This window comes from Sorex fumeus, unplaced genomic scaffold (assembly GCF_029834395.1).
Source record: "Sorex fumeus unplaced genomic scaffold, SorFum_2.1 ptg000054l, whole genome shotgun sequence".
Taxonomy (NCBI): Eukaryota; Metazoa; Chordata; class Mammalia; order Eulipotyphla; family Soricidae; genus Sorex; species Sorex fumeus.
In genome coordinates, this window is record NW_026606111.1 from 4769268 (window position 1) to 4825534 (window position 56267).

A 56267-nucleotide genomic window follows, 5' to 3' on the forward strand; every position below is an offset into this window, starting at 1 on the left:
AAGTCCCTGAGCACCTGAAACCAAGCTTCCTGGACTTAGGACTTAGGCTGCTTTCTCAAATCAGAACACTTTTCACTTCCATGAACTACATTTAATGTCTCCTTTATAAAGAAGACACACACGAAGCTGGAAGATTATCTTAATAAATAAGATTATTTATTATTGAATGTAGGGGGACGGGGTGGGGTGCAGAGGAAGGCGTGCTGAAAGGTAAAGAAAGATAAGAAAGAATCCCCCCCGCCCCAAAACTCGCCTGGCCAGGGGCGCCTGAGCCCCACTTCGAGGCCCGCCGCGTCCCCGCCATGCAGCCTCCCAGGCTGTAGGCGGCGCTGCACGCGGAACGGACGCTTAAGGCGCGCCGAGCCGCTCGTTCCCGCAGGTGGAGGCGAGGCGGCGCGGAACCGGTACCGTGCGAGTCCGGTACCGGGCGGAGGTGACCTGGCGTGAGGTGAGCGCCGGCGAGCGGTTGAGTCGAGAGGCGCCCGTGCTTTGAGCTGGGCTGCCGGACGCGTAACCCACCTTGGCGCCGGCTTCTCCCCGCAGTTCCCGCAGTTCCTCGCCCGCGTCCGGTCCGTCCCGACCCCGGCTCGTTTCTGAGCTCCGCGCCTCCAGGCAGCTCGGCCTCCCCCAGCCTTTGCCCGGGGTCACCCGGGGGCTGCGACCTTTCCCTTTGTAACCGTCTCAGCTGACGTTCTGCCCTGCAGCCCAGCGTCTGCGTCGCGGCCCGACGCGCTTCCCGGGCTGGCTAGTGCCAGCGCGGGCGACCCTGGGGTCACTGCCGAGCCCGCCGCGGCCCCTGCGGAGCCTGCGGTCGCAGGAACTTGCACACGCACCGTCCCGAGGCCTCTCGGGGGGCGGACGTGGTGCTGTAGGGTGCACCGACCAGGTGACAGTAGAGCGAAGTCATTCCCGCCGGCGAACACTTAAGCGCTTTTTGCCCTGCGTTGCTCTTTGAAAGAGGGGTAGGAAGGTGGTGGTTGGTTGAACTAGATGGTACAAAACCGGACTTCGATGGTCAGATAAAATCTTTTTTTTTTTCCCCCTGAATATGACTTCACATAGGCTACCCTGGGAAGTCTCTGAATAAATAATGCTGCCCATTTTAGAAAGGTAAGCTCCCTGAGGAGGCTCTGAAAGGTGGCACCTGCAGGTACTTACATGGCATACCTCCATGCAGGGAGCTCATCAATAGCCCAAGTAGGAATTTGAAGCTATAAAATCGTCTCATAACAGACCCCTCAAAATCTACTTAGGACTTAGTTCTACTAACCTAACTGGAATTGTTGCACCAGATCCTGCAGTTATTTTCTTACTAAAATACCGCATATGAAATAATCATATTTTCATATAATAAAAATTTTAATTTCCTATGATTTGCCTATATTTCCCTGCAGTTCCCTATTACTTTTACTTTTGGGAAGGTTCCTTCTCATTAATCTAGGATTGGTAGGTTTGATTTTTCTATTGACCTTATTTTACAAAAATTTTCTATGTGAAAATTAAATGTCTACCAAAGTGGTTAAAATTCATTATGTCTTCATTTAATTTTTATGCACAATATAATAATCATATAGTTTATACCAGTGAGTAATTCAATGTTAGTTTCTAATAGTTCCTGTGTCATTCACCTATGTCAGAATCTTACTAGCACTGTAGCACTGTCCTTCCGTTGTTCCAGTAACATCTCCATTTTGAGACTTGTTACTGTGTTTGTGTTACTAAAGGAGGGAAATATCATTTAATAAGCAACAGTTCTGACTCTGGCCAGGATCTTCTTGTCACATCATGAAGGGACATCCTTTACTTCTGCGTCCCTTTTTCCTTTGCATATTTCCTTCACAAAAGGAAGTTTAACTTGATATTGGTCAGTGTCATCTTTAAATCATTAGGTGCTAGTTGCCTGCAAAGCGAGGGGGGTGGGGAGATAAAGGAAAGAAGTTGGATAACGTGATGGAGATAGTTAGGAATTCTCTTGGAAGTACATTAGATGTTAACATTTTTCTTGGATGCATTTATTTGGCTGATTGTGCCAGAAATAAAGGATACCCACTGGCATTCCCCCCTAGAACAAGATATAATGCAACTCAACTTTCCGGATTTCTAAAATATGAAAAATTATTTTCCAAACAAAAAGCATAATTTATATGTGTGGTGTATTATACAAAGCAGTTAAAATAATTGACAGTTTTGGAATATAGCTAGACAACTTTTTTTTAAAAAGAATGACTATTGGGGCCAGAGCAATAGTACAGGGGGTAGGGTGGTTTGTCATGCATGCAGCTGACCCAGGTTTGATTCCCCAGCATCCCATATGGCCCCCCCAAGCACTGCCAGGAGTAACCATTGAGCATTGCCAGGCGTGACTCAAAAAGCAGAAAAAAAAATTTAAAAAGGACTGTAGAGTTTTTTTAAAAAAAAGTTATGCAAAAGAAATGTTATTGTGAATATAACTTTTCACAGGGATGCTAAAATGTTAATAAAATTAAATTCTTTTTAGGTAATCATTAAACAACAAGATGTCTTCAGTACCGGAACCACCATCATTTAAAAAGGAACCACCCAAAGAAAAAGACTTTCCAAACCCAGGCCTCAGAGGGGTCCGCACAACCACTTTGTTTCGAGCTGTGAATCCAGAGCTCTTCATTAAGCCTGTAAGGAGTTTAATTTAAAGGAAATTCCAGGAGGAGAATTTAGGTTTCTTTGAACTAGGTTTTCGGAATTAGAAAATTCTTACTTTATGGTAACATTTGTTTTTGTTATGGAAATAACTAGAAACCTTGTGAATAAAAGCAAGTAGAAGGGAAATCCTAAATGCTGCTTCACTAAATTCATTTATAAAAGTCCTCATTTTTTAAGGCATTTGAGAATTATAATGAAAATAGATGCAGTTTAAACTGTTCCAAGTGTACCTTAATAGTTGCATTAATTTGAATGACTTTTATTGTATGATCAGGTACTATTGAATAAAATCTTCATTGTAACCAAAAAAAATCAGAATGAAAATTTGATCATTTTTATACACAATTCCAGCCTTTATTTATTTATTTTTTTAGTTCACGTTTACATTTATTAATGTTTATGGCTCTGATGTGTAGTTACTGCACCTCACCACCAAAATGCCAAAGACCCTCACCAGTATCCTTTTGCTACTTTCAGTCTACGAGTGATAATGCAAACAAACATTTGGCGAAATTTTCAAATGTACATTTGTATCCTTGGAAAAACTAGCTAATCAGTTATATTCTGTTACAAATTATTGCATATATTTGATTTGGTAAATTTGTTTTTAAATAGATATGACTTGCTTTTATAGAAATGTAAATGTAATTTGGTTATAAAATATATTTATTGAATTTTATTCAGATTATAGTAGCATAGTAACCAGTGTGACCAATTTCGCGATCATTAAATCAAGTAGTATGCCTTGGGTTTTATTTGGGAGGTTTTTGGTTTTGGTGTTTGATTTTGAGGGCCACACTTAGCCATCCTCAGGTTTGCTCCTGGCACTGTACTCAGGAATCACTTCTGGATATCTGTGCTTGAAGGACCATATGAAATGCCAGAAATTGAATCCAGGTCGGCCACATGCATGGCAAATGCCTTACATGCTATACTGTCTCTCTAGTCCCCAAGGTAGTATGTTTTTAAATCCTTGAAGTAATGTGTTTTTTTAGTAGCCAGATGCATTTCAAGAAATGCTAGTTTAAACTTCTCTGAGCTTCTGAACTTGTAGAAACTAAAAGTGCTCTTAGCTGTCACTCCAACTGAAAAAGTTTAACCTTTATTCCATCAGTAATTAAGATTTGAAATAGTGGGTAATGTAGCAGGTATGATGCCAGAAACAGACAATACAAATCAAAACTTGTGTGGTAACTTTGCACTCACACTAACCTGTCAAAGGCCAGTTTGTTGGGTGTGAACATTCAAAAAGGAGCATGTGAGTTACAGCTGGACAAAAAAAAATACTGTGAAGTTGTGAACACCCTATATTTAAAAGTTGCTTTAAAGGAAAATTTACAGTTACATTGCATTGCCTCTTGAGGCTTGGATTTTTCAGCAGTAAATCAAGGTTTTTATAACAATATAATGCTGTCCCATCACTAAATTTCTTGAGGCAGTAGAATCGGTTCCTAGGGAAGAGCTATGCATTGTCATTTTTGCCATGTTTAATGTTATGTGAAAACCGTTTTACCAGTCATCCATGAACACAGACTAGAGGAAGGGCATTTATTTTTCATTTCTTATTTCCTAATAAAATGAACTAATTCAAGATTTGCAAATGATGAAATGTGTACCCAGAGACCATAAGCGACTTGGCCTTTGGAGCAGTTTTCATGCTTCTCATCCCCCCCTTCCATCTGTACTCTTGAGTGCTTCTCTCCCAGCTGGTATTTTCCTGCAGGTAGAGGAAATCGGCTATAATTACAGCCAGACTGTAAACAGGAGAAAGATTGGAGAAGATATTTTAAAACTTTTTTTTATCAAAATATTATTGGAGTTTCGGGCCTTTGTTTGTTTTGTTGCCAGGAATGGAACCAAAATTCAGGGAACCAAGAATGCAAGGTGAGGAACTTAGATCACCAGCCCTTAAAATATTTGGAGTTAATTGAATAAAGAAGTAAATTACAACAATTGCAAATATATATTTTCATAGGAATTCTACTACAAATAGTGAAATGTTGTAAGTTAAGAGGAAAGTACAAGAAATATTTGTATCTCTTGGGGGCCGGGGAGATAATACAGCAAGTAGGCTTGTACATGACTTGTAGTCTTGTAGTCTTGTAGACTTGTAATCTTGTACATGACTGACCAGCATCCCATAATTATCCCCAGAACCTGCCAGGAGTGATTGCAGTGCAGAGTGAGTGCAGAGCCGGGAGTAAGTCCTGAGCACAGTTGAATATGGCCCAAAAGTGAACAAACAAAAATAATAAAAAACTACTTGTATCTCTTCAAATTATTAGGCTTAATGGAGCTTTATAATTTTTTTTTCTTCAACAGAACAAACCTGTAATGGCTTTCGGGTTGATAACTCTCTCACTCTGTGTGGCTTATATTGGTTATCTGCATGCAACACAAGAGAATAAAAAGGACCTCTATGAAGCTATTGATAGTGAGGGGAACAGCTCGATGAGGAGGAGAACATCTAAGTGGGATTAATAGTGTTGCTTGCTGCAGATGGAGCTTGATGAAGAGCTCTGAAATCTCTGCCTTCCTGAGAGTGCAGTGTCGTGTTTCTAGTTCTGGAAAGTCTGGCCGAGGGAAGGGAAGAAGGAAGTTGCTGCTTCCAGGCCTCTACACTGGATTCTGTCCCTTTCACAGCTGCAGCAAAGCTCTTGTTCTTTTCCCACTGAAAGAGCTCATTGATATTTATCTTCTGTGAAATTCTCTTATAAGAGTGCCACGTGAATGGATCTTTTTTTGGTTGTTAATTAGTAAGTTCTTTATAATAAAAGTTTTGAGTGAATTAAATTCTATGTGGTATTTTTCAGTATTTTGAGGTGGATTGTGCCTTTGCAAATATTGTGAAGATTAAGACATTTATTTGTTTCCTATCCAAAGGCAATATTCATTTTCTATCTGGTAACCTCTCTTTGTAAAAAACAAAACAAAACAAAGCAAAAAAACCCTGCAGTCAGCATTAAAGACAAGTAGTTTTTACAGAGTTTTTACAGATGGTTCTGATATTTTGGTTTCCATTTTAGCTATTTTTAGTTAAGAATTTTATTTTAATTTAAAAGATACTACTCAGCTTCTAACATAATGATCAAATTAGAGAATAACCCAAACTGAAGTTTTCTTTAAAAAACTAACATTATATTGAAATGTATGGTGTTATTTGACTACAAATCAATGTTACCTATCTTATGTAAGCCAAAAGTTTTCTGAGACCTTTCCACCTTTCCACCCCTGTTCCAAGTCATAATGAACCCAAGTCAGAAGGGCATTCAATATGGTCTCTTCGTTAGGGATATTCATGTCATCACTGCTGAAAACATGGTGATTTCACTAGCTGGGCGTAACACGAATCCCAGTTTCAAATGACTTCCATGAAATTTTCTATCATGTAATTTAAGCAAATCTGTACAACCTTGAGCATCAGCAAATGAACAGATCCCAAGACAGTTGGATGGTTAAAGCTGTTTCATGAAAAACTTGCAGCATGCTTCCACCACATGTGAAAGCTGTAGAAAGCAAGCCATCAACTAAAGACACTCAATGTTAGCTAGCTTTAAAAAAAAAAAAAACACGCAAAAAAAAACCCAACTCAGGACAGCCTGCATATGCATACTAAATCAAGGACCATTAGGGAGTATGGTTCTACACCTTCCATTTTAATTTCTTCTTGTCTTGCCTCCCTGATATCATTAGTAACATTTAGCAAAATAATTTGAGACAGAGGAGAGCACCAGGCTGTGAGCTGGAATCCTATTATCAACAACCAACCAGAATTACATCACATAACTGCTTGTGTCTCAAATAGTTTTCCATCTTTATAAATGTTTGCTCAGCATGATTAAGGGTCTGGAAAAATTCATTCAGTGCACATGGTTCCATAGTATGGCGTAGGATAACACTTTTTTCCTTCCTCAGGTAGCTTAGGGTCACACCCATCCCAGTGCTCCCGAGTCACTCCCATTCTTTTGTTTATTTGTAACTATTTCTCTATGCTCTCTTCCCCAAAGTTAGTCAGCTTATTCCCCTAATCAGATTCTGTCTAGGACACTGAACTTGTATTATAAGTTAATATTGCCTTTCTCCTCTCCTTATGTCTTTTGAATCGTTTACCTTAAAGCAATGCCCTTTCTGTATGGACACAGGAAGACAGTTTATATTATGCTTTGTAACTTGGGAGTTAATTGACTCCGAATAATATTTACTCCTGGGCATCTGCTTTCTTGACTCAGTTGTCCTTAGTTCCTAGCACCCTAAAAGCAGGGTCCCAATGAGGGACTGAATGGACCCAGGGTAATCTGTGAGCTACCCTGGCATTGAAATGGGCCAGACCAAAGCACCACGATACTCAACTATAAGTTGAGGGCATGATCATGGACAAATGCTGTCATGATCCAAAAATAAGTAACGATGCGACTAGGACCCTGCTGGGGCTAGGAAGACTAACCTGGCCTGAGGACTGCGGAATCTATAGTGAGATGTCCTCAGGAAGAACCAGACTTTAAGTTTACATCTCTTACTGTGCTCATGCAGAATGACATTGATAGAAATATTAGAAGTAGATTTACTACAACTCATTAAGTAGATTACTAGCTAAGGAAAGAACACACCATTGTTGGAATCCCATCCTTGGGCAGATCTCCTAGTAACCTGAAATAATCTCTTTAGATGAGATTTTATCCTTGAGTTAATCTCGAGGAGTGGTTTTACCTCTCTTTGTTGATTTGTTAATGTTCAACCCACCTTTGTGTCACCCCCTTACGTGATTGCTGTATAAACTAAGACTGTGGGTTCGGGCTCCAGAGATCCAGAGTCAGAGCGAGAGGGGCTCAGGCTTGAGAGAGAGAAGCAGAAGGGGAGTGAAGATTGGAATAAACTATAATTGATATCGACCAGCCTGGCTCTTGTTTCTTCCTTTGTCTGCCCTTGGCCAACAGCTGTCCTGATCCAGGCCACACACAGTGGCTCAAGAGCACCGAATGCGGGCGGTGAGATAGAGCCGTCTAGAGAGCCCGCAAATACACAACCTTTAGCTTGCTTAGATTTTACAGCATGGCAGGGTGAGATGACTTGATTATTGTTAGAAGTCCACGTCAGACTCTGAAGGCAGCCAGACCTTGTTACCTATTTTACTTTTTAAAAAAAAATTTTATTAAATGAATGTTGCAGAATTTTTAAAAGTGAATCAAATATTCTTAAGTCATTTAAGTAATAAGAAACAGCAACTAGGAAATGAAGTTCCTGGGTTCACTTATATAATTGAAATCTTTCTCACCTAAGTTTCAGGCATATTTTCTAAACATTTGCTTGCTAGATCATTGTAATTGGGACTTAGTAATAAATATCACCTTTGAAATTTTGTCTTTTTATTACCAAGATAGGGCTGGAGCGATAGCACAGCGGGTAGGGCGTTCGCCTTACAAGCGGCCAACATGGCCGACCCGAGTTCGATTCCTCCGCCCCTCTCAGAGAGCCCGGCAAGCTACCGAGAGTATTCGATATGCCAGACACAGTAACAACAAAGTCTCCAATGGAGACATTACTGGGCCCGCTCGAGCAAATCGACAATCAACGGGAGGGCCTTTACCTTTACCTTTACCTTACCAAGATAACTGCACAGGCAGAATTTATAATCATAAGTTTTTAATTGCTTATACTTCATAGTATTGCAAGATTCATAAAAATACAATTGTGTTTGATTTGTATATATTAAAGAACTTAGCTCATCAAGTTATTGACATGCAACTAAATTCAGTCTTTTCTATCTAATCCTCTATCTTTGTGAAGTCTTCCTGCATAGAATACTTCCTATGGTTTAAAATGCACTTGGGCTAAAAAGATAGTACAGGAGTTAAGGCCTTGCATGTTATCAACTCAAGTTTGATCCCTGAAATCACTGCTTATGCTTCCTCAAGCACTGCCAGAGGTCACTCCTGAGTACAGATTCAGGAATAGCCCCTGAGCACCACTGGTATAGCCCAACTCCTCCCAACTCACTCCATCAAATTAAAAGTATATACTTTGGTGATACAAATTGCCTTCTAATATATTGTTAAAAGTAAACCTTTTAGGGGGTTTCTGTTTGTACTTTGACTGTAAAATAACTAGAATATTTAATGTCACATCGGCTTTTAGAATTTTTTTTTTTGTATTCAACACAATAGTATTTGCTAGTAGAACTTTTAGGTGAACTATCAAGAGATTATTGCAATACAATACCATACAACATGCAACCTTAAGCTGTGTGCTTCCTATATAAATGAATCAGGATATTGCTGGATTCAATGATACCCAGAGATGTGGAAGGAAATAAAAGTATGAGGAAAGAATCACATTGACTTTTAGGCACAAGTGCCTAACTTTGCCTTATTTCAGAGTGGTTGCAAATTGTATCAGAGTCTGTGTACCATGTCAGAAGCTACCTGACTAAGTGTGGGCATTTTCATTTATTCCCTGAAGGAAAATGCAAGTCAGTTTTAGTGATCTAAGAAAAGGATAATCAGGGCAAGATATAGCATTTGGGTGTTTGGGTTTGAGTAGGTAAAGGTCTTGCTTTATGGGGAGTTAGACAGAATTGTTACATAATCAGTAGATCTTGATGAAATTCTTGATAAGTAATTTCTTGAATGCTCTTTTTTTTTTCTCGCTTTTTGGGTCACACCCAGCGGTGCTCAGGGGTTACTCCTGGCTTTTGCACTCAGGAATTACTCCTGGCGGTATTCAGGGGACCATATGGGATGCTGGGATTCGGACCCAGATTGGCTGCCTGCAAGGCAAACACCCTACCTGCTGTGCTATCACTTCAGCCCCTCTTGAATGCTCTTTTTGCTCTGGAAAGTAATGTGTTATGATGGGAGAACTTTGCCCAGGAGAGCAAGCTATTCAACTGATGAATTGTTTGCAAAGAATTTCCTCAAGCAAACGGTGAAGTTATCTAGGGGCTTACAGACTATCTTTGTGGGGTGAGCAATCTGTCCCAGTTGTCAGGCATTAAAGGGCTTCCTGGGACACAGAACTTTGCATTTTAAAATTAGGAACAACAAATTTATTTAAGATATGATTTCAAAATGACTCTAGTTCAGTGCTGACTTAATTTAAATAACCTTCCCACTTTCATTGCCAAAGTACCACAATATCACATTTATAAATAACCACGAAAACAAGTAGGCTTCCTCTTTTGGCAGCATGAGAGAAATAAATTCTTTATTTTTTGTTTTTGGCTCACACTCATCAGTGCTCAGTGCTTGCTCCTGGCTTTGCACTCAGAGATCACTCCTGACAGGCTTGGGAAAGACCATATGTGGTGCCGGGAATCCAACTTGGGTCTGCTGCGTGCAAGGCAAGTCCCCTATCCACTGTACTCTCCAGCCTCATAAATTCTTTTTTTTTAAATTTTCAAAATTATATATTTTAATTTTTTTTAAATTGAATCACCATGAGATACAAAGTTACAGAGCTGTTCATGGTTGGGTTTCAATCATACAATATTTCAACACCTATCCCTCCACCAGTGCACATTTCCCACCCCAGTGCTCCCAGTTTCCCTCATGCCATCCTTTGCACCTCCTCAGCCTTTCTCTATGGCAGGTGAGCTCTCTCTCTCTCTCTCTCTCTCTCCTTTAATATTTTATAATACAGACACTAAGAGGTTATTGTGTTGGTTCCTTTACCTATTTTCAGCACACAGTTCTTTTTTTAGTGAGACACCATGAGGTACAGTTGTAGACTTACAAATCGTTGTGCTTGGGTTTCAATTATACAGTGATCAAATATCCATCCCTCCACCAGTGCCCATTTTCCACCACCATGGATCCCAGTATCCCTCCCACCCCCCAACCCCCCCATCCCACCCTGCCTCTGTGGCAGGGCATTCCCTTTTGTGCTCTCTCTCCTTTTGGGTGTTGTGGTTTGCAAAAGAGGCATTGAGTGGCAATCATGTTTGGTCTATAGTCTACTTTCAGCATGCTTCTCCCATCCTGGGAGGATCCTCCCAATACCCTTTATTTGGTGCTCCCTTCTCTATCTGAGCTCCCTTTTCCCCTATTATGTGTGGCTGGCCTCTAAGCCATGGAGGAAAAATTCCTAGTACTAATCTCGGCCATTCTTGGGAAACACGCAGTTCTTAACCAGAGTGGTTTGCACTTAACCAGAAGTGCAAACATTTCCAGCTATGTCATAGTGGATCCTTCTCTATCCCAACTGCCTTCTTACCTAGCACTTGAGGCAGGCTTCGAATCAAGGACCAATCCTCCTGATGCTTGTTTCTCCTGTCCCTGCTTATTAGTCTCATACTATGTTTTTCTAATATACCATAAATAAATGCATTCTATGTCTGTCCCTCTCCTTCTAACTCATTTCACTCAGCATGATTCTCTCCATGTTCTTCCATTTTTAAGCAAATTTTATAATTTTATTTTTCCTAACAGCTGTGTAGTATTCCATTGTGTAGATTTACCACGGTATCTTTGACCGATCATCTGTTCTTGGACACTTGGGTTGTTTCTGGCTATTGTGAATAGATGTATGGCTATGTTCTATCTGAAATGAACATAGAAGTACAGATGGCATTTCTGCTGTGTGCATTTGCACCCCCCAGATATAGTCCCATAAGTAGTATTGCTGAGTCATCTGGGAACTTAGTTTTTAAGGAATGCCCATATTGCTTTCCCAAAAGGCTGGGCCAATTGACATTCCCACCTACAATGAAGGAGAGTCCCTTTCTCCCTGCATCCACACCAGTCTCTGTGACATGAGATGATATCTCATTGTTGTTTTGATTCACATCTCCCTGATAATTGGCGATGCAGAGCATTTTTTCATTTGTCTTTTGGTCATTTGTATTCCTTCTTTGAGGAAATTTCTGTTCATTTATTCTCTTGACTTTTTGATGGAGTTGTTTTTTTTCTTCTAAAGTTCTACCTGTGCCTTATATATCTTGAATATTAACTCCTTACCAGATTGTTATTGGGTAAAATAATTTTTCCCAGTTTGAGCTTTCTTTGTATCTTAATCATCATTTATTTTGAAGTCCAGAAGCTTCTGAGTTTAATGTAATCTCATTTGTTTATCTTTGCTTCCACTTGCTTGGACAGTGGTGTTTCATCTTTGAAGATGCCTTTCTCTTCAACATCATGGAAGGTTCTGCCTACATTTTTCTCCGTGTACCTTATGGATTCATATCTGATATTGAGATCTTTATTCCATTTTATTATGACCTTTGTGCCTGGTGTTAGAAATAAATCTGAGTTCATAACCCATCCTGCCACTCTGTACCTCTTGTCAATTTGGTCCATTGACATTCAGAGAGATTACTGTGATGGGGATGTGTCATCATTATGTCAGAGTTTGGTGTAGTTTGGGGGCTTGTCTTATCTTAAAGCAACCCATTTAATTCTTTTTAACAATGGTTTTGAGTCTAGAAAGTTCCAGAGTTGTTCTTTATCTGTAAAATTGTATGTTGTTCCTTTGAATGTGAATGAGAGCCTGGCTGGGTAAAGCATTCTTGGTGAGTCATTCATTTGATTGAGTTTTTTCACTATATCCCACCATCGTCTTCATGCCCAGAGGACTTCATCTGATAGGTCCTCTGTGAATCTTAAGGATGCCCCTTTGTAAGTAATTTCCTTCTTCGATCTTGCTGCTCTAGTATTCTGTCTCTGTCTATGGGTTATGTCATTCTTATTTGGCTGTATCTTAGGGTGTTTTTATTTAGATTTCTTTTAGCTGGCACCCTTCAAGCCTCCTGAATTTGGGTGGATGCACTCTTCAGCTCCAGGAACTTCTCAGTAATGATGACTTTGACAGTTGTTTCTTCATCAGGGTTTTCATCCTACCCCTCTGGTACTGCAATGATTCTTACATTGTTCCTCTTGGCTTCATCCTGATGTTCTCTTGTCATCTGTTGGTTTATTTTGAGGTTCTTCTGTTATAGTCTGGAGATTCTCGCACCTCATCTTGTTGCTCACTGATTCTGTCATCAGCAGCTGTTACTCTGCGGCTGAGGCCTTCCATTGAGTTTTTCATTTCACCTAAGTTTTTCATATCTGTCCTTTCTTCTTGTATTTTTATTTGTATTTTTCTCTTTTCTGCTCTCATATCCTCCTATACTTATTGGAGGTGTGTTCTATTGTTTCTTTTAGCTCCTTATGCATCTTTAACAGCTCCATTCTAAATTTCTTGTCAGAGAGGCTATATAGCTTATTGTTACTGGTTGGGTCAACTGGACTAGCTTCTCTGCTAACTAAGCCTGGTGGGTTTCTGAGTTGCTTTACCATTGTGACCTTTGCAGTTTGGAGTTGTTTCTTGCTTATTTTGTGTGGTTAAGAGCCTACATTAGGGTGTCTTTTTGTGTTTAGGTTGAGTTATGGAGTGGTGAGGAAATGCACAGCTGTGAAGCGAAGTAGCAGGTGGGTATGGATGGTGCCTGTAGAGGAGAATGGCTCCTCCTCCCACAAATAGATTCTTTACCCAAAGGGAGTCTGAACTTTTCTTTCTTTCTATTTTTTCCCTTTTGTAAATTAGTTCTATTAAATTTTAATTTTAATGAAAATACATTTTAACAAAAATGCATTTTTTTAAGTAAATACAAAAGGATAGGTTAAGAAGTTACAAAGACCTTTTAAATAAAACCTCAGTTGGATCAGAGCAATAGTACAGTGGGGAGGGCATTTGCTTTGCACACATTCTACTTGGGTTCGATCTCCGCCACCCCATATAGTCCCCCGAGCATCGCCAGGAGTAATTTCTAGTGCAGAGCCAGAAGTAACACCCAAGCATCACTAGGTTTGACTCAAAAGGCCAAATAAGTAGAAATCTAAAAGTAAAACCCCAAATTGGAGCAGTCTCAAGACGCCCCAAATGCTTGTAATGTCTCCCACCCCACTCCACCCTCAGGCTGCAGTTTTCATTAAAGCCCTGAAATAAAGTAGTCATACTTGGGTCACTGTAATCAGTGAGCATTGGACCAATAAATGGAATAAGAGATCATTTAGTGAGCACAGATTCTCATTAGTTTTAAACTAAAACTATAAACCATTTACGAGGAACAGGAAATATAGCTTCTCAGGCACAAAATTCCTTGTTGGAAACTTGAGAGCAGGAGATCCATAAAATGGTCACATTTTGACTTTGACTGCTGGGAGCCTGGACTTTTCCTAGCTCTCCTGCAGTGTGTGTGTGGCTATCAGGAGAGACCGGGTAGTGTGTGTGTGTGAGTGTGTGTGTGTGTGTGTGTGTGTGTGTGTGTGTGTGAGAGAGAGTTCCCATTTCAACCCAAAAGAAAACACTTCCCCCATCTCCAGACTCTTTGAGACCTATAAATGAACAAGTTTCCAAATTCCTTGCCCACTTTGGTGGCACCAATTTTGACTTCCAAAGGGAATAGTATACCTGTGCGAGGAAAAGTGATGTATTTGTTTTTGCATCAGGGATTTGAAGAGAACCTGGGAGGAGCTTCTGCTGGCCGATCTTGTGACTTTACTGCCATTGAAAACCCAGCTGACATCAGTACTGGATGGCCATGAGCACTGGCCAGTGAAGCTGCGCTGAGGACTGCTGCCTCTGGAGCTGCTTTCCTCCTGAAAACATCACTAACTGTAGCCAATTAATTGACTTTCTGGGATCTGAGCTCTCTGATGGCTGCAGATTCCAAGCCCAATCCTCACTACCTTCTTAGACTGTAAAGACAATCTTAGTGATGTAGGCAGGCAGGCAGATAGGGAAGGCCTGCTCCCAAGGCAATGGCAGAAAAATTCCTGGGAAGTAATAGCCCTGAAGTTGTAAAAGCCTACCTTTCAGGAAATAGGAACTAAGTGCCAGTCAGTAACAGACCCTGAGGAGGCTGGACCCCTACAGAGATGACAAACTTTGGTAGAGATAGAGACACAGTTGAAAGAGACTCACCAGAAACTTCAAAGCTGTTCCATTTGATATAATACCTAATCAACCCTCACCTCTGGAAAACTCCAGACTAAGGCAACCCTAAGAATATGCATATAAAAGCCAATCATAGGGTCTGGAGAAATAGCACAGTAGGTAGGGTGTTTGCCTTGCATGCGGTCAACCTGGGTTCAATTCCCACCATCCCATATGGTCCCCTGAGCACCGCCAGGAGTAATTCCTGAGTGCAGAGCCAGGAGTAACCCCTGTGCATCGCTGAGTGTGACCCAAAAAGCAAAAAAAAAAAAAAAAAAAAAAAAGGCCAATCATAAAGGCCATTCAAGGCTCTCTCTGCCCTTGGATAAGCTCCCCTAATCCCCCCACCCCGTTCTCCCTTGAGGGCATGTCTCTGTCTCTGTCTGTCTGTCTCTCTCTATCCAAAAACCTCCAAATAAAATCTGTTTTACTTCACTGCTCGTCTACTCCTGAAATTCTTTTTCCGTGAAGCGAGATAAGAACCTTGAAAACCTGGGTAAGACCTGGGACTGGCTTCTCCTTTCCTGCAAAGAGCAAATCCTCACTCAACCTGAGTTCATGGCTCCCTGAGAAATTGGGTGGTGGGGATCAACTCCCATGCTGGAAGACCAAACGAACTTCAGGTGTGACCTGGCGCCCACCTGGTGGAGCTGGTGGTGCTCCGACCCGTGCCCAGCAAGGGCTCATCACAGACTTTACCAGTCCTCGTCTTCCCAGCGGGTCCCGGGTGGCTAAAACAGATTGGGATAAAGTGACCCTCTTTCTTCTCCCCACTTCACATAAACCTGTGGGGCCCACTGACATCATTATGTTTCAACCTGCCTGCCATTGTCCTATGTACCACAGACTCACCTCTTGCAGCGTGGACAACAGCAGTAGCTCAAAAGGACTTAGTGTGGTGGATCTGACGTGAGAATCCTTGGCCACAGCACCATATCCATGAACACCCATAGGAGGTCATGACCCATCTCTCTTTCTACCATAGAGAACCTGGAGAGATTGAAAAGGAGGAACAGGCCCCTGCTGAAATGGGTGCAGGGAAGAGGGAGTTTCAGGGTGAATGGATGCTCCAGATTCCTCTCTGCTGCTTGGCCTAGGATCACTCACTGGCCAGAAAGAAGGTGTGGAGGGGCCCCTTGTGCCTGGCCGGTGACCCTCTGGAAGCATGGAGCATTCAGCCTGCCCTCAACACTGGTCTGCAGCACCCATGGTTCAGACCACTGGATGGGGTGGGACAACCACCAGGTCATCTAAAGTCTTCTCCCCCGGACTCTTAATGGAAAGTGTAAATAAAACTGATGGAGAATAAAGTTTCTTTCCAAGTCAAAAAAAAATGTGGTAGGCTGAATAATGCACCTTTTACCCTGCTCCTCTGAACGCCCCCTCCCCCACACCCCAATACAGAGATATTCAGATTTTATTTCTTGGAACCTATCACTATGTTACTGCAGCAAAAAGAACTTTGTAGCTGTGACTGAGAATTTTGAGATGGGGAGATTATCTTTTATTATCCTGGTAAGCCTGATACAATTTCAAGAGGGACGCAGAAGATCAAATGAAGAAATGATGTCACCATGCAGAGGGATAAAAAAATATATGTAATATAAGAGGAGGTCATGAGCCCAGGAATTTGGTAACCTCTAAATGTTGGAAGGTTAAGGGAACATTGTTCTGTAAAGCCTGCAAGAGCCAGTCTTGCCAATACCTTAATTTGAGCCACATTAGACTCACGTTGGACTTTGAGGATTGCAAGAGAATCAAGTTGTGTTATTCTATGCCTTTGGATATGTAGTAAAATTTTACAGCAGCAGTAGGAAAGCTAATACTGCAGCCTCTGAGAAATCAACAACTGTACCATCTCCGTTTTGTCATTACTTCTAGTTGCTTTTATGAGCAAAGCTTGCCTAGTAACAGTTGCTAAGGAAGTTAACAATCCTAGAATATAAAAGAGAGCAACTGCTTAAATCTTTCAAAATCCAGGACATCTATCTTACATGGAAGAGCTTTCTACTCTGTTCTTTCTTGTTAGACACATTACTACTAATCATGGTGAATCATTTAAACCGTAACAACTTCTAGCACAGTCCTCAGACCTCCTCCAGCTTTCTTAGGTGCCTGGCTTTTGTTAAAATTACTCTTTCAGATCCTAAGTATTTTAGCTATACATGGTGAAATATCTGAAATTTAACTATGATCAATAATCCAGGTTATACAGACTTTGTTTGCTGTGCTGTTTGTAATAAAATAGTTCCACCTCCCCCCTTTGGGGAAACCTTTAAACAGATCCATGAATACAAGCCATTTAAGACACGCTTTTATACTCACAAAGATATACTGGGTAAGTAATTTTCCTGTTTTCCTTTGTCCTAATGTTCAATAGCATTAGAAGTAATTCTTCCTGACAAAGTTCCTGAAAAAGTTGACACTTTTTCAGCTCTTTCCTTGTCAGTGTTGCTGTCCAAAGTTGGGTGTTCTAACACTGAGTTGAAAATCAGCTTCTCCACTTACTACTTGTGTGCCTTTTCAAGATATTGAGTCTTGGTCAGTTATCTTACATGTAAATAGAAGTGGTAATATAATTGTTCAGACTGTTATGAGAATTTAATATTTGTATCTTTTATAGATCCTGACACATAATGGTAGATGGGAGTTCTTTCTGTAGTGCAGGTGGGGGGGGTATGTCTAAATTAGACCTTAATAATTGGATGATAAAATTATAACTTTTATTAGTAGTTGGTAATATGGAAGTTAGTATATTTTTAAATGAGGCTATTTACTGTACTACGCTTTTAATAGGCATGATACATATCTCCCTTTCTTCTATGCCTATAAATTTTCATGCTAACTTTGAACCTTAGACATGTTTTCCTAGAGACTCTCAACACTTCTCTGATCCTTCCTTTCACATGGTAAAATAGTGATGATTTAAATTTTACTCCTGATCCTTGGAAATAAAAGATGCTAGAGTATAAAGGGTGTTTTTTTAAATTTGTTTTGGGGTTCTTTGTTTTTGAAAAGCCACATAGTGCTCAGGGATCGGTTCTGGCAGTACTCAAAGAATTGAACCTAGGTCAGTTGCATGCAAGGAAAGTGACATATCCAATGTACTATCTCTCTGGCCTTTTAATGTATTTATTTTAATTTATTAATAGTTGATGACAATTATTTGTTATTAACTTTTTAAGTCAAAAGTCATACTTCTGTTTTTAATATCTAGAATGTGTTAAAAATGTCTATATAAGTGATCATGTATAATATATAGGGCAATAGTTCTCAAACCTAATGGTATACTATGGAAATTATCATAAAACTTTTAGGGATCTGACTAATACAGCAGTTATTAGAGGACCACAAATAAAAACAGACCTGGGTTCCATCCTCAATATTCTGTATGGTTCCCTGAGTGCCACTAGGAGTTATCCCTGAGTGCAGAACCAGGAGTAAGCCCTGGACACCACCTAGTGTGGCCCAAACCAAAAATGTTTAGATCAAAGAGGGAGATCACTGTGTGTGCGATTTCAGGACTCAAAAGACTTAATCTGGCACTGCTGTGAGTGAAGAACCAGGCAAAGAGCAAACTCCGATAACTGACTCTGGTAGGAGAAGACTGGAAACCCTCAAGCCCAGCTCAGTGAGTACAGGGCTTGCTGCTAAGCTCAATCCTGACCAGAGTCTTGGAGACTGTGTCATCCTCTAGCCTCTTCAGGCTTTCATTTACTCATCTGAGTAGAATAGTGCCAAGGGAACATATTTGGAAATTAAGTAGGATCACTGACAGAGAAGTGCTAACCAATGGCTCTTTAACTCATTTCACTGAAGCAGCTAAGGCAGGGAGACCCACCCAGTAACAAAAGGCAGATAATCAAAAAGAAGTTCTGCTGTCACTTTCCTGGGGGAGGCTAATACCAATGCCCAGATAGGAATAGGGAGAAAGGATTTCTATAATTTGATCACACCCAGCCTTGTATTTTAGGGGTGCAAAATGTTCTTTCTGCTATTTTCCCAGCTGCCTACCATAGCCTTGGGAGGTGACGAGAACAGCTGAGCATAGACCTAATAGTGCTGAAATTAGGAGGGAATTTTTAGTGGTATCTTTAAAGAAAATGTTACCATCTCCAAAAATATACATCTCTTAGATAATAAGTTGAAAATTCCGGAGGAAACCTATTATGTGTTATTGTTTCTCTTCAAATCCACAGATATTGGGGCAGATCTTATAGAGAAAGAAGAGCACGTTCAAGAGACTATTGTCAAAAAACTTGTTGAGAAAGCAGAAGCTGGGATCTGGGCTCAGGTAAAAGATGGAATTTAGTCTAATGCATCTTTGTAGTTCTTTTGCTGAGGGAATTTTCTTACCATAACATAGGCAGAACTGACTTTAAGTCCTAGTTGTCTTTGGGACCTTCAACTCCATAGTCTTGGCTTCTTTAAATGGCCAAGACTAACAGTAAAATCATTTTCTCTAGAATTCTTTTTTGTTGTTGTTGTTTGTTTTGGGGGACCAGTTCTAAAGAGCTACTCCTAGTTTTGCTTAGGGGTCACTCCCAGAGATGCTCAGGGGACCATGTGGTGCTGAGGATCTAACCCAGACCTCCTGCTTGCAAAGCATGCACCCAACCCATTGAGCCATCTCTCTGTCCCTCTGTAGGATGCTTGAGGGAATCCAGTGACAAAATGCCACCCTCCTCACCCAAGTCACTGTCACTGTCACTGTCCTCCCATTGTTCATCGATTTGCTCGAGCGGGCCCAGTAACGTCTCCATTGTGACAATTGTTACTGTGTTTGGCATGCCAAATACGTCATGGGTAGCTTGCCAGGCTTTGCTGCATGGGCGAGATACTCTCGGTAGCTTGCCGGGCTCTCTGAGAGGGACAGAGGAATAGAACTCGGGTCGGCCATGTTGGCCTCTTGCAAGGCAAATGCCCTACACGCTGTGCTATCACTCCAGCCCAAGTACATTTTTTTTTTTTGCTTTTTGGGTCTCACCTGCTGATGCACAGGGGTTACTCCTGGCTTTGCACTCAGGCATCACTCCTGGCAGTGCTCAGGGGACCATATGGAATGCTGGGAATCAAACTCGGTTGGCCACATGCAAGGCAAATGCCTTACCCGCTATACTCCAGTCCCCCAAGTGCATTCTTAAAAGCAGACACCATGCGTGCTTTTTGACTGCCCCATGTGTATAGATGACTCTTGCATAATTTATTCTCATTAGATCAACTCTTTTCAGAAAAACGCCATTGTCTGCAATGACTATACATTATTTTGCTTGTTTAAGCAAGAGACAAATTGTCAAAGAAAAAAGACAAGTCAGTGGCCCTCAATGAAGTTTTCTTCTTTAGCAACTGAGGCAATCATGGTGCCAGTTCCAGATCAAGATGTGCTGAAGCAGCCAGTTTGCTATGAAAGACGAGACTAGAATGAGCAGGGACCCCAAAGTAGTAGCTATTTTCAGGGGAAAATGAAAGGCTGATATATTAATCATTAAACACCCACTTTCTCCCAAGGCCAACAAGCATGAAAAACAAGCAGTGGAAAGAGCACTTAAGGAAGCCAATGAGAGACACAGAATTAACATCCAGCTCATGGAGGAGGAACATCAGAAGAACTTAAAGGTTTTTATAGTACTTTGTTGTTTCTTATGACTCTGACAAGTGAATGCCGAAAAACAAATCAAATATGTACAAAGATATAAATAATAGTGTGTAAACAGGTGTTCAATGAAGACTGGTGGGAGGCTCAGGAGACTTACAGGAGAGACAAGCATTCTAAGGCTGCAGGACCCGCCCCTATCAGCCTGAATCCCACACCTCTCACCATGGCACACTCCTCTCACTACCTCTCTGTGTCCTGAAATTCATCACACTCCTTCCTACACCAGGGTGTTTTACAGATCAAATGCCTGTGCTGACCTTCAACATCTCTTTTTTTTTTTTTCAATTTTTTGGGTTTTAAGCCACACCCAGTAGTGTTCAGAGCTTACTCCTGGCTTTGTGCTCAGAGATGGGGTTCAGAGAACCATATGTGGTGCTGGAGGTTGAACCCAGGCCATCCTCATGCAAGGCCAAGTGTTTATCCCCCATACTATCTCTCTGGCCTGCTTCAACATATCTTAGCTCGAACATCTCTGCTCAAAGGAAGCTCTTCCTGGTCAACTCATCCTCTGACACTCTTTGTCACCAATCCACCGGAAGAACCACTGTGGGATTGCCTATTGAACATTTACTCCCTGAGGGACTTCAGCCTGCATCTTTGGCATGTCTAATTTTGTCTGCTCTCTCCTTAGGCCCGGACCCAGGATGGGTTCAACTAAAGGTGAAACCCATGGAGTAGACTGTTCTCTTTCTTCTCCTGAGCTCTTGATTTCCATCCTTGTCTGTCTTTAGTATTTACTGCAGAGCCAAGAGGGACACCTGAGCTCTTGTTCATGTATTTCCTACCTGACCAAGAAACAGTAAAATGAGAGGAACACTTCCTAACCCATGGATCCTCCAAGCATACCATTTAAGTAGTTAGTCTACCTTCCAGGCAGAGGCCAAGGCCAAGGCTGTTCTGATTCAGTTCAACACTTCAGTGACTGGGGCTGAAGTGATAGCACAGTGGGTAGGGCGTTTGCCTTGCACGTGGCCAACTCGGGTTTGATCCCGGCATCCCATAAGGTCCCCAAAGCGCCGCCAGGAGTAATTCATGAGTGCAAAGCCAGGAGTAACCCCTGTGCATCGCTGGGTGTGACCCAAAAAAGAAAGAAAAAGCAACAACAACAACAAAACACTTCAGTGACAAAATCTGCTCAAACTAAATGAATGAAGGACATGTTGGCCATGGGAAGTCCTAAGAAAACTTAAAGGGAAAAAGTTAGTAGAAGCTTGATCTAACATAGGGTTTGGGAATTTATATATATCTATATCTATATCTATATCTATATAGATAATTGTATACATATATGTATATATAATTGTATACATATGTATATAGAGAGATAAATAGTGTGAGTGTTACCCAGGGATGCCTTTTATATAATCAAGGCATATTTGACTAAGAGAGATTCAACTATAGATATCACAGCCATTGTATCGCTCCTCATAGAGTGTCTATGAACAACCTACCATAGAGTATACTCATCTGGGAAAAAAATACTCATCTGGAAGTTTAATCTGTAGAAAGCTGTGTGATTTTCATACATTAAGATTTGAAATTTACAAAATACGTAGCAGAAAACTACATTTTTCTAGAACCAAATAACATTCATCTAATATTTTTTTTATTAGTGAAACACCATGAGGTACAGTTGTAGATTTACAAATTTTTGTCCTTGGGTTTCGATTATACAATGATCAAATACCCATCCCTCCACCAGTGCCCATTCTCCACCACCACCAGTCCCAGTATCCCTCCCACCCTCCACCCCCCCCCCCCATCCTACCCTACCTCTGTGGCAGGGCATTCCCTTTTGTTCTCTCTCCTTTTGGGTGTTGTGGTCTGCAAAAGAGGCATTGAGATTCATCTACTATTTAGGACCATCAAGTATTGCTTTTTATATGATGTTGGGAATTTGGAATGTTTCAGTTGCTTGCTGTCAGATCAAATTTCAGTATCTTAGCTAAAGGACAGTATTTAGACAAGGTGCTTATTTGGACACCACTCTACTGAAGAGTAGAGCTAAAGGAAGCTAACGGAAAATTAGGAGAAAAAAATAGAGCAGAAAATAATAATGAGACAGGTGTATTTTGCTTTATTTTGCTGTTGGTTTTTGGGGGCATATCTGACTATGCTCACTCCTGGCCCTGCACTCCGGAATTACTCCTGGTGGTGCTTGGAGGAACAGAGGGAATGCTGGGGATTGAACCTGGGTTGGGCACATGCAAGGCAAATGCCTTACCCACTCTATTATCTCTCTAGACCCAGGTGAATTTTTAAAAAATTATGTACACTATGAATGTTTATCCATGATTTTACCACTATGTATGTTTATCTGTGCAACTATCACTAGTCAGACCTTGAGCTTTCTAGCAGTTAAAGCAAAGAGGAAAATGCCATGAATATCCACAAGTAAAACTAAATCGGGTACACAGGAGAGTCTCCAATATTCCTAATTGTGATACCTGAAAGATGCTTCTGAGAGGAGAGAGGTATTGTGAAATAAATATTTGTCCACCATCTGCATCTGAACAGTAAATATGATCAAATTTATTAAACTGTTTCTCATAAGGTCTCAAAGTGTGGTTTTACTCAAAGTGTGTACCAGTAAAAGTAATTAAATGAGATGCATTTCCACTAAATAACAACATTACTAACAAGTCCTTCAATTTTCTCTGTAGCTCTGAGTATGTGTTCTGTTGGCTATGTAAAGCACTAAACTTATTTTAATCTTATTAATTCAGTACTGAGAGAGGAACTTGAATTATTCTCTGAATTCTAGCTCAGAATCCAGCCAGGAAAAAGGGTTAGGATTCATTTTTCAATTCTGTGATTCAAATAGGAGTCTTTTATGATAATACTTGCCCATTTTTACTCAACCAGTCTCAATTGCTGAGAAAATACTTGAAAACCTAGAAAAGATTCAAAACATCACCACAGAAGTTAAATAAACACTTCTGGTTACAAAATAGAAAGTCAAGCAGAACTTTTCCATGCCCCACACTATTTTTATTTACACTTATTTGACACTCTGAAGCCAACAGACACACATGGTTGGTTGACTTTACAATTCAAAATACATTAAATTCAGAAATTAGAAGTGACAAAAAGGAATTCACTAAACACAATTACAGCAGAAGGTTCTCAGCCTTGTGGTATGTGAAGAACAAGGAAACTCAGATATAAAATCTCAAATTGCAGAACAGTCTTTTATTTATAATAGAGCAGCAGCAAGAACTTACATGACTATTAAGTGCAGCATAAAGTCTCTAGCCCAAAACAATTATTCTCTTTTTTTTTGGGAGTCACTCCTGGTGGCCTCAGGGAACCAGATGGGGTATTGGGGTTTAAACCCGGGTCAGCCACCTGCAAGGCAACTGCCTTAACCCACTGTACCGTCTCTCCAGTCCTCTTACATTTATTTATATGAAACATTTGTTGCCCCATCAAGCTGCTTCTCTTTTCCACTAAGCATGGGTCCATGAAGATGAAGATTTAGCCTTCTTCTGTTTGTGACCAGAGATCACAGTGGAGTTAGATGTTTCCAAACATTCTGACAGGGTTTTCTTTGTACCTCTGTTTCCCTGAACCCTGGTTTAACTACTGTTTCATCTACTAGAAAGAAGGTGCTTATGCAGGCATGCAGGGGTTGGTGGGCAGGTTTCTGTGAACAAATGCCATTGGTTATCTGTCTGACCCCGATGTACCCTCCTATCTCAAGATCCATCGCAAAGCACTAGAGGTATTGTCATTATATCCACCATTTCTTAGAACTGACTCCTAAAGTAGAATCATATTACATATTTCTAATAATCTATAAAGATAATAAGGCACTATTGAATATTTGTATAGTCAAGGGGAAAAGACTTTTAACTCTATTCCTGCAAACCAACTATATTCCGTTTTGCATATTCTCTTCTAACAATATCTATAACCACTCATACTTATGCAGTAGAGTCTGTGCATCGCCCATGTAGTTAGCATCATATTCTTGAATGCTTTCTAGGTTGTACATGCTCCTCATTTCAATCACCAGTGCTCACCTGTGGTCTTCCATCATGTTAATGAGCTATGATTTGTTCTGGGCCATACCCAGTAGTGCACAGGATTTACTCCTGACTCTCTGCTCAGAGATCACTCTTGGTGGGCTTAGGGGACCATATGAGGTGCTGGGGATCAAGCCTGGGTCAGCTGTGTTCAAGGCAAGTGACCTACCCACTGTTGTATCTTTCCAGACTTTGAACGATATTTTGAACTGTATTTTAGTTAACTTCATATGCATAGCACAGCGGTAGGGCGTTTGCCTTGCACGCAGCCAACAAGGCCGACCCGAGTTCAATTCCTCCGCCCCTCTCGGAGAGCCCAGCAAGCTACCGAGAGTATCTCGCCCACACGGCAGAGCCTGGCAAGCCAACCGTGATGTATTCAATATGCCAAACACAGTAAAAACAAAATCTCTAATGGAGACGTTATTGGGCCCACTCGAACAAATCGATGAACAACGGGAGGGCCCTTTCTTTTCATATGCATGTAAGTGGCAATATGTGATTCTAATTTTGTTGTTGTTAAGGAACTGGCAGCTAAAACCAAGACAGAGGTATATGAAAACATGGAAAATGAATTAATGAGAGAAAACTTGGCTGCTGAACAACGGATGGTCCACAGAATCCAACGGATATTAATGGAGTGCCAGAAGGAGAAGGTGCAGGCTGTGGAGAAAGCCAGGGCTGAAGAAAGAAAGATTGCACAGGGAAAAATTGAGATGCAAAAAAGGTAATCCAGATAACACATTTGCAAATCATTATTTTTATCAAAGTCAACCTGGATGAAGGGATTGAGACATGTAGGTGTATATTCTCCATTTCTGTGCTTGTACGTTTTTATTATAGAATAGATAAAACATATAGAATAACATAGATATATAGAAGGTGTGTGTGTACAATTTTAAAGAACAAAAGTAACATAAATTCTCAATGACCCAATAACTTTTGGAAAGAACTGAAAGTTGCTTATACTTCTGAGGTTCTCATGTTCTTCCTCATCACATTTTCTTACTTCTTACCATTCTCAAGGGCTACTATCCTCAATATTGTGATTTTTCATCCTCTATCTCCAGCTTTAAGAAATTGAGAATTGGGGCTGGAGAGATAGCACAGAGGGTAGGGCGTTTGCCTTGCACGCAGCCGACGGGCGGGTTTGATTCCCAACATCCCATATGGTCCCCTGAGCACCGCCAGGAGTAACTCCTGAGTGCAGAGCCAGGAGTAACCCCTGTGCTATCGCTGGGTGTGACCCAAAAAGCAAAAATAAATAAATAAATAAAAATAAAAAAGAGATTGAGAATTAAGAAATATGTTTTCTATAAATACATAAGAGTTAATATTCACATTATCTAGCATGTATCAGATACTCTTATGAGTGCATTACTTTTTAATTCTGTTCCTATTATGTAAATAAGTCATGATAAAAATTTGGTTGGTGTTATGGAAATCTATCAAAAATTGCTAAGTCCTAACTCAGTGTTTCCCTACATTCTCCCTATATCTAGACATAATATTTTAATTTATTTTTAAAATTTTGGGGTCACACTTAATGGTTCTCAGGGTTTACTCCTGGCTCTGTGCTCAGGGATCACTCCTCGTGGGGATCAGGAGACCATATGCTTTGTTGGGGACCTAATACAGTTCAGCTGCATGCAAGGCAAGTGCCCTATTCACTGTACTATCTGATCCCCACAATTATTTAAAATTATGGGGCCCACACAATTATTTAAATCATGGGGCCCACCTGCATGGCAGAGCCTGGCAAGCTACCCGTGGTGTATTTGATATGCCAGAAATAGTAACAATAACAGTTCTCATTCCCCTGACCCTGAAAGAGTCTCTAATATGGCAGCGTTGGGAAAGACAAGTAAGGAGAGGCTGCTAAAATCTCAGGTCTAGGACAAATGGAGACATTACTGGAGTCCACTCAAGTAAATCGATGAACAACAGGATGAGAGTGACACAGTGATACAGTGATATGGGGCCTACATATTTCCAGATCCTTATGATGTTTTTACAACAATATGTATGTGCGTAATCAAAATACATTTTTACATAAATTAGATGACACATATATAAAAGATACTGAATGACTTTTTCCACTAATTAATATTTAATTTGGTTAAATATTCTGGCGGGCCAGAGAGATATAGCGGGTAAGGTGTTTGCCTTAAATGCGGCTGACCTGGGTTCAATTTCTCTGCCCCTCTTGGAGAGCCCGGCAAGCTACCGAGAGTATTCCGCCCACACGGGAAAGCCTGGCAAGCTACACGTGGTGTATTTGATCTGCCAAAACAGTAACAAGTCTCACAATAGAGACGTTACTGGTGCCCACTTGAGCAAACGATGAACAACAGGAGGACAGTGCTACACTGCTAAATATTCTGGCAAACTCTGGTAACTGATAACTTTAGAGACCCTCCTGTCATACTAGGGGGGCATAAGGTAGAAAATCAGCAAGTATTTTTGTTATAAACTCAATGGCTGAATCCAAGAGTTAGTCAAGGAGGTAAGGCATTGTCGTGAATGCAGCCAACTCGATTTGATCCCTGGAACCTTGTATGGTCCCTTGAGTTCTAATAAGAGTGAGTACAGAGCCTGGAGTAAGCCCTGAGCACAGCTGTGTGTGCGCCCCTCCCCCCAGTCTTACCATGGCTATCACTGTCACTGTCACTGTCCTCCCGTTGTTCATCGATTTGCTCGAGCGGGCCCAGTAACATCTCCATTGGAGACTTTGTTGTTACTGTGTTTGGCATATCCAATACCTCACGGGTAGCTGGCCAGGCTCTGCCGTGCAGGCGAGATACTCTTGGTAGCTCGCCGGGCTCTCTGAGAGGGGCGGAGGAATCGAACTCGGGTCGGCCATGTTGGCTGCATGCAAGGCAAACGCCCTACTGCTGTGCTATCGCTCCAGCCCACCATGGCTATATCTGGTTCAAAATTGGGTTGGAGAGATTAGATTCCAAGCATTAAGGTGCTTGCTGTGCAAAGTGGCTGGCACCACGTACCACCAGCACTGTCAGGAAGGACCTTGAACCCAGAGCCTGGAGTAAATTCTGAGCACCACTATGTGTAACCCAATTCCCTCACCACAGTGCTCGTAGATCTATAGTTTAAGTGAAAATGGATTAATAGTTTATTAATGGGCTCACCAGGCAACAGATCTGCTATAAATGTTATAAATACTTGGTATATAAATAAAAGTTGGGAACAAATGCCTTAATAATTTAGCAATTGCCTGTCAAAATTCAGGGTTTTTTAAAAAAATTAATGAACATAGAAATGAGATTTAAAAGTGTGCTCTTAGCAACAAACATGAGGAAGATGAAAAGTTCTCTCATTTAATAGGAGAGAAGAAAAAGCCACTGATATTTATCTTTAATCTTGTGTCACTTCAGCAGCTGCCTAGAAACAGTGAGAAGAATGCTAAGAAGGCCCTCAGGGAACACAGCACACAGCAATTGCTAGTGTGGGTTTTTCATGTTTTATTTTTCTTCATGCACCTAGTGCAGATAGGATGATTTTATGTTAGATTTTATATATATATATATCATGATCACGATCATCCCATATGGTCCCCCGAGCACATCGCTAGGAGTAATTCCTGAGTACTTGAGCCAGGAGTAACCCCTGTGCAATGCCGGGTGTGACACAAACACACACACACACACACACACACACAAAGACTCAGAGACAATGAAAGTATTGTATTTGGCAGGACAGAATTTAGAACAGAAGGCAGGAGACAAATCTTAGAAAGATCACAGTCGATAAGAAAAATGGCAACAATTGATGAGAATTTTTCTTAATAATCATAAATATTTGAATACAACGTTTGCAGTGTTCTTCCTTTGACCACCCAAATACGTAGTTAGACCTATTCAGACTAAGGGATGACCTTCAGGAATGGGTCACAGGAGTAAGCACTTTTGCCCCAGATTGCCTGGGTCCTTGTGGTGGTTTTGTGATTTACTAATTCACTGAAGTTACTCCCTGGACTTTGTTTCCTCATCAGTAAATTAGAAAAAAAGAATAAAATTACCTCAAAGGATTGTCTTTGAGGAAGCTTTGAGTTCATATATACATTCATGTTGACCAAGCTGCCTGGCACAGGGAGGGAAACATTGTACTGACCTGCTGTAATTACTTACTTGTGTGTAACTGTGTACATGATTGTGAACTCATGAGACAGTGGTGCTTGAACTGTACTCTCAGAAACCCACAGAGTCCCTGAGGTCCTTTCAGAATCGTCGTGAAGGCTCTGTAGCATTGTCCTCCCATTGTTTATCGGTTAGCTTGAGCAGGCACAGGTAACGTCTCCATTGTGAGACTTGTTGTTACTGTTTTTGGCATATTGGATATGCCATGGGGAGCTTGCCAGCTTCTTCCATGGGGACAAGATACTCTCAGTAGCTTGCCTGCCTTTCCGAGAGGGGCAAAGGAATCGAACCCAGATTGGCCACATGCTATCGCTACAGCTTACATAAGGGCAAAGCTATTTAATAATAATAATAATAATAAAGTTATTTGTCTTTCTATTCTCATTGTCTTGTGGGTGCAGTGCCATTTTCAGGGCTTTACATGTGATCTCAAAACAAATAGAAACAATAGAAAAAATATAGTAATTTTTTTCTGTTCAGCAAGTGAAGAATTTTGAAAAAAATCTTAATCTTGCAAGAAAAATCACACATTAATCACCAAAATGATTCATTTGAATTTTATGAAATATAATTTTATGTTATTATTTAATGATTTTATTTATAGTTCACAGAAATTTATTAATACATTTAATTTTTAATTTCTTTTATTGTTTTTGTCTCTTATATAACCAATATGTGCAAAAGTTCATTTAATTCCATGACAGTTTGAAGAGGAAAAAGCATAGGAAAAAGTTGGAGGCTTTTGTCACAGAGAGAGCAGTGATCATATAAAACCAAGATTAGGGCTAAGCTAAACTGTGAGCACCAAGTTTTCCCCTCCGGCTACTAAGTGGATGGATTACTATATAGATTATCTATTGGTTTGAAAAATATGTCCTTATGTCTTCTTTTTTATTTTTACTTTTGGTTTTGGGGCCACACCAGTCTATTCTTAGGATTCATTCCTGGCTTTGTACTCAGGGATCACTAGTGCACTCTTGATGGTATTCCAGGGATCATGTGTGGCACAGAACATAGAACCCCGGGTCTGATGCTTGCAGAGGAAGCACCTTAACCCTTTTCCTCTCTCTCTTTGGCTTCCTCTATTTTTCTGTTTTGAAGCTCACTCCTTTTATATTTTTATCGCCAGAGTAGATTCACATTCCTAAAATTACATTAGACATTGATAGCTAGGAGGTGGTGAAGCAACCTCCTGCCTGTGACACTGCTTTTTTGACAGTTAAAAGAGAATGCAATCTGAAGCTTGTCTCTACCATCTTCTCTGAGATGTACGATTCATCTACCATGAGGCTTACAGATTGCATAAGACCCACAAAATCCTGTGGTCCGTACTGGTACATAATAGCACAGATACAGACACTTCTCCTTGACTCTCAGGCACTCTTTCTATACTGGACCTGCAGATGATGTTGCAAATATCTAAGTGGCCCTTGGCAGAAAAAATTTCCCTCCTCCAGTCAACACACTGATTTCTCCTAACATCTGGGGTTAGAAACAATATCTTTTTGTTTTCCTGTGGCTAATCTGTCTAATTTACAATTTCTTTAACCTGTTACCTTTTATAGTAAAGTCATGGAAGAACTTTTGATGGATGATATAAGAGTTAAGGATCAGATGAGCCTAAGTCAGCTGGTAAAGGAAAAGGAACATGAAATGAATATCTACTATTGCATAGCTCAGAAGAAGAATCAAGAAGAGGCCCAGGAAGTGCTTAAAAGAGCAGAGAAATCACATCAGGCCTCACTGGGAAATGTCATGAATAAACTGGTCAGCACACAGGAAGAGCTGATGACCACAGAAGAACAGTTGGAAATCATGACAAGTTGGAAAGATTTTCTGGAGGAGGAACTACAGGAAACACGGGAGGCATTTCAGAAATACATTAATTTTACATTTCCTATGCTCTCACCAGGACATGCAGATTTTATTTTGCCAGAGAGAAAGAAAACACCTTCCAAACTTTTAAAGAATAAATCACCTTCTAAAGAGAAGCTTTCACCCGATGATATTCCAGAATAAATGACATTGTTCCCAAAATTAAATAAATTCACTCAAAAGCCATTTATTGATGCTGGTTTTTTTTGGGGGGGGAGGAGTTGATTTTTTTTTACCATGCTTGACTATGCTCAGTGCAAACTCCTGTTGGTGCTTGGGGTGCCAGGAACCAAACCAAGTTGTATATGTGTAAGACAAGTACCTTACCATCTCTCCAACCCTAACCCAGTTTGTATGCAAGGAATTGTTGGGCTATGAACATGTTGATGGCAAACAAACATATTCAAAGTTACAGTCTATACAACTGTGAACTTTAAGTTTAGAGAAAAATACAGTTAAAACTGGGAGGAAAGCTTTCTTGGCAGAAGTCTAATCCTCTTGTCTGGTTTAAGTTTAATATTTGTTGCAGATAAAAATGGGTTAAGTTATATGTTCCTAGAATGTCCCATTGTGGAAACTGCTAACTGCCATTGTAGAGGTGATTATCTGAGACATTCATCAAGAGGTTTGAAAAAGAAATCTTCAAATTTTGTTGAATTCAATTTACAAATAAATGAGAAACAGCTGATCTGTACTTGCCAGTTGGAAAGAAAAACATCCTTTGAGGTCAGACTCCCTGTCTCTGAACTACAGAGACCTGTTGTATTTCTACTCAAGCCCAGAGGCACTTTGACTACATCTCCTGTAAGTCACAATGCAGACCTTTCAGTTCTACAATATTCCATCTCATCAACTATTAACTTACATTGGAAGAAAGTCTGAACCATAAAGACCTCAAAAATCTATTCACTCTAATATAACGTACTTTAATTATTTATCACCAACCTTTAGTGGTGGTTTTAAAATAAAAAGCTTAACAATTTCCATAATCTAAAAAGTGCTGTACTGCCTTGGGTGAATTTGTGTACATTGACCAATCTGGGATTCCCTAATGGGAAAAGCTGCCAACTGCATAAAGAACTGCAGTCTCCTTAGTGCTTCGATTCTGGATACTGGAGAACCACTACAACCCACAGTAATGGACTGACTCGGGGATGGAAGTAATCATGTTTGTAGAGTGCTTTAGGCTGCTTTTCCCTGTACATTCATCTCAGCAATCTGTGTGTTGGGCAAGATAGGCATGGGGACTTACCCATTTATTTCCCATTGATGATGATAAACTGTCATGCACTTAGGTGTTTAGATATGTGAAGCACTTTGAAAGCATGAATATTTAATTCTCACAACTTTTGCAAGTAATTATCATTGCTTCCAATGTACAGGGAAAAAAACCTGGAATTGAAGGAGATTCAATAACTTGCCCCAGTGCACAGAGCTAGTGAAAGAGGCAGAATTCAAAATTTGGTGAAATGCTGGCATAGCGGGAGACGTGAGAGAAACCTGAGGGTCTTCAGAATCAAATACACACACACACACACACACACACACACACACACACACACACACACACACACGGGGTAGCTTGCATGTGCCAGGCATCCTGAGCCTGACGCGGAAATGCGCTCTGCTGTGTCTTTATAGCCCTCTGAAAAAGAGGCGTCATCATGCCAGGCGCAGATGGCTGCTTTCTCAGTCACACTGAATCTGTTTCAAATCCAGGGAGAGGGGTCCTTATGCCCCTGTTTTTAGACACGAAGTTGCTCACTCTGAAACTTGACGCTTTGGTACTTAGATTATTGCCTCCAAATATATGTCATTATGTAAGGATTCTGTTTAAGGACAAGAATATGATCTGCCCTGTATGCTGTGCATCATTTCTCATGGCCTCATCTAGAAGTAAAAGGAAGTTGTACCCAGGGGTGTCTGAGTGACTGGAATCACCCAGCAGGTTCAGATCTGCTCACATGCCCTACTCTCGAGAAGTGACATGAATGACCCTCACTTTACAGCCACAGTTAAGCGTGTCTTCTTCTGCACCGCCATACTCAGGTGCTCAGGGATCATTCCTGACAGTGCTGGGGGCAGAACACCACATGTGGTACTGGGGAGAGAACATAGGTCGACTGTGTGCATAACCAGTGCCTTACCCACTATCTCTCTGACTCCATTATCTGTTCTTATCCAAATCCTTTATCTTAATTTGATCACTTCCACTCCGTTCTCCTTTTAGCTTGAATAATATACCCCTGAGGATGAATCAAAGTGGATGGATAATTTTCCCAAAGAAGCAAAATGGCTGGTGGTAGAATAAAAATTATATTTACAGCGTATCTCAGCAGTGTCTTGTTTCTGTGGCACTGACAAAAATGGTACTGACAAGTTAAAAGGGAAACAATAAAAATTATAATGATGTTCATTTATTAAGCACCTGCTGTGTATCAGATACTATAAAAGGTCCTCATTATATTATACTATTGAAATGTCACAGAAATCTTGGAGGGATCAACTATTCTCATTTTATAAATAATGAAACATTATGGAAAGTGAAAATTTGTCAAAAATTGTGAAATTGTTGGCTCACATGTTTTCCATGCTACAGCACATCAGCCTATGAATATGAACCAGTATCAGATGCATTGCTTTCAAAATGCCTTGAAATTGCTGTAGGGTGATACTGAGTAATTGGGCAGAACTCTCCACTCTTTCAATGGATGCAAGCCAGGAGGTGAAGATAAGAGAAGCAGAGCTGGACAACCTCTCCTGTATGTACTTGGCTCTGAGGGAATGAACTTATAGTGGGGGCATTCCCTCCTTCCATTCTTATGTCAAGAAGGACACATTCATACTCCAGGTTTTTGGAGAAAAATCAATTGCCTATAACTCGAAGGTGAGAATTGAAAAGTCAAGTGAAAATTAAAAGTGAAGTATGTGTTTGAAATCTCAGTGGAAACCCTACTCCTAGGGTTTCACTAAAAAAGTGAAACTTTGAGGCTAAATCAGGCTATTTCTGAAAACTGTGATTTCTCCTAGTAAACTAATCTTTTGTATGACTTGACAAAAATATAAATAATAATTTACATAATTCAATAAATTATTATATATTATAACTTTCCTAGAGCTATTTACTTTGAATACAATACTTAAAGAGATACTACAAAATTCCTTGGATACTAAGATCCATAGAAGCTATTAAAATTGTAACATTTTTGGAGTGAGTGAGTTAGTTTATTTATTTATTTGAAGGGGGTATTTGAACCGTATCAACAGTGCTCAGGAAATATTACTGATTCTGTGCTCAGGTGGTACTTGGGGCAACGTATATAGTGCCAGAAATCAAACCAAAGTCAGCAGTATGTGAGGCAAGTGCCTTAAACCCTGAACTATCAGTTTTCTCCAGTCTCTGGAGTTACTTTTAAGAGAACTTCTAATGCGTACATATTCTGAGTTGACTTAACTGCTTCCTACACAACAGAAACACTACTATGGTTTCTGATATTTAGGAAGCTATAATCATTCTGGAAAAACTGTCTAGAAACTTACTTCGAGGATACTAATATTTTAGTTTGATTTTTTTCTGGAAGTCATTGCACCAACAAAGTAACCTTGTTTATAGAAAAAAATAGACCCCTAAAGTTAGGATCCAGATATATAGTATCTCTAAGAGAGGAGAGAGAGAGAGAGAGAGAGAGAGAGAGAGAGAGAGAGAGAGAGAGAGAGTCAGAGAGAGAGAGAGAGAGAGAGAGAGAGAGAGAGAGACGCCTCCCTCTACCTTCCCAGTCACAAAAAAAGCACAGGATTTACACCATAACCTAAGTTATCACCAGATATTAGTGCTACAAAGAAGTCATTTTGACATCTTGTTTCTTTAAGTTTTGGCATTTTTTTCTTTAATTTCCATTCGACCTACTTAAAATTTGTATATGCTTACTTTGAGGGTCTTCTTTTCTTTTTTTAAAAAATTTTTTATTTATCGCATCCTTGGCAACTATCGCCCAATCTGCTTATTGTCTGTCATCTACAAGTTGTTCACTCGAGTCATCCTGAATAGGATTGGCAGAACACTAGATGAAGGACAACCATGCGAGCAAGCCGGATTCCGCAAAGGATTCAGCACCATCGACCATATCCACATGATAACCAAGCTCAGTGAGGTTTCTCAGGAGTTCAAGATGCTGCTCTGTCTAACGTTCATTGATTTAAAGAAGGCCTTTGATTCTGTTGAGACGGAAGCGGTCATTGAATCCCTAGCCAATCAGGGCATTCAGACTCAATACATCAGGATCCTCCGTGAGCTGTACTGCGGATTCACTACCAGGATCTCACCATTCTACAAAGAAGAAATCATTGATGTCAAGAGAGGGGTTCGGCAGGGTGATACCATTTCACTGAAACTCTTCAGTGCCACCCTTGAGAACATCATTCAACGACTGGAATGGGAAGGAATGGGAGTGAAGATAAGACAGTCGGCAACTACACCACCTCCGCTTTGCTGATGACATTGTTCTAATAACACCAAATATTAGCCAAGCAGCACAAATGCTGGCCGACTTCGACCATAAGTGTGGAAAGGTCGGACTACAGCTGAATCTTATGAAGACAATGTTTATGAGAAACAGCCTCATTCCTGATGCTCTATTTGCTCTCAACGGAATGACCATCTCCAAATGCAACAGTTATGTGTACCTAGGTTGAGAAGTCAACATGACAAATGACCTGGCACCTGAGCTGTGCAGGAGGAAGAGAGCGGCTTGGAATGCCTTCAAGAGCGTAGAAGAAATAGCTAAGAGGATGAAGAACCTCCGGCTCTGGGCACATCTCTTTGATTCCACTGTTCTTCCTGAATTAACATATGCCTCAGAGACCTGGGCCCTATGCAAACAGGATGAGAATGCTATTTGGGTCTCCCAAAGAGGAATTGAAAGAGCTATGCTTGGAGTATCATGTTTCACTCAAATGAGAGAAAGAATCTGGAGGTTCGACCTCCGTTGACGATCAAGAATCAGGGACACTGTCTCGTTTGCCAAGGCATCAAAAATCAGATGGGCTGGTCACATAATGAGATTTAGAGATGACCACTGGACCAGAGCAATTACCGACTGAATTCCATGGGATGTCAAAAGACTGCATGGCTGCCCACCTACCAGATGGTCAGACTTCTTCATCCAAATCATGAACAATCAGTTTGAGTCTCTTCGTGTTCCTAGTACAAACAGACGCCATTGGGCTACACTAGCACACAACAGGGACAAATGGAGACATTACTGGCGCCTGCTCGAGCAAATCGACAATTAATGGGAAGTCAAGTGATCAAGCGATTTTTTATTTATTGAATCACTGTGAGAAAGAACAGTCACAAAGCCTTTCAGTTTAACTCTCGGTTGATCATGCAATGATCAAATATCCATCCCTTCACCAGTGCACATTTTCCACCAAAAAGGACCCCAGTATAACCCCTCTCCCCCCTCCCCCTACCTGTGTGGCAGATTTCTATTTTACATTCTCTCTACGTTGATCACATTCAATATTACAACAAAAGACCCACCATTATTATTTGGAATTTCCCCCAACAATCAGACCTGCCACAAAGACATCATTAGATAATTTGTTTTCTATTGCTGATTATTAAGAGCATAGGCCTTCTCCTCTCTGGAAAGAAAGATGGCAGCCACATGGGAGCCTGGTGGAGAGCAGGTCTGAGCCGGGGGTGGGGGCGCGACTGAAACCTCATGGGACGGGGGGGTGCTCCGGCCCATCCTTCACGCCCGACTGAGGTCACCAGTTGCCCCCACGAGCGGCTCTCCGGCACGGCCACGGCCCCAGAAACACAAGGACTTAATACAGAAATCCAGCCGCTTGGAGCAGAAAAACGAATGGACTAAGCATTAATCCACGCCATCTTGCCTGCCCGGAGGGGAAAGGGTGTTGCCCCATTCGCCCTCTCCTCTCTGGAAAGAAAGATGGTGGCCGCATGGGAGCCTTGTGGAGAGCAGGTATGAGCCGGGGGTGGGACGCGACTGAAACCTCATGGGACTGGGGGGGGGGGTGCTCCGGCCCGTCCTTCACGCCCGACCAAGGTCACCAGTTGCCCCCCACGAGCGGCTCTCCGGCACAGCCACGGCCCCAGAAGCACAGAGACCAATCTCTTAATTATCTGACTCTCAGTAGAAATATTTGCAGGGTTAATAAATAAAATAGCAGAAATCCAAAACTGCGCGACATCATTTAATTCTTGAACCCAGCTGTAGAAAACAGATCATTTCACAATGTTTTTTCAGCATGGCTGAGTTTGGGGGGGAGGGGTAAAGTCTAAATAATAATGGTGCAACTTTTATCAAAACAATGAAGCTAGTCAAAGTAGACAGAGTGTTAACTAGAATTCATCTACCCCACAGACACTGGGGGGGGGGTTGGGGGGGTGCGGGTTTACTGGGGTTCTTCGTGGTGAAAAATAAGTATTGGTAAAGGGAATTGTGATTGATATTTGCATGACTGAGACCTAAACTTGAAAGCTTTGTAAATTTTCCCACAGCGATTCAATAAATAAATAAATAAATAAATTTTTTAAAAAAGAGCATATGATGTCGCATGGCCGCTATTGTGGCCATGCAATTTTGGATTTCTGATATTGTAGTAAGAAGTCTGGAGAAATTACTGCCAAAAGCCACTGGGTTCTGAGATTGGTTTGTGTGCCTCTGGGATCATGGTAGTTTAGGAGCTGGAGGAGGTGTTCGTGGGTGGCAACTTGGGGTCTTGTCAGGGCGGGGAGCAGGGTGGGTTCCACCGCCCATAACATGAGTCCCCACGTGCCTCGTCAATGCAGTCTCATACCTGGTTGTCCATTAGGATCTAAAAGATAGCAGCCACCATGTTGCTGCCACCAGGGGAAAAAGCGGAGGGACAAACACCCTTCCCTCCCCGGGCAGCATGGTGCCGTTGTTTAATGCACAGTCTGGAAGCATTTTGGTTGGGCATTATATTTTGCTCGAATTTTCCCACCACCATTCAAGCCTGACTTGCAGGGGCAGACGCTATATAATTTACTTTCCATTGCTCACTTTGCATATCAGGAAAGGTTCAGAAGAATAGTCCTGGTGCCCACATACTGAAGCCATGCTTGTAGAAGCTCGTGGTCACTGGAATTCCATCTGGAGAAGGCAGGGAGATGGCACCTGCCCCATCTGAAACCTCCCTGCAATATCAGCTTGGTACGGGGCCTGGAGAATTCTCTGGGTGTTGTGGAGACCGCCAGTCAGGTTTCTTCACTGCTGTATGCAGCAAGATGGCGCTGGGGGCGGGTTGAGGGCATTACTTCTGGGGTCAGTGGCTGACTGGGAGCCAGGATGGAACTGCCTGGTCCAGCAACTGGTGGTTTATTTTTATTGAAACCATAGTCATTTTTTGGCAAAATTATGCTTACTTCCACATCAGAGCATTTTAATGAGCTGCTGTTTCTTATAATTTCAACTTTCTGCTTTGCTGAGATCACTCAAAAAGGGAAAAAAATAAGCAATAACCCAGAGACCCCAAAAGACCTTGTTCTCGCTTCATGTTTTCTGGCCTCACAGATACATATAATAAACTCTGAGTAGGTCCCATCCCCAAATAATGGGAAAGTTTAGGGAATAAATTCTACTGCTCTGTTGCTGAGGAATTAGGTGAGGTGCACACAAAGACTGTCTATAAAAAGGGAATGTTCAAATCATTCTTGTATATAGGCCTTTTGGCTGCCTCCTTTGGTGATCACACTGAGACTTCTTGGCAAACAATTAGAATCTGGCAACTCAGTTTACTTGAACTGTGCATCTTCTCGAGTCTATGACCCATGTTAATCTTGCAATATAAAAATTTCATAATATTTTTAAACAAGTGCCTAGAAATATGATTCATTTTGTCTTACCTCATTGGGATATTTGATTAAAAAGATTTAGTAGTCTCATTATTTCCAAATAAGAGGTGAGGGAAACAAAGGAGGTAGTTATTGACTGATTATTGATATATTTAACTGATAATAAAATATGCTCTTTTGCATTAATATGGTTTCATGATCTACAGAAATCAGTTAACCAAAGGCAGTCATCATGATTTTCAACATATCATCATCATGATTTTCACCAGACTTAAGAACTCTTTTGTATTGTATACTGACCATTTTATTTGCCTTTTTCTTTTTTTTTTTTTTTAAATTTATTTATTGAATCACTGTGGGAAAGGTTACAAAGCTTTCAGGTTTATGTCTCAGTCATGCAAATATCAAACACATTTCCCTTTACCAATACTTATTTTTTACCATGAAGAACCCCAATAAAACCCCACCCCCCACCCCTCCCCGTCCCTGTGAAGCAGATGAATTCTAGTTAACACTCTATCTGCTTTGATTAGATTCATTGTTTCAATAAAAGATTCACCACTATTAGAGTTTACCCCCCCCCCCCCCCAAATCAGACATGCTGAAAAAGCATTGTGAAGTGATTTGCTTTCTACGGCTGGGTTCAAGAATTAAATGTTGGTTTTGGATTTCTGCTCTTTTACCTATTGACCCTGGAAGTATTTCTACTGAAAGTCAGATAGTTAAGAAATTGGTTTCTGTGTTCTGGAGTCCTGGCCGTGCTGGAGAGCCGCTCGCGGGGGGCAACCGGTGGCCTCGGTAGGGCGTGAAGGGCGGACCGAAACGCCCCCCTTCCCATGAGGTTTTAGTCGCCCCCACACTCCCGGCTCATACCTGCTGTCCACAAGGCTCCCATGTGGCCGCCATCTTTCTTTCCAAAGAGGAGAGGGCGAATGGGGCAACACCCTTTCCCCTCCGTTATTTGCCTTTTTCTTGAACTAACTGTCTTACATTGGGAAGAAAGAGAAAAGAAAGGTAGGAAGACTTAGGTCCACAGAGACCAAGAAGTGAAGAGTGGAATGCTAATGCAGAGCAAAGAGGGACTGAGTCTTGGTGAAGATTCAGTAGAGTACTCAGCATAATACACAAGACAAAGAAAGGACTCCAAATGTATTCTTTTTCATTCATACAAAAATAAGACTTCAAGGAACATATTGTTCTACATTTCTCATACAGATTCTATAGCTATTTTTTCTAATTTTCATAATGTGTCAATTTGTTATGTTTTATTCCCTTACTCTATTTATATGTCCATATAATTCAGGAATCAATTATAGTTCATCTACTGATTGTATGTTTTAAAATGCATTAGTCAATTATGGTTAGAACTTCTATTTTAGCTGAAAAATATAAATCTTAAGAGATGCCTGCTGACAGTTAATGTAAAAATTTTTCATCCAAAAGCTTTTTTCTCTTTTATCCTGTGGCATGTTTTATTGACTACAGCTGTTAATGGCCAAGGAATGGAAAATTTCAAGATAGAATATGCATCACCTTCACCTGAGTGGTTGCATAGAAACTAGTTATTTGTCTAAATTTTTAAGAACACAAGGGGAAAGTATACTTACAAGTTTAAAGAGCAGACTCACAATATACAGATGTGATTAGATGTAGAATTAGATGTCTGCAAGGTTGTTTCAGAATTACAAGACTTCTTTAAAAAGCTAATAAAAGATGTGTTCTGGCAAGTCACTTCTAATTATGATTTTGTGCAAATAATTATAAATTATGTTGCTGCACGAACTGATAAAAAATGAATAGAAGAGTATGAAAATTGCTAAGACCCAAAGCTCAGAACAATAGCCCAAAGCAATCACGGAGATAAGACTGTTTTTGCTTTTTCAATCAGAAGGTCAGAACAAATGCAACTGAGACAAAATGAGAAAAGTCTTTGTATTTCAGAGTTTACAACACACTTCAGGCAATGATTAAGATTGCAAGTAGAGAATGTAATAGAAATCCATAAGAATAACACAAGGTTGCCGCAGCTGTTGTTAGCCTCCTTTCCTTGACTCTGTTTAAGATGTGATGGACACGCTAATTCTAAATGTCAGGTGGAAAAAACAAGTAACAAGAGTATTCAGGGAAGTTATGACAATAAATGCAATCATCAGATGTTTGCCTTTTTACTATATACCAATAGAAACTGAAACAGTGGTTCTGGGGCATGAATAGACACAATAACTAATGGCACAGAATCAAATTTCTAGAAAAAGACACAAAAGCATTTACACATTTAGTAATTTGGTATATAACAAAAAATTATGTCCTCCATAATTTTAAAAAGACTTATTCAGTTGATGATTTGTGGGAAACCAGGAAGTCATTGAGTTCTAAAATTACTTAATTCTATCTCATAGTAAAAAAAATAAAAACCAGCTCCCGGAACCGTGCGGCTGCATTTACGGCCGCGCGACATCTTATTATGACATCTCATTCCTACTTTGACAAACTGGCAGGCTACTGAATGTAGCCTGCCCACACGGCAGAGTCTGGCAAACTCCCCGTGGAGTACCCAATATGCCAAATACCAGTAACAATGATGAGTCTCATTCTCCTAAAAGAGCCTTGAATATAATCTCAGGGGTAGGATGAAGGAGACGTTACTGGGGCCTGCTCGAGGCAATCAACAAATAACAGGATGATCTGTGATCTGTGATCTGATCTCATAGTAATAGATTCCAGGCAGTCCAAGATTTTAAAGTTCAAACAAATATTCTTAAAGGCTAATTTCTGATCATTGCATTTATTATCATAACTTTCCTAAGTGTTTGTTTTACTTTTTTTTTCCCACTGAAATTTAGAATGTACCCTTTGGCCCAGCAATTCCACTTCTAGAAGTTTATCCCACATATGTTCTCTTACACATATGTAACAGCATGGACCAATCTGTAATTACAATTTTTTAAAAACAAAAGGCTAAAGAATCTAAATATAAATAAGAACCTAAATTATAGTACCTATTTTCAATAAGATAAAAAAAACTTTTATGAAAAGAATAAAAAAATATTTCCGGGGCTGGAGACATAGCACAGAGGGTAGGGCATTTGCCTTGCACGCGGCCAACCAAGGTTCGATTCTCAGCATCCCATATGGTCCCCTGAGCACCGCCAGGAGTAACTTCTGAGTGCAGAGCCAGGAGTAACCCCTGGGAATCGCTGGGTGTGACCCAAAAAGAAAAAAAAAATTCCAAGATTCACAATATGTATTAACGGAATGAGTGAATTGTACTGTCAACGATATGTGTAGTATAATCTATTTATTCACTCCCATATTCAACAAATATTACTGAGCATCTGTTGTGTCGAGCATCACACTGGACACTTGGGGAATGAGGGAAACAGAGCCTTCCCTCTACTGCAGCTGGGGAAACAGTGACTGCTGAGGTCAGTGGCTCCTTGCTGACAGCAGGAGGCAGAGAGAGCCCAGGGACCCTCACAGTCCTTCTGGGGGCGGGCCTCCTTCCTGCAAATCTCCTCCAGGTCTGTCATGGTTGTTCTTCCGGAACCCCATTTTGCTCACTGTATTTTCCTCCAGTTCTCAACCCCTGGGCGGCCAAGTCTTCTCCCACAGGGAATGTGTGACCATAATAGAGTTCAGCGTAGGCTGGAGTCTGTGTAGCCTTTAAGCAAGTTACTTCCTCTTTTTACACTTCAGTTTTCTCTTTGATAAAATACTTGTAACTCTCTAAGAAAGGACTTCTTACAAGGGTTAAATAAGTGAAGATGAAACGCTTAACAAATACTGAAGAAAAAAATGTTTAAGATAGTGATAAGTACATCGTCTATCCTTAGTACAAATTCCCCATTATTACTATAAAATCCACCAGATTTTTTTTATGAGTCTGATAAATGGGATGAAACAATGCCCCTGGGTCTTTGAATTCCTGGAAATTAGTAAACTGTAGTGAAGCGAGGCACATCAGTCTCTAAGTCTTAACACTCAGTTGAGCACCTGTGAAGAGAATATCTGAGCCTACTTGTCTTCTTGTGCTTACTCACAGGTTAGAAAAAGCAGAAGCACTGGTTAATGGTGGCTTTAAGAACCTCCATGACCCTGGAAAGTTTTTTTTTTTTTAAGTTTTTGACCATACCCGATGATGCTTGGGGTTTACTACTATCTCTGCACTCATGAATCACTCTTGGCAGTGCTCAGGGGACCATATGGGATGTTCGAACCCAGGTTGGCTGTGTGCAAGGCAAGCACCTTATCCTCTGTACTACCTCTCCATGCCCCAGAACATGTTTTTTTAAACCTCTCTAGGTCTCGGGGCTAGAGAAATAGTTCAGCAGGTAAGGAATTTACTTTGCCCGTGGAAGAACCGGGTTCTATCTCCAGCACCCCATATGGTTCCCCAGAGCTTGCCAGGGGTGATCCCTGAGCACAAAGCCAGGAATAAGCACTGAGCAGAATCGGGTTTCTCCCCCTCCCCAATAAAAACCTCTCTAGGTCTTGGTTTTCTCTTTTGCAAATTGGAAATTATACTACTAAGTATCACATGGCTTAATTTTATAAGAGAAAAAAGGTTTATCAAAATAGGTTATTCCAAACTATTCTAAAAACAAAACAAACTACAGTCACATATCTAACAGACATACCTAGAACAATAGCTGCAGTTGGAATTTCTCTGGTTTTTATTTGACAGCCCCAGTCTTTTGAATTCTTGTAAAAGAATGAGACTTGTGCAGAAATTCAATTAGACTGTCAAACAGATTTTTATTTAGTTGCTCTTGTAGTCACTACAAAGAAAACGTAAGTTTATGAATCACTGTTAGTAGTAACTGATGCTTCTTTCCAAGTTCAGAGAATAGTATTGTCATACACTCTATCCTAAAGACCACATGAAAAATAAAGATGATGAAATTAAATACATTTCTTCCTTAAATATCCAGTAATTAGTGCTTCCTTTCCTCCTTTATTATAGAACTACATTTATCCATTCAACATTTACTATCTCCGAAATGGAAGATAATCAACAAAACTTCCTTTTACTGATCAGACATCTATAAATTAAAAGAATTTGAGGAGCTGGAGAGACATAGTACAGTGGCAAAGCATGGCTGACCCCAGTTCAAACTTTGGCATCTGCTATGGTTTCCCAAGCACAGCCAGAAGTGATTTCTGAGTGCAGAGCGAGGAGTAACCCTTGAGTATCTTTGGGTGTAGCCCCAAAACAAAAATGAAAAAAAAAAAAGAATTTGACCTAAGCTTTGTGCCCTCCTCAACTTTTTGTCAAAAAAATGGAAAAGGATATTGTATTTATGCTAACGTATTTATGGTACTCTTTTTAATGATGAGAATATGAAATCTATTTATAAGAAAGAAACTATCAATTTATAGTTCTGCTGGGTATGGCCTAAAAAACAAAAAAAGAAAAAAAGAAGAATTTCATCTAGCGTTTAAAAAGGGAGATGTATTTGTGCTGCTCTTTTTTTTTTTTATCTCAAACTGTCTCAGTGTTGGTTTTTTTTTTTAATTTTTATTAGTGAAACACCATGAGGTACAGTTGTAGACTTACAAATTTTTGTGCTTGGGTTTCAGTTATACAATGATCAAGTAACCATCCCTCCACCAGTGCCCATTTTCCACCACCACGGATCCCAGTATCCCTCCCACCACCCCCCCATGCCCCGCATCCCACCCTGCCTCTGTGACAGGGCATTCCCCTCTGTTCTCTCTCTCCTTTTGGGTGCTGTGGTTTGCAAAAGAGGCATTGAGTGGCAGTCATGTTTGGTCTATAGTCTACTTTCACCATGCTTCTACCATCCTGGGAGGATCCTCCCAATATCCTTTATTTGGTGCTCCCTTCTTTATCTGAGCTGCCTTTTCTCCTAGCATGTGTGGCTGGCCTCCAAGCCATGGAGCAAAACTCCTTGTACTAATCTCGGCCACTCTTGGGTGTTAGTCTCCTATTTTGTTACTTTATGTTCCCCAGATGAATGCATTCTTTCTGTGTCTATCCCTCTCTTTCTGACTCATTTTGCTTAACATGATACTTTCCATGTAGTACCACTTGTATGTAAATTTCATGACTTCATCTTTTCTAACAGCTACATAGTACTCCATTGTGTAAATGTTCCAAAGTTTCTTTAACCAGTCATCTGTTCTAGGGCACTCAGGTTTTATCCAGATTCTGGCTGTTGTAAAGAGTGCTGCAAAGAACAAACAAGTGCAGATGTCATTTCGACTATACTTTTTTGCCTTTCTGGGATATATTCCCAGGAGTGGTATTGGCTGGGTCAAATGGAAGCTCAATTTCTAATTTTTTGAGAATTGTGCATACTGTTTTCCAAAAGGGCTAACCAGTCGGCATTTCCACCAGCAGGAAGGAGGGTCCCTTTGTCGCCACATCCGCGCCAACACCAGTTGCTTTTGTTCTTTTGGATGTGGACCAGTCTCTCTGTGGTGTGAGATGATATCTCATTGTTATTTTGATCTGCATCTCCCTGATGATTAAGGATGTAGAGCATTTTCACACGTGCCTTTTTGCCATTCGGATTTCTTCTGTGAGAAATTTTCTGTTCATTTTGTCGCCCCATTTTTTGATGGGGTTGGATGTTTTCTTCTTGTGGAGTTTAACCAGTACTTTGTATATCCTTGATATCAACCCCTTGCTGAATGGGTATTGGGCGAATATCCTTTCCCATACTGTAGACTGTCCTTGTATTTTGGTCACTGTTTCTTTTGAGGTGCAGAAGCTTCTTGGTTTAAGATAGTCCCATTTGTCTATCTCTGTTTTCACTTGCTTGGCGTGACATCTTTGAAGATACCATTAGCTTCAATGTCATGGAGGGTTTTGCCAACTTTTTCTTCAATATACCTTACGGATTCCGGTCTGATGTTGAGGTCTGTAATCCACTTTGATCTTACTTTTGTACATGGTGTTAGGCAGAGATCTGAGCCCACTTTTTTGCATGTATGTTCTCTTCCTTTTATGTGAGATTTATTTAATAAGAAAGAAACTGCCAATCTATAGCTCTGTGGGTGTAGCCTTAAAACCTAAAAAATAAACAAAGCAAAAAAAAAAACTACCAGTATGTTGGCAAATTAAAATTTTATACTTATATAAAAAAGCAAATCTTCCTAAGAATTGCTCTGTGATCTTAATTATTTTTTCATTTGCCTAGTTTATCAATCTTGGTTTTTTAAAAACTATTTTTAATTATTAGTGGAAGAGTTGGATGAATTATGTATAAATTGCTTTCCAGTTGTCACTTCTTTTCATCATTTCATTTCATCATCCTGTTATTCGTCGATTGCCTCGAGCAGGCCCCAGTAACGTCTCTTTCATCCTAGCCCTGAGATTATATTCAAGGCTCTTTAGGAGAATGAGACCCATCATTGTTACTGGTATTTGGCATATTTGGTACGCCACGGGGAGTTTGCCAGACTCTGCCCTGTGGGCAGGCTACATTCGATAGCCTGCAAGTTTGTCCAAAGTAGGAATGAGATAATAAGATGTCATAAAAAGATGTCCTGATAAGATGTCGCGTGGCAACTTCTTATATAGTTAAATATAATAACCCTTCTTGAGAGTGGATGATGGGGGCAGCACCCAGCAGTGCTCAGATCTACTCCTGCCTCAGTGCTTTGGGGACCATATGTGCTGGAGTTGAACAAGGGTTACCTGCATGCAGAGGTACTCCAGCCCATTAAGTGATTTCTCTGACCCTTAGTATCCTAATTTTTTAAAATCTGAATTAAAGGATAACAAAATTTTCTTCAGAATATTAACATTTCCTTCATTTCTTTTGAAAAGAAAACAGAATTTATTTGAATTTCAAATATATTCTTTTACTTCCAAGCTGTTATTTAAGGTTTGTTTTACAGGTAGGCTAGCCCGGCAAAGCCCGGCAAGCTACTGAGAATATCTCACCTGCACAGCAAAGCCTGGCAAGCTCCCCGTGACGTATTCGATTTGCCAAAAACAGTAACAACAAGTCTCACAATTTGTTGTGAGATGTTACTGGTGCTCGCTCGAGCAAATTGATGAACAACGGGAGGACAGTACTATTTAAATATCAAATGATTAGTATTAAAAACCAAACCCATTAATAAAAGGACTTATAACCACAGGAAAAGTGGTGACTTTCATTGTTTTCCATGAAACTGGGGATGTATGAAGAGATGTCTGTTATAAGATGCCTCAGAACAAAGCACAGGGTCCAACCAGGGAGACCACTGTGGGCTGGAGGCAGGAACAGTTTCTGAAGAGGAGATAAAACTTGAACAGAGGCTGCAGTGTGTGTAGGATTAAGGCTTGTCAAGACAAGCTCAAGAATGAATAGTATGACCGAAAGCACTAGAGGGAACTGTGCTAGACAGTGGTTATTACAGATCACCTTATTCTCACTTGCCAGAGCCCTTTTTTGGGAATTGTAATGCCTAATAATTGTATGTCCTTAATGAGTATATTATGAATTATAAGTCATAATATACTGAGAAAAAGTACTATGGATTGCTTATTCCCAAAATTTATTATAGGTTCATTTTTTGAATTCTACAAAATTCTGAGTCTAGTTCGGAGTTAAGTTTACATGGTTATGAAATTAGTGGGGATGTAGTGTTTTGTTTTGTATTGTTTTAACTGTAGGTTCCTGTTTTGACAGCAGATGGCGACCTTACACATATGTAAGAATAGTGGCTCTGGTCGGCTTGAGAATCATTTAAGTCCTTTGAATAGTTGTCACATATGATGTATCATTGCTACTGATTTTAGAAGCAATGCTTTATGTTGATTTCTAAAATATGAAATTAATATAGTGAACGAGGACTCTTCCATTTACAGAGTTGTGCTTACCTCAGAAACTGGCAATCTGATTATTCTTTCTGGGAATGAAAGTCAAATACTTGGCAGTTCCCACCCACTCTCTCATAGAAATGCCCATCAGCTTTAACAGTATCTCCTCATGCATCTGGTCAGCATTACAGGTTTGGACTGGTAGCCTTTTTAACAGAATAAAAATTTTAGTAACAAAACCTTTTGATTTCCTCATTCCTTGCTGTGTGGACTCCACCGACCTCAGTTTCAACTCACTCAGTTTCAGAGATAACAGTAGTCATTTTTCTAAAACCACATTTGACAAATTGAGCTCCATATGGACCAGCTGGCACTTTATCACTTATCACTTCTCTGCATCAACTTGATTTTGATAGAATCCTATATTTCAGTTCAAGAAAGAAAGAAAGAAAAAGTTTAAAAAGAAAGGAAAAGTAACAACAAAAGAGTCTTGTATTCTGGGGTGCCACTAGAGTGTACATAAATACAACAAAATCGTACATTGCAATTGTGAAGTAAAGGAATTACAAGGCAGGAAGGTGACTTTAAGGCTCCTGAGGTTCAAACATTTTGTTTGTTTTCTAAAAAGAGAAAACCAGAGAGGTTACCTGGGCTTTCAATCTTGCCTTTCCCTCTGTCAGCCAGTCCAGTCTTATTTTACTTCCCTACACACTCATGCACCATCTCATTTACTCCTTTGGCCACACCCAAATGTTCTAGAGGATAGACTAGGACAGCAGAATACTGAAGGAGATGAGGACTTCTGGAAACTCACTTACTCAGTACACTGCTCCTTCTACATTGATGTATCTACTAGGAGTGGGATGAATCTTGTCTCAAAGTATTCCTCAAGCTACTACTGTGCTGTGCTCCTTGACGATCTGGCCAACATATTCATTGCAAAGTTAGTTTCAAAGAGAAGGTGGTCAAAAGTGGGTCAGAGGGGAAGGGGCAATAGAACAATGGGTAGTGCATTTGTCTTGCAGGCTGCTGACGCAGGTTCTGTCTCCAGCATATGGTATCCCATGCCCCCCCAGGAGTGATCCCTGAGTGCAGAGCCAGGAGTATGTCCTGATCACCACCACGTATGGCTTAAAAACAAAAAAAATCTGTAGTTGGGCCAGAGAGATAGTAAGCTAGTAAGGCACTTACCTTATATGTGGCCAACCTGGGCTCAATCCCAATATGGCATCACGTATGGTTTACCTGAACGCTGTAAGAAGTGATCCCTTAGCATCGCCTTAGCATCGCCAGGTATGGCCCCCAACAAACAAACAAAAAAATAAACAAAAATGTCTGTAGCACATAGTATTGGTAAAACATTCTTCTAAGTATCAATAAATTCGGACAACATTTATATTTCATTACTAATTTGTCAACAACCTCCCGGGAGAGCACAAGGCAGAGTCTCCTACCCTGTGTCTGACTATCCTCGCCAGGGCCCAACAGCTGAAGACCTCCAGGCCCCAACCAAGGCCTTACTGGGGCCACTCTCCACACACTTGGATAAGCCTCAGACATAACAGAACTGGCAGAGGAACCCAGGTGTGTGGGACCCGGGGCTGAGATCTCCAAGCCTGCACGGTTTGGGACTGGACCTGTCAGTAGCTAGACAGTTACACCCTCCAACTGCCGTATAACCCCAACAACGGCCAGGATCCAGAGATTATCACAACAACCTCCCGGGAGAGCACAAGGCAGAGTCTCCTACCCTGTGTCTGACTATCCTCGCCAGGGCCCAACAGCTGAAGACCTCCAGGCCCCAACCAAGGCCTTACTGGGGCCACTCTCCACACACTTGGATAAGCCTCAGACATAACAGAACTGGCAGAGGAACCCAGGTGTGTGGGACCCAGGGCTGAGATCTCCAAGCCTGCACGGTTTGGGACTGGACCTGTCAGTAGCTAGACAGTTACACCCTCCAACTGCCGTATAACCCCAACAACGGCCAGGATCCAGAGATTATCACAACAACCTCCCGGGAGAGCACAAGGCAGAGTCTCCTACCCTGTGTCTGACTATCCTCGCCAGGGCCCATCAGCTAAAGACCTCCAGGCCCCAACCAAGACCTTACTGGGGCCACTCTCCACACACTTGGATAAGCCTCAGACATAACAGAACTGGCAGAGGAACCCAGGTGTGTGGGACCCGGGGCTGAGATCTCCAAGCCTGCACGGTTTGGGACTGGACCTGTCAGTAGCTAGACAGTTACACCCTCCAACTGCCGTGTAACCCCAACAACGGCCAGGATCCAGAGATTATCACAACAAGCTCCCGGGAGCTATTTATTTACTTTTCTCTAAGTTTTCAGGGTACCTTTAAATATCCCACCCGCACGGCAGAGCCTGGCAAGCTATCCGTGGTCTATGCCAAATAGACCAAATTGATATGCCAAATCCAGTAATAAATGGATCTCATTTCCCTAACCCTGAATATGCAGAGTCGAGAAGGATATGGAAGGAGAGGCTGATAAAACACCAAGGCAGACATAGGCTGCCAAAACGCAGAAAAACAAAAATGATTGTCTGTACTTTTAATGCTCGTACGCTGGCATCTGCTGCATCCATTGAAGGCCTTATGATACAAGTGCGAAAGATCAAGTACGACATCATTGGTCTGACTGAAACGAGAAGACATCAATCCCATCATGCTGTTTTCGACACTGGAGAAGACGTGTTCCGTTCCTTGGAACATGTGATAAAAGAGGCGTCGGTGGTGTCGGTATCCTTGTCAACACAAACTTAGTCATGAGCATTGATTCATTCGAATGCCTAACAACCGGAATCGGACGATTACACTTGAATAAATGTGGCTCACTACCGGCAGTTTCTATCTTTGTTGTCTATGCACCAACATCCAGTTATGGTGAAAGAGAAACTGAGAAATTCTACATGGAGCTGGAGAAGTTCTATAAAGAAGATCACACCTTCTACAAGATCATTGTCGGTGATTTTAATGCCAAGATAGGACCAAGAAGATCAGTCGATGAACTCCACATCGGAACCCATGGCCTGGAATGGAATGAACAGGGTGACAGACTGTCTGAGTTCATCATGTCAACCAAAACCTTCCATGGTAACTCACAATTCCAAAAGGCTGACGTTGGACATGGGAGTCTCCCGATGGACGGTTCCACAATGAAATAGACCACATCATATTCAATCGGCAGTTTTGCCTAACCGATGTTGCTGTTGTCCCAAAATTCCAAACGGGATCAGACCATCGTCTTCTTCGTGCAAAATTCTACCTCACAGAACGAGGAGAAAAGAATGCAAGGTTTAAGAAGAGGACTCCCAGAACAACCACCAACTGGGAGCTCTTTGGCTCTATTGTGGCAACATGGGAAGATGCCGTCATTGACAACATTGATGAGGAATACGATCGAATGATTCAGCACCTCCATGATTGTGCAAGGAATGCCAAGAGAGAGATAACCACAAAAAACCGTCTTTCTTCGAACACTCTTGAACTTATTCGCCAACGTGGCTTGGCACATGCCTCAGGCAACACAAGCGAACATCCGAACTGGCAAAACAGTGCAGAGAAGCCATCAAGGATGACCTCAAAAACAGGAGAGCAGCAGTACTGGTAGATGCAGCAGAAGCTGGGAAAAACATTCATAATGCCCGCCTGTCCTTCACCAACTACAAAACCAAGATGACTGCCCTCCGACATCATGATGGATCTATCACATCTTCCAGAAGGGCAATGGAGAAGATTATTCATGACTTCTACTCAGATCTCTTTAATAGCCACATCCACTTGCCCACATACCACATACCACATGATGGATATGTCGTTCCCAATGTTCTCCCTTCCGAAATCCAACATGCCATCTCGTCGGTAAAGAAACAAAGAGCACCTGGCCCAGACAAGATCAGACCTGAACACCTGAAGAACTTACCATCAGTACTCATCAATACATTGGCTCGACTCTTCACACGCTACCTGTCTGAATGCAAGGTTCCATCCCACTGGAAAACCAGCAGGACTGTACTACTATACAAGAAAGGAGACATCCACGACATTGGCAGCTATCACCCAATCTGCCTATTGTCTGTCATCTACAAACTATTCACTCGAGTCATCCTGAATAGGATTAGCAGAACACTAGATGAAGGACAAACATGTGAACAAGCTGGATTCCGAAAAGGATTCAGTACCATCGACCATATCCACACAATAACCAAGCTCATTGAGGTATCTCGGGAGTTTAAGATGCCGCTCTGTCTAATGTTCATTGATTTAAAGAAGGCCTTTGATTCTGTTGAGACGGAAGCGGTCATGGAAGCCCTAGCCAATCAGGGCATACAAACTCAATACATCAGGATCCTTCGTGAGCTCTATTGCGGATTCACTACCAAGATCTCACCATTCTACAAAGAAGTAATCATCCATATCAAGAGAGGGGTTCGGCAGGGTGATACCATTTCACCAAAACTCTTCAGTGCCACCCTCGAGAACATCATGCGACGACTGGAATGGGAAAACATGGGAGTGAAGATAGATGGTCGGCAACTGCACCACCTTCGCTTTGCTGATGACATCGTTCTAATAATACCAAACATCAGCCAAGCGGCACAAATGCTGAATGACTTTGACCGTGAATGTGGAAAGGTCGGACTACAGCTGAATCTTACGAAGACAATGTTTATGAGAAACAGCCTTGTTCCTGACGCTCCATTCACTCTCAACGGAACCACCATCTCCGAATGCAACAGTTATATATACCTAGGTCGAGAAATCAACATGATGAATGACCTGGCATCTGAGTTGCGCAGGAGGAAGAGAGTGGCTTGGAATGCCTTCAAGAGCATTGAAGAAATAACTAAAAGGACAAAGAACCTCCAGCTACGAGCACATCTCTTTGATTCCACTATTCTTCCTGCATTAACATATGCCTCAGAGACCTGGACCCTACGAAAACAGGATGAGAATGCTATTCGGGTCTCTCAAAGAGGAATCGAAAGAACTATGCTTGGAATATCACGATTCACTCAAATGAGAGATAGAATCCGGAGTTCTGATCTTCGTCAACGCTCAAGAATCAGGGACGCTGTCTCATTTGCCAAGACATCAAAAATCAGATGGGCTGGACACGTAATGAGGTTTACAGACAAACGCTGGACTAGAGCCATTACTGATTGGATTCCACGGGACATCAAAAGATCACGTGGACGCCCACCTATAAGATGGTCAGACTTCTTCGTCAAGACCCTAAATGATCGGTTTGAGGCTCTGCATGTTCCTAGAACGAACAGATACCATTGGGCTACGCTAGCACGCAACCGGGATGAATGGAGACGTTACTGGCACCCGCTCAAATAAATCAATGAATAACGGGGATTAAGTGATTAAGTGATTAATTTGTCAACAAATCTAATCAGTTTTTAAAGTACCTGATACACAAATGTACCATTGTCCATCAGCATAAAAATTGTATATTATGATAAGATGGATAAGTGCTGGGTAGGCATTTTTAGTGACCGTTTCAAAGTTTGTGCTCTTGGATAACCTCAGAGAATAGCCAGGAAGTGATTGTTAATGCAAATTCCTATGCCAGGAATAGCAAGGAACTTTATTAACCCAAAAATGGTATTTATTTTCAGCAAACACAATATACTTAATGGAATTGTAGAAGCATTTAAAAAAATTATGAACCACAATATTATAGTTCTATTATGCAACATTCACCTGGAAATCCAGAGTAGAATACAAAATGAAATCTCCTAAAAAGTAAAGTAGAATTAATTCTTTTTTTTCTTCTTTTTATGTAAGAGTATTGCTATTATTCAGCCATTGATGAGGCTGATTGAATTGGACATGAATTCCACCTTACTTCCCCCCCCCCCTTTTTGTAATTTTATTTTATTTATTGAATCACCATGAGAGCAGTTACAAAGCTTTCAGGTTTCAGTCTCGGTCATACAATGAAACACCCATACCTTCACCAGTGCCAATTTTCCACCACCAAAAACCTTAGTATATACCCATCCCACACCCTCCCCCTACCTATGGGACAGATGATTTCCACATTACTCTCTCTCTCTCTCTACTTTGATTATATTCAATATTTCAAAACCACAGACCCACCATTATTATTTGGGATTTTACCAACACTCAGATATGCTGATTTCAGGCAACAGTAAACAATTTGTTTTCTATTGCTGGTTATAAATAACATATGATGCCGCATGGCTGCAGTAGTGGCCGCACGATTTTGGAATTCCAAAATTTTAACAATTAAATCTGGAGGGATTTCTGCCAAAACCTGCTGGGTTCCAAGATTTGTTCCTGAGTCTCTTGGATCATGGCCATTAAACAGCTTGATCAGGAGCCAGAGAGGCCGTTTGTGGGCGGCAACTTGGGGTCTGTTGGGGTGGGGAGGGAAGGGCCGGTTCCAACCCCATCCCATGAGGCTCCACATGTCTCGTCATTGTGGTCCCAAACCTGACAGTCCAATGGCCCCTGGAAGATGGCAGCCACCAAGCATCCAAGGGGAGCAGGCGGAGGGACAACATCCTTTCCCCCCTAGGGTGGTCCAGCGCCGATAACCCATTGGGGCACTGGACGCATCTCTGCCAAAAGCCGCTGGGTTCTGAGATTTGTCTTTTGAGTCTCTGGGATTATGGCCATTAAGCAGTTTGATCAGGAACCTAATAGGCCTTGCCTCCAATTATATAGCTGAGCCGGAGGTGGTTGGTGAGTGTGTCTCCCATATACCTAACTTTTGGCCGTTTACTTTCTTGGTAAACTTTGCCTCAAATTTTTTGGTTCTGGCCAAAGGCACAGCAGTAATTTTGGGGTGTCTGGAAGTCCGAAGGCGCCATCAGGCTGCTGATGCACTCAGCCTCACAGGTACAGATTGACCTGCTGGCAGCACCATACCCCCCTTGAGTGAATCTAATTCTAAATTGGGCATGAATACATTATGGATATAGAATTAAGAAGTGTTTAGCATGTTTGCTGCATCTAAAAATCAATACGTAAATCAGTGCAATTTAACATACAGGCTACTGCCAGAATATAACAAGATATTTGAGGCTTTTATAAATAAACTAATAAAATTTTCCTTAAAAGGAAATTAAGACCAAAAGGTAAAACATGTTTAGAATATTATTTTTCAGTGATTTAAAGGATTAAAAAGATTTGAACAAGCCAATGCTTCCCAAATTGAGGGAGCTATTGATTCAAAACAATTCCAGTAACTATAGCAATCCCTTTTTTCCTGAGGCTTGAGAAGATAATCTTAAAATTCATATGATAAGCAAAGTGCCAAGAAAGGAGGAAGAGAGGAAGTCAGGGGGAGGAGGGGAGTTGAAGAGAGAATTGCAAATCTAGGCAGTATCCATCAAAGCAAAGTCAAGGGATTCTGAAGGGATTGTTAGGACTGAATGCTTGGGTCTCAGTTTGTCAAAGCTCTGACATTCAGTGTGAGGCATTGGGAGGGAATCTTCCAGAGGTGTTTTATGAAATCGTTTTCATGAAGTGCTCTATAGGGACTAAGGATTATCTCCATTATAATGAGACTCCAGAGAGCCACTCCCCAGTCCTAGTCCCACTCCCAAACCAGGGAAACAAATGTCTGTTATTTCAGCCATCCCTTCTGTGAAGTTTTGTTAGCTTAGATAGGCATCTATGGTTTGGATCTTTTTACTGTGGCAGAATTTGTCCTCTCAAAGGCTTGCAGTTGCTGGACAAGTTTTTGTGGGGGTGGTAGGAAGACCACAAAAGCTAAATTTGTGTTTTATATGATTGGCCCTATGAAACTTTGAGAAAACACCGACAGTCATTGAGCCAATAGCCTAAGTATCTTTTAAAGAGGTAAACAACAGAGGGGTCAATATTCTGGGGCCATCATTAACCTCCTAGACAAAACTTAGTTGCTCCTGAAGAATTTAAAAGGGGATTATGCCCTATTGAGCACACAATTTACTTATTTGTTTTTTATTTATGGTGCTGGGGATTCAACCAGGAATCTTACATGTGTGAAACATGCACGCTGTTGTTGAGACACATCCCCAGCTCTATACACTTTCATTGAAATCGTGTGGCATTGATTTGGGGGTTACCTAATAGATAAGTGGAGTAGACTAGAGAACCTAAAAAATGTAGGGGCTGGAGCAAAAGCACAGCGGGTAGGGCATTTGCCTTGCATGTGGTCGACCCAGGTTCAATTCCCAGCATCCCATATGGTCCCCTGAGCACCGCCAGGGGTAATTCCTGAGAGCAGAACCAGGAATAACCCCTGTGCATTGCTGGGTGTGACCCAAAAAGCAATAAATAAATAAATAATAAAAATTGTACCAGTGTGGTCTTAGAACTAGTATAGGAGTTAAGGTACGTGACTTCCATGTAGCTGATTCACAGGTCCATTCCTGGCACTGCACGGGTCCCTGAGCATTGTGGGGTGCAGCCCTGGGACCTCTGAGCACTACTAGGGTAGCCTGAGGCACCACAAGTTCTGAGCAGTCCTGCATCTTTGGGCCCTCGCATTGTACCACTCTCACAGTGAATTAAGAATTAGCAAAAGGGGTCCTGGGCTTTCTAAGAACCACTTGGGGGATCCCTTAAATATCTGCACCATTCTTTTTTTTTAACAATTTTTAACTTTTTTTTTTTAATCTCTGTGGGATAGACCATTATAAAAGCTGTTGAGATTGGATTTCATCTGATCTCAGAAGCATATCTTCCCCCATTTCTTTTTTTTTTTTTTGAAACTTCTTCTTTCTTTTTTCTTTATCGAATCATCATGAGATAAAGTTACAAGCTTTCATGTTTGGGTTTAAATCATACAATGATCAAACACCCATCCATCCACCAATGCACATTCTCCACCACCAATGTCCCCAGTATACCACCCCTTTCCAACCTTCCCCCTGTCTCTATGGCATACAATTTCCCCCATACTCTCTCTCTACTTTTGATCTGCCCCATTCTTCTGTTTGTTTGTTTGTTTCAAAATATTTTATTTTTTGGTTAAAGAAACTTTGGTACATCTACACAATGGAGTACTATGTAGCTATTAGAAAAGATGGCCCTCCCGTTGATCGTCGATTTGCTCGAGCGGGCCCAGTAACGTCTCCATTGGAGACTTTGTTGTTACTGTGTCTGGCATATCGAATACTCTCGGTTGCCGGGCTCTCCGAGAGGGGCGGAGGAATCGAACTCCGGTCGGCCATGTTGGCCGCTTGTAAGACGAACGCCCTACCTGCTGTGCTATCGCTCCAAAATTTACATACAAGTGGTACTACACAGAAAGTATCATGCTAAGCAAAATGAGTCAGAAAAAGAGGGA

The 56267-nt window shown here is 41.1% G+C and overlaps 2 protein-coding genes across 3 annotated transcripts; both read left to right on the forward strand.

Annotated features, from left to right (window-relative positions):
• The first annotated feature begins 376 nt into the window (after nucleotides 1–376).
• Nucleotides 377–5464, forward strand: SMIM8 (small integral membrane protein 8). 2 transcript variants are annotated; one of them, XM_056125169.1, is made up of 4 exons: nucleotides 387–448; nucleotides 1063–1110; nucleotides 2498–2651; nucleotides 5002–5464. In XM_056125169.1, the coding sequence occupies exons 3-4, from the start codon at nucleotides 2517–2519 to the stop codon at nucleotides 5158–5160; spliced, it is 294 nt and encodes a 97-aa protein (XP_055981144.1). In that variant the 5' UTR covers nucleotides 387–448; nucleotides 1063–1110; nucleotides 2498–2516; the 3' UTR covers nucleotides 5161–5464. The 2 variants fall into 2 exon arrangements, with proteins under 2 accessions (XP_055981143.1, XP_055981144.1); XM_056125168.1 differs by lacking the exon at nucleotides 1063–1110 and having other exon boundaries at nucleotides 377–448.
• Nucleotides 5465–16779: 11315 nt separating this feature from the next.
• On the forward strand, nucleotides 16780–30455 carry CUNH6orf163 (chromosome unknown C6orf163 homolog). Its single transcript, XM_056125167.1, has 5 exons — nucleotides 16780–16927; nucleotides 18789–18883; nucleotides 20098–20205; nucleotides 24798–25000; nucleotides 29996–30455. The coding sequence occupies exons 1-5, from the start codon at nucleotides 16780–16782 to the stop codon at nucleotides 30447–30449; spliced, it is 1008 nt and encodes a 335-aa protein (XP_055981142.1). The 3' UTR covers nucleotides 30450–30455.
• The last annotated feature ends 25812 nt before the right edge of the window (nucleotides 30456–56267 follow it).

Excerpts from the sequence above, each read along its gene's own strand:
- SMIM8 (XM_056125168.1), top strand. The coding sequence starts at position 2,517 with ATGTCTTCAGTACCGGAACCACCATCATTTAAAAAGGAACCACCCAAA. Across the intron at positions 2,652-5,001 it reads CAGAGCTCTTCATTAAGCCT|AACAAACCTGTAATGGCTTT; the intron begins GTAAGGAGTTTA and ends TTTCTTCAACAG.
- CUNH6orf163 (XM_056125167.1), top strand. The coding sequence starts at position 16,780 with ATGATCAATAATCCAGGTTATACAGACTTTGTTTGCTGTGCTGTTTGT. Across the intron at positions 16,928-18,788 it reads TACTCACAAAGATATACTGG|ATATTGGGGCAGATCTTATA; the intron begins GTAAGTAATTTT and ends TCAAATCCACAG. Across the intron at positions 20,206-24,797 it reads AACATCAGAAGAACTTAAAG|GAACTGGCAGCTAAAACCAA; the intron begins GTTTTTATAGTA and ends GTTGTTGTTAAG.